The sequence below is a fragment of the Daucus carota genome, chromosome 1, assembly GCF_001625215.2.
Source record: "Daucus carota subsp. sativus chromosome 1, DH1 v3.0, whole genome shotgun sequence".
NCBI classification, from domain to species: Eukaryota; Viridiplantae; Streptophyta; class Magnoliopsida; order Apiales; family Apiaceae; genus Daucus; species Daucus carota.
In genome coordinates, this window is record NC_030381.2 from 36,072,169 (window position 1) to 36,144,257 (window position 72,089).

General features: G+C 36.0%; 5 protein-coding genes across 5 annotated transcripts; 1 reads left to right on the forward strand and 4 right to left on the reverse strand.

The window, feature by feature from the left end:
- Positions 1–4,240: 4,240 nt before the first annotated feature.
- LOC135150025 (uncharacterized) lies at positions 4,241–6,243 on the forward strand. Its single transcript, XM_064086246.1, has 2 exons — positions 4,241–5,502; positions 5,605–6,243. Exons 1-2 carry the CDS (start codon positions 4,999–5,001, stop codon positions 6,241–6,243), a joined length of 1,143 nt encoding a protein of 380 aa, XP_063942316.1. The 5' UTR covers positions 4,241–4,998.
- Positions 6,244–15,035: 8,792 nt separating this feature from the next.
- On the reverse strand, positions 15,036–20,532 carry LOC135150054 (uncharacterized). Its single transcript, XM_064086247.1, has 3 exons — positions 19,393–20,532; positions 18,906–19,073; positions 15,036–15,530 (listed from the first exon to the last, which is right to left on the reverse strand). Exons 1-3 carry the CDS (start codon positions 20,530–20,532, stop codon positions 15,036–15,038), a joined length of 1,803 nt encoding a protein of 600 aa, XP_063942317.1.
- Positions 20,533–37,674: 17,142 nt separating this feature from the next.
- LOC108208367 (ubiquitin-ribosomal protein eS31 fusion protein-like) lies at positions 37,675–38,352 on the reverse strand. Its single transcript, XM_017378902.2, has one exon. The coding sequence runs from the start codon at positions 38,305–38,307 to the stop codon at positions 37,837–37,839; it is 471 nt and encodes a 156-aa protein (XP_017234391.1). The 5' UTR covers positions 38,308–38,352; the 3' UTR covers positions 37,675–37,836.
- A 386-nt stretch (positions 38,353–38,738) lies between these two features.
- Positions 38,739–48,609, reverse strand: LOC108206981 (importin beta-like SAD2 homolog). The gene is made up of 21 exons (XM_017377440.2): positions 48,368–48,609; positions 47,211–47,371; positions 46,958–47,128; positions 46,498–46,608; positions 46,301–46,378; positions 45,333–45,529; positions 45,165–45,225; positions 44,776–44,850; positions 44,510–44,587; positions 44,189–44,251; positions 44,022–44,105; positions 43,786–43,946; positions 43,652–43,691; positions 43,410–43,553; positions 43,107–43,226; positions 42,774–42,989; positions 42,222–42,392; positions 40,914–41,598; positions 40,129–40,328; positions 39,733–39,865; positions 38,739–39,150 (listed from the first exon to the last, which is right to left on the reverse strand). Exons 1-21 carry the CDS (start codon positions 48,510–48,512, stop codon positions 38,993–38,995), a joined length of 3,252 nt encoding a protein of 1,083 aa, XP_017232929.1. The 5' UTR covers positions 48,513–48,609; the 3' UTR covers positions 38,739–38,992.
- Positions 48,610–51,819: 3,210 nt separating this feature from the next.
- Positions 51,820–54,666, reverse strand: LOC108194159 (uncharacterized). Its single transcript, XM_017361070.2, has 9 exons — positions 54,353–54,666; positions 54,117–54,230; positions 53,778–53,846; positions 53,517–53,536; positions 53,384–53,436; positions 53,246–53,276; positions 53,050–53,128; positions 52,209–52,339; positions 51,820–52,101 (listed from the first exon to the last, which is right to left on the reverse strand). Exons 1-9 carry the CDS (start codon positions 54,531–54,533, stop codon positions 52,078–52,080), a joined length of 702 nt encoding a protein of 233 aa, XP_017216559.1. The 5' UTR covers positions 54,534–54,666; the 3' UTR covers positions 51,820–52,077.
- Positions 54,667–72,089: the final 17,423 nt, after the last annotated feature.

The window sequence follows — 72,089 nt, forward strand, 5'->3', positions numbered from 1 at the left end:
CAAGTGGTAGTGATAACGCCAATCTCCGATCCCGGTCCTTCCTCCGCCGTGACTGGTGGTTCCGTGGTGCAGCTGCTGGATGGGGGCCTACAAAACAACGCCGGCGGGGGGGTTTTGCCCCGAAGCGCCTCCGGCGTGAGAGTAAGCGTAGGTTTCGGAAGGATAAAGATTAGAGAGAGTGCTATCTATATGTGGTGGGTGAAGGTGTTTGGCTGGTGGTTGCTGGTGGCTGAGAGTGTTTGAGTGTATGCTGAGTGTAAGTGTGTGTATGAATGGGTGTAAAAAGAGAGTAACCCTTAGACTCTTGATCCTTGGTCTATTTATAGGCCAAGGATTAGGGTTTAAGGGTGCGTACCTGGATCCTGGTCCTACACGTGTAGGGGTTCGATCCCCTACACGTGTCCAGGTGTCGGCGTAGGAGTAGTATTTTGGAATGTTCCCTGGCTTGTCTCTATCGCCAGTAGTTGACCGTTACATTTGTCTTTATTGTGTCAGTCTGTGCCTTGTGCAGCAAGTGTCGGCTGGTACAAGATTTGACCCCGGTCGAGGAGTGTGATCCGGATATGCCCATGGTCTACCCGGGTCCTGTACCTTATCCGGACGGCGTACTCTGGTAGGGTTGGTGGATTAGTTTCTGTGTTCTATGTGAGGGACGGGGTCCTTGTTTGAGCCCGGGTCTGTCGACCCGGGTTATACCATATCATTTGCCCCCCACTCCCTTACATAGATCTTCTATGTGAGGGAGTAGAGTGGATTTCATGCTTTTGCTCCTTTTACCTGGTGGAAGTTTTTTCGATGCCCTCCTGCCTGAGTAGACCCGGGTAGGGATTTGTGTTTGCCCCCTGACCGGTAGGTCCGGGTAAAAAATTTTGTTTTTAGTTACATGTATCCGGGTAGATAGTTGTAGCCTTGGGTGAGTGGTTCATATTTATTTCCTCGTTGTCTTGTCTGGTTTGGGAGTTGGGTGTGTATGGGTCTGTCCGAGTCTAGCTGTTTGCCCGGGCTCCTTGATGGTGAAGCGTTTTCTAAGTGTGGAATTCGAAGTGTTGCCCTGTAACGCCTCTAATCTTGGAATTTGTGTCGTCGCTGCTTTTGAGAGAAGTAATAATTACAGCTGTAATTATTATTTCTCAACGAATAGAACGTCGCCACGTGGCAAGTAGCCTGGGGGCTATATATACAGGACGTCCCCCTCGCCCCTTCTTTTTTTTTATTCTTGTCTTTCTCAGTTTTCTCCCATTTTCTTTTAAAAAGAAGGTAACCGCTCAAGTATTTGCCGCCTTTCGTCGGAGCTCCGTCGCCGTTTGTCTCGCTTCTTTACTTCGCTGCTATTCCGGTGAGTTCTTGCTTGTTTCTTTCTTTTCTTTTCCTTATTTCTTTTGTAGTGCTTTCTCTCGATTTCTTGTTGTTTTGATGATTGTAAATCGATGCATTTTGATCTTTTCATGTTGTGTTTTTGCTGCGTTTTGGGTTTGGTTTCGTAGGTTGCGAATGTATGTTTGGGGGGGGGTTTCTGTTTGTTTGGGGTTCTTGGGATGCATGGTTGCTGATAACGCCAATCTCCGATCCCGGTCCTTCCTCCGCCGTGACTGGTGGTTCCGTGGTGCAGCTGCTGGATGGGGGCCTACAAAACAACGCCGGCGGGGGGGTTTTGCCCCGAAGCGCCTCCGGCGTGAGAGTAAGCGTAGGTTTCGGAAGGATAAAGATTAGAGAGAGTGCTATCTATATGTGGTGGGTGAAGGTGTTTGGCTGGTGGTTGCTGGTGGCTGAGAGTGTTTGAGTGTATGCTGAGTGTAAGTGTGTGTATGAATGGGTGTAAAAAGAGAGTAACCCTTAGACTCTTGATCCTTGGTCTATTTATAGGCCAAGGATTAGGGTTTAAGGGTGCGTACCTGGATCCTGGTCCTACACGTGTAGGGGTTCGATCCCCTACACGTGTCCAGGTGTCGGCGTAGGAGTAGTATTTTGGAATGTTCCCTGGCTTGTCTCTATCGCCAGTAGTTGACCGTTACATTTGTCTTTATTGTGTCAGTCTGTGCCTTGTGCAGCAAGTGTCGGCTGGTACAAGATTTGACCCCGGTCGAGGAGTGTGATCCGGATATGCCCATGGTCTACCCGGGTCCTGTACCTTATCCGGACGGCGTACTCTGGTAGGGTTGGTGGATTAGTTTCTGTGTTCTATGTGAGGGACGGGGTCCTTGTTTGAGCCCGGGTCTGTCGACCCGGGTTATACCATATCATTTGCCCCCCACTCCCTTACATAGATCTTCTATGTGAGGGAGTAGAGTGGATTTCATGCTTTTGCTCCTTTTACCTGGTGGAAGTTTTTTCGATGCCCTCCTGCCTGAGTAGACCCGGGTAGGGATTTGTGTTTGCCCCCTGACCGGTAGGTCCGGGTAAAAAATTTTGTTTTTAGTTACATGTATCCGGGTAGATAGTTGTAGCCTTGGGTGAGTGGTTCATATTTATTTCCTCGTTGTCTTGTCTGGTTTGGGAGTTGGGTGTGTATGGGTCTGTCCGAGTCTAGCTGTTTGCCCGGGCTCCTTGATGGTGAAGCGTTTTCTAAGTGTGGAATTCGAAGTGTTGCCCTGTAATGCCTCTAATCTTGGAATTTGTGTCGTCGCTGCTTTTGAGAGAAGTAATAATTACAGCTGTAATTATTATTTCTCAACGAATAGAACGTCGCCACGTGGCAAGTAGCCTGGGGGCTATATATACAGGACGTCCCCCTCGCCCCTTCTTTTTTTTTATTCTTGTCTTTCTCAGTTTTCTCCCATTTTCTTTTAAAAAGAAGGTAACCGCTCAAGTATTTGCCGCCTTTCGTCGGAGCTCCGTCGCCGTTTGTCTCGCTTCTTTACTTCGCTGCTATTCCGGTGAGTTCTTGCTTGTTTCTTTCTTTTCTTTTCCTTATTTCTTTTGTAGTGCTTTCTCTCGATTTCTTGTTGTTTTGATGATTGTAAATCGATGCATTTTGATCTTTTCATGTTGTGTTTTTGCTGCGTTTTGGGTTTGGTTTCGTAGGTTGCGAATGTATGTTTGGGGGGGGGGGGGGTTTCTGTTTGTTTGGGGTTCTTGGGATGCATGGTTGCTGGGTTTGATTTTGAATATTCTTGGATGTATATGTGTGTCTATATGTGTATATTGGCTGGGGTTTTGTGTTTTGATTCTTGTTTTTGGTTTAGAATGATTTGTAAACTGTTTGTGGCTTTCGGGCTTCTGGGGGTTTGAATTGAACCCGGGTCAGGTGTCTGTGCCCTGGTTGGGTGGTTTTAGGACGTAACCACGCATGGATGGATCTGGGTATTAGCTTTTATACTTAGAAACTCTAAGTTAAATTGTTGAATGGGTGAACCCGGGTCTAAATTGTCTGTGCTCGGGTTGGGTGGTTTTAGGACGTAACTGCTTTAGATGTTTGTAGGTTGCGAATGCACTTGTCCGGGTGTACCTGTTAGGCCCGGGTAGGGGTTTTGGGTTGCTCTGTTTTCGTACTTGGGAATTTTGTCGTGCTGTAGTGTATTGCAGGACCCGGGTAGCTCTTTTGTGTTGTACTTTGCTTTCTGCTTCCTATTTGTTGTGCTTGTCATATAGAATTAGGATGGGATCCGGACCGAACTAAAATTTGAAACAACTTGTGTGATTTCTTTTTCCTTAAAATTGACCCGGGTTGCTTCTTTATCTAGGTCCATGGTCCGGATCCCTAGACGGCAAAGACGAGAGATTGTTGCGTATTCTGCCGTACCCGGAGAGTTTTCCAGTGACACTGAGTGTGACGAAGTCCATACTCTCGCTCGCCGTGCCCGGAGAAAGATGGCTGAAGAAGAAGTTTCGTCTTCGGGGGTGATATCTGCCCGGCAAGATGTTAAGGTCACAATAGGGAGGCAGGTGATTATGTCTCCGGAGGGTGTTTGGTGTGATTCGAAGTCTTACTTCGTCACCAAGGCTCCCCTCGTCGAGGAGAAAGGATTTTATACAAATATGGCCGGATTCTATCGGTTTAAGCATCCGAACGGGAGGTTGGGCCCTTATCACAAAGGGGAATTCGATGAGAGATTCCGGGAGTTGACTGGAGTCCGGGCTCCTTTTCCGTTGAAGGCTCATATCAGAGAGATGGATCCGGGTGCGATTGATAGGATGATCCGGACTGCCTTCCAATTGCCGCCGGAGGTCGAGTGGAGGTGGCCCGAGCCCGGGGAGATGATATACCACCGGCCTGCAGATGGTTTCGTCCCGGTGTGGATGGAACATCTTCGGTCCGGGTGGAATCCCCGATGGCACATTTTCTTCAAACATCTATGTAAATATGAGTGGAAGGTGTCTCCGATGCAGCTAACTCCGAACGCGGTCAAGTGGATGACCTGGTTTCTGTGGGCTTGCAATAAGATGAATTACTATCCCACTTTGAAGCTGTTCCGCATGCTTTTTCAGTTTAAGAAGTCCGGGGTGAAGCCCCTATATGAACTGCGTTTTCGCTCAAAGGAGTGTGGTCTGGGGACCGGGTTCGTGAGCCCGGTTATGCATCAAAGTTCACTGAAGGGCTGGAACGGCGAAGTCCTTATGCTGAAGGGTCTAGACCTGGCTTTCATGCCTTATATAGAGGCAGATGATAAGAAGGTGAAGACGGACTCTGGGGCGCCCGGAGCTACTGGGGAGTTCCGGGCCCAGTTGGTCGAGTTTTGTAATTGTCTCGGGTTTCAGCTGACCCGGGATACGTTTATGCAGCACGACAAATTGCATGAGGGCGGCTGTGAGTTGCATCTCTTCTTTAGTCTTTTATTTCACTTTTCTAGTCTTGTCCGGGTCTTCTTCGTATTACGTCTGCTCCTGTTTTGTCCGGGTCTTTTAGTTTGTAGTCTCGTGTTGCTATATTGTCTGGGTCTCTTTGCTTGTGATGTGTATGTCCCTTAGATAATTTTTTGTTGCCATATTTCTTTGTATTGACCCGGGTTCTTTGGTTTTTTGGCAGGTCTTCCCTACTTCGACCCGGATCTTTGGAAAGATATGTCTGCCAACGACTCCTTCGCTGCCGCCTTGAGGAACTTGGGGGGAGTTCATACCCTTCCCAAGCCTCAGCCGAAGGATAAGTCGGCAAAGAAGAAGAAGGGGGCCGTGAAGAGGGGGGAGTCCGGGTCCTCTCGTCAGGAGACGGAGGGGACCGGTAACTCGAGTGCAACCCCGGATCCAGAGTTGCAGGCGAGGGACCCGGAGCTGGATTCCGAAGCTCTTGAGGTGGAGAGTCCGGTCCTCGAGCCGAAGAAGAAGCGGAAGAAGATTGATTCTTCTCAGAAGCAAGTGATTGATATGACGGGTGAGGATCCGGTCAGGTCCGCGATGGAGGTTGTTGATGTTGAGGGCGGTTCTCGACCGGCGCACAAGTTCGGGAAATACTCGGTCAAGAAGGTGATCGGGTTGATGGCTGAGCTCCCGTCCGATCAGGACTGGGAAGTGATGGAGGATCAGGGTCTTGAAGAGAACTTTAAGGACATAGGCGACTTGTGGGGTCAGGTAATTTTCTAACCCGGATTTGATCTTCCTTTGCGCCGTACTTAGGTGTCCTTGCTTTATGATTCTAGTTTTGCTGATCGAGTTTTAACGTTTCTTTGTCAGCTTGGTGGTCGGTTGGCCGGGTTCAACACCCATGCTCTGAATAGTCTGAAGAAGGAGAAGGAGTTTTCTGCTGAGACTCTTGCCCGGGTCCGGAAGCTGGATAAGGACCTGGATCGTGAGAGGTCAGCTCGGGAGGCCTTAGAGGCTAGTTTGGGCTCCAAGATTAAAGAGGCTGAGCTCAAGAAGGAAGCTGAGCTGGCTCAGAAAATCAAGGATGCTGAGGCCCGGGCTGATGATGCGGAGAAGAGGGCATCCGGGCTGGAGAAAGAAGTGGCTGACCTGAAGAAGGAGTTAGAGACCCGGAAAGCCCCGACTGAAGTTGTTGCCGAGTTCCAGAAGTCCCAGGTCTATGCAGATGCTCTAGCAAAGGCTGCGGCCGCGGAAGTCATGCGCTGCTGGACGGTGGCCGAGAAGCATATCAAGACCGACCCGGGTGCCAATGCTCAGAGCTTCATTGACCTGTATATTGATGTGAAGAACAAAGTCAATGCAGGTGGGGTGGAGCCCGAGCCTTACGTGGCCCCGGGTCAGGATGTGGACTCGGATTCTTCGGCTGAATCCGAACCGGTGGACGAAGAGATTCCTGTCCAAAATCCTCCTGCCGATGATCATCCCGTCCAAGACTCTCCTCCTGTTTAGGTTGATTTTTGCCTTTGCTTCGAAAAAAAGACAATGTTTTTGTAAGACTAAGTATATTTGTGTATCAGGATATCTTGTTTGACCGGGTCTGTGTGGACCCGGGTACTATGAATGCTTGTTTTGCTGTTTTTGACCAAATGTTCGTTTGTCATATTTCCTCGTGAATGCTTCTTTGCTTGCTTTATATACTTATCGTCCGGATTGGTTGCTCATATAGTTTTGTACTTAGAATTTTTTTCTAAGTAAGTAAAATAGATTAGATGGACCCGGGCAACGTCTACCCGGGTTGGTTGCTTAATATGTTTGTACTGAGAATTTTTTCTAAGTAAATAAAATAGATGGACCCGGGCAACATCTACCCGGGTTGGTTGCACATATAGTTTGTACTTAGAAATTTTCTAAGTAAATAAAATAGATGGACCCGGGCAACATCTACCCGGGTTGGTTGCTTAAATATGTTTGTACTTAGAACTTTTCCAAGTAAATAAAATAGATGGACCCGGGCAACATCTACCCGGGTTGGTTGCACATATAGTTTGTACTTAAAAATTTTCTAAGTAAATAAAATAGATGGACCCGGGCAAATCTACCCGGGTTGGTTGCTTAAATATGTTTGTACTTAGAACTTTTCCAAGTAAATAAAATAGATGGGTCCGGGCAACATCTACCCGGGTTGGTTGCTTAAATATGTTTGTACTTAGAACTTTTCCAAGTAAATAAAATAGATGGATCCGGACAACATCTACCCGGGTTGGTTGCTTAAATATGTTTGTACTTAGAATTTTTCTGAGTAAATAAAATAGATGGGCCCGGGCAACATCTACCCGGGTTGGTTGCATAAATATGTTTGTACTCAGAATTTTTCTAAGTAAATAAAATAGATGGACCCGGGCAACATCTACCCGGGTTGGTTGCTTAAATATGTTTGTACTCAGAATTTTTCTAAGTAAATAAAAAAGATGGACCCGGGCAACATCTACCCGGGTTGGTTGCTTAAATATGTTTGTACTTAGAACTTTTCTAGGTAAATAAAAAAGATGGACCCGGGCAACATCTACCCGGGTTGGTTGCTTAAATATGTTTGTACTTAGAACTTTTCTAAGTAAATGATTGTTTGACTGGGTTCGGGTAGATCATGTCCGGGTTGTATGCTTGGCAGTGCTTGGTTGTCTCAGAAGTTTTCTAAGTAAATAATAACATAGATTCATCAGCAGCAAAAGACTTCATTGATATATTAAAACTATTACACAGCTTTGGGGATGATCAAAAGTACATGGTTGCTTTTATGTATATATAGCTGTCTTCTAGGACCCTTCTTTCTCCTTGGTTTTACTGGTAGAATTTCCTCAATCTAAGACCATGCCATGTGTTGGATACTTCTGACCCGTCCATGTGCTCCAGTTTGTAAGTGCCCGGCCTTAGGACTTCTTTGACTTTGTAGGGGCCTTCCCATTTGGGCATCAGCTTGCCCGTGTTGGTTGGGTCAGAGGCTTCGGTGTCCCTTAGGACCAGGTCTCCTGCTTGAAAATTCCTGACCCGGGACTTCTTGCTAAAATGATCCCTGGTCTTTTCCTTGTATTTCTCCATTTTTGCGATTGCCTGATCTCGAACCTCATCTACCAAGTCTAAGTTGACCCGGAGTCCTTCTTCATTCGCCATTTCATCAAAGTTGATCGCTCTGTGGGAAGGTGACCCGACTTCGATTGGGAGCATTGCCTCAGTTCCATAGGCCAACTTGAAAGGAGTTTCTCCGGTGCTTGTTCGGGGACTGGTTCGGTATGACCACAGAACATGTGGTAATTCTTCTGGCCATTTGCTCTTGCTTTCTTCTAGCCTCTTTTCAATTCCTCTCAGGAGGATCCGGTTGGTGACCTCTACCTGGCCATTTCCTTGAGGATAGGCGACTGAAGACTTCTTGTGCTTGATGCCTCTTTCAGCCAGGTAGCTTTCAAAGTCCGAACCTATGAACTGGGGTCCGTTGTCTGAGACCAGGACCCTTGGTAGCCCGAATCTCATTAGAATGTTATCCATGAACCGGATGACATCTTGTTGATTGATTGTCCGCATTGCTTTAGCTTCGACCCACTTGGTCATATAGTCGATGGAGACTAGCAAGTACCTAAGGTCTCCTTTGGCCCGGGGAAAGGGTCCCATGATGTCTATCCCCCAAACAGCAAAAGGGATTGGAGATAGGACTGAGGAGGGTAGGACAGGGCTTACCCGGGGTACGTTGCTGAATAGTTGGCAGTTCTTGCATTTTTTCACGAACTCTATAGAGTCTTGATGAATTGTTGGCCAGTAGTAGCCTTGCCGGATGATTTTGTATGCCAGGCCTTTTGCCGACATGTGATCGCCAAAGATCCCTTCGTGAACTTCTCTTAGACAATATTCGGCCTCCTCCGGACCTATGCATTTCAGGATTGGGGATGAGTAGGTCCGGCGGAAGAGTGTTCCTCCTTCGACAAAAAATTTAGCCGCCTTAGCCTTCAGCCGTTGTGCTTTTCCCTTGTCTTCGGGTAACTCTCCCTTCTCTATGTAACTGATCAGGGGGGTCATCCAGGTAGGGTCGTTGTTGATTTCAAAGATTTCTTCCTGCTCTATTGTTGGCTTGTGCAACTCTTCGAAATATACTGAGCTGTCCAGGTCCGCCGAATTTTGGACCAACCTGGAGAGGTTGTCCGCTTCAGCATTTTCTTCTCTGTTGACTTGCAAAACTTTGCACCCGGGGATCAGGGTAAGGTAGCTTTTCACCAAGGCTTGATACCTGGTCAGAATCGGGTCTTTGGCGAGGTATTCCCCATTTGTTTGCCTGACCACGATTTGGGAATCACTATAGATGGTGAGGTTTCGGATGGACAGGGTCCGGACTAACTTTAACCCTGCTAGAAGGGCTTCGTATTCCGCTTGGTTGTTGGTTGCTGCGAAACCGAAGGAGATTGCTGTTTTGATGGTGAACCCATCCGGGCTCTTCAGGATTAGCCCGGCTCCTGACCTTTCGGTTGTTGAGGAGCCGTCAACATGGAGTATCCAAGACTCCGGATTTGGTTCTATTGGGGCTTCCGGTTCGGTTTCCATAGGAGTTGACTGGTTTTCTGGGAAGTTGCATTCCACCACGAAGTCTGCCAGGACCTGGGCTTTGACTGCCGTCCGGGGTAGGAAGGTTAGGCTGAACTGGCTAAGTTCAATTGCCCAGTTCACCAGTCTCCCGGAGATGTCTGGCTTGTGAATGATTTTCCTTAGCGGTTGGTCCGTGACAATCCTGATTTCTCTTCCTTGAAAGTAGTGTCTGAGCTTCCTGGATGCGGTGATCAGTGCAAACGCAAATTTTTCTAAGTTGGGGTATCTGGTCTCCGCATCTTTGAGGACTTGGCTGACATAGTAGACAGGCTTCTGTTGCCTGGCTTCTTCCCGGATCAAGGCTGCTCCGACAGCAAGGGGACCGGCCGACAGGTACAGGTATAGAGGCTCTCCGGGTAAAGCCTTTGTCAGGATCGGGGGCTTGGATAGGTATGCTTTGATTTAATCAAGGGCTCTTTGGCAGTCCGGGCTCCATTCTACTAATTTCTGGTTTTTTGCCCCTTTTAACAATTCAAAGAATGGTAGACATCTTTCAGCGAGTTTGGAGACAAACCTTCGGAGTGCCGCTAAGGACCCTGCTAACTTTTGGACCTCCCTCTGAGTCCGGGGTGGTTGCATCTCTTGCACAGCTTTGATCTTCTCCGGGTTGGCCTCGATACCCCGGTTGCTTACCATGAAACCCAAAAACTTTCCAGCCTCTACTCCAAAGGTGCATTTGTCCGGGTTGAGCTTTAGCTTAGTCCTTCTCATGTTCTCAAAACATTCTTTGAGATCAGAAATGTGACCCGGGACCGAAGTGGATTTGGAGATGATGTCGTCGACGTAGCATTCCAAATTCCTTCCAAGTTGATCTTTGAAAATTTCATTCATGGCTTTCTGGTATGTGGACCCTGCATTCCTTAACCCGAACGGCATTAGTTTGTAAGCATACACTGCCCGATGGGTTATGAAGGCTGTTTTGGCTATGTCTGCTGGGTTCATCTTAACCTGGTTGTACCCGGAGAAGGCGTCCATAAAGCTTAACATCAGGTGTCCTGACGTGGCATCAATGAGCTGATCAATGCTTGGTAGAGGATAAGGGTCCTTTGGGCATGCTGCATTCAGATCCGTGTAGTCGACGCACATCCTCCATTTGCCGTTTGCTTTCTTAACCATGACTACGCGTTGGCGAGCCATTCCGGGTATTTGATCTCACATATGATATCGGCCTTCATTAACTTGCCAACCTCCTCATCTATTGCCTTTTGCCTCTCCGGGGCGAAATTTCTCCGTTTTTGTTTAACAGGCTTCTTTTTGGGATCGACGTCAAGGCTGTGCATTGCCAATGATTCATCTAACCCGGGCATGTCGTCCGGGCTCCAGGCAAAGACATCTGCATAGCTCCGGAGTAGTTGGATGAGTTCCTCTTTAAAAACAGTATCCAGGCCTTTTCCAATTTTGACTTTCCTTGCCGGGTTGTCTTTTTCGATCGGGACCGACTCGGTCTCGACCGCAGCTTCGACCTTGGTTAATTCTTGTGCCGAGATCATTTGCTGGATCCGGGCGTCAGTGTTCTTTTCCACAAAATTTTCCGCGGGGCTTATGGTTGCTTTTTGGTTGCTTTGTCTGGAACCGGGGTTGGTTGCTCCCGGGTTGCTGTTACCCGGGTTGAGGTCGATTACCTGGACCTCCCCTGTGGGATTTGTTTTCGGGTAAGGTCGGTGTTTTTTGTTGCTTTTCTGTTTTTGAAAAACGGTTGCCTTTCTCTTGTTGTCCAGGTGTGTTTCTGCCATGACCAAGGCTTGGCTATAACATACCCCGGCTGTCGCCGAGTCTCCTTTGACTTCTCCTACCCCGAACGGGGTTGGGAATTTGAACTTCAGGTGTGGAATGGATGTGATAGCTTCAATCTTGTTCAGACCTGGGCGGCCGATGATCACGTTGTAAGGTGAGGGTGTATCTGTGACATAGAATTTGATGGTATGAGTGACTTGGTTCGGAAGAGTTCCGAATCGGACCGGGAGATAGAGTGTGCCAAGGACCGGGACAATGCTATTCCCGAACCCATATAGAGGATCCTCCCTGTAGTCGTTCATCCGGATACTCCCGAGCTCCATTCGGTCCATGGTGTGTTTGAACAAGATGTTGGTCGAAGAGCCGTTGTCCACCAGGATCCTTCTTACTTCATTTTCGGCCATGTCAAGGGTCACTACCAGGGCTTGATTGTGACCCCGGGTGACGCCTTCAAAGTCCTTGTTGCTGAAGGAGATTACTTGTTCGGGGAAGGCTTGGATGGACATCACTTCTTGACAGGAGCCCGGGCTAGGGGGAGGTGAACAGGATCCTCCTAGCACCACGTTGACAATGTTTTTCTGTTTCCCGGATCCCCCTGTTTTGTCGGCTGTGTTCCGGGCTATATATTGCCCCATGTTTCCTTTGCTGATATGTTCTTCAATGAAGTACTTAAGGGATATGCAATTTTCAGTTTTATGACCATGGGTACCATGGTAATCACAGTGCCTGTTGGTAGGTCTGCTTTCAGGAGGAGTCTGCATGGGTTTTGGTGGGTAGTAGAAGGGTTTGTCTCGGACCTCTTTGAGTATGTCCTCGCGGGACCTGTTTAGAGGAGTCCATTCGGGCTCTGGTTTCGGTTCCCTGGTTGCTTTGTTTGGACCGGGGTCACTTCTGGACCCGGATCCCTGTTGGCTGGTCCTCTTGGAACCTGATTGCTGGATGAAGTTTGTCTGTCTGTCTGGTTTGAATTTCTTGTCCTGGTGATATTCTTTCCGGGGTCTATCCTCTACCTGCTTTCCTTTCGAGCTACCCTGTCGGGTCATTCTCATGGCTTGGAGTACATCAGTTTCCTTGATGAATTTGGCAGCCATGGCGTAGGCAGCTGCCAGGCTCTGGGGTTCCTTGTTGATCAGCTCGACCACATATCTCTCGTTTTGTTCCGGGTCCAAGTTCCTTCGGAATATGCTCAAAGCCTCACGCTCGTCCAGGTTGGAGATTTTGTTGATTGCTTCCTGGAAACGTTTCATGTAATCTGAGAGTGCCTCATTGTCATACTGACGAACCGTTTCCAGGTGACACATATGAAGTTCATGTGTCTTGTTTGCTCGAAACCTTCTGAGGAAGGCTTCTCTGAAATCTTTCCAGGACCCGATGCTCCGGGAGGGGATCCGGCTGAACCATCTCTGGCCCCCCCCCCTTGAATGTGGATGCGAAGAAGCGGCACTTGGTCAGATCATTGTAGTAGTAGATCAGGGCTATCTGTTCAAAATAGTGTAGGTGTTCCTCCGGGTCACCTAGTCCATTGAAAGATTCGAAGTTGTAGTGTTTCATACCCTTTTGTCGGGGTATGGATTCCAAGGAGTGGCTGAAGGGTGTCAGGGTTCCCCCAATTTCAAGCCCGGCATCATTTCCGATTTTCCGGTTGAGTTCATTGATCATGTCTCTGAGGTTGGTTTGCCCCGGTCTCTCATCCTCGTCATCAGAGATGAGTTCGGGTGTTGTTTCCTTCCGGTATCGCTTGGACCGGGATCCTTTTGTCAACTTCTCCTCTTCGAGTTGAATCCGGAGGGCGATTTTTTGCTCAAGTTTTTCCTCTTCCTCTTTTCGGATCTGTTCTTTCCTTTCAGCCAAAATTTTCAACCGGGTTTCCTCACTTTCCTTTTGTTTCTTTTTCTTTGCTTTGTCTCCGATCCGGTCGAAGACGGAGCCCCGGGACTGACGGCTGTTCCCGGAGTCCTCCGACTCACCGATATCCTCGAGTCTGCGGTTGCTTTCCCGGCGATCCTGGTACTGTCGGATGGCCTCAGCCAAATCCTCTTTGGTGAGTTGTGATAGGTGGAGGGTGGTGATTGGTACGTCGGTGTACTTGTATTGGTTCATTTCGATGGTGACCCGGGCGTCATTGGGGTTGATGGTTTGATTTTCGTCCGGGTTCACATGGGTGAAAAGGGGTCCCGAGGCATGATCCTGGTTCGGGTTATCCTGGTATGTCTGAGGGTTGTCCGGGTTCTGGGGAAGACCCAGGTGGGAGCGTGTTCTTTTTGCCATGGTTTCAAGAACTCACACAGGGTATATGGTTGCTGTTTTGGTGACAGTGCTCACAAATAGTATAGATAGTGATAGGATGCCAGAAATAGTGTGCACAAGTGGTCAACTTACTATTTTCAGAGATACCACAAATAGTTAAGTGACAAAATGTGTGCAGGTGTGAGACAAAAAGATTTTATGTGCTACAGACAAGATTAGGGTTTTGCTCAGACAGGGTTTGCTAACATGCACATATCAAGAAAAGCATAGACAAGATTAGGGCATCGAAAAAACTTCCACCAGGTAAAAGGAGCTAAAGCATGAAATCCACTCTACTCCCTCACATAGAAGATCTATGTAAGGGAGTGGGGGGCAAATGATATGGTATAACCCGGGTCGACAGACCCGGGCTCAAACAAGGACCCCGTCCCTCACATAGAACACAGAAACTAATCCACCAACCCTACCAGAGTACGCCGTCCGGATAAGGTACAGGACCCGGGTAGACCATGGGCATATCCGGATCACACTCCTCGACCGGGGTCAAATCTTGTACCAGCCGACACTTGCTGCACAAGGCACAGACTGACACAATAAAGACAAATGTAACGGTCAACTACTGGCGATAGAGACAAGCCAGGGAACATTCCAAAATACTACTCCTACGCCGACACCTGGACACGTGTAGGGGATCGAACCCCTACACGTGTAGGACCAGGATCCAGGTACGCACCCTTAAACCCTAATCCTTGGCCTATAAATAGACCAAGGATCAAGAGTCTAAGGGTTACTCTCTTTTTACACCCATTCATACACACACTTACACTCAGCATACACTCAAACACTCTCAGCCACCAGCAACCACCAGCCAAACACCTTCACCCACCACATATAGATAGCACTCTCTCTAATCTTTATCCTTCCGAAACCTACGCTTACTCTCACGCCGGAGGCGCTTCGGGGCAAAACCCCCCCGCCGGCGTTGTTTTGTAGGCCCCCATCCAGCAGCTGCACCACGGAACCACCAGTCACGGCGGAGGAAGGACCGGGATCGGAGATTGGCGTTATCAGGTAGTACTCACAGGAGCATTAGTTTCAAGGTTTAACAATTGGGGACAAGTTATCAAGCATTCTTCAGTTATGTTTTCCAGAAAAAACCAGATAAAATTTTTAGACTGACGACAATCGCAACTTGATTCAGGAAACGACACAGCATCGAGCTTTAGAGTTCATAAAGCCGGAAAATCCCTGCTATTTTGAGGCAATATGCAATTTGTCAGGTGAAGAGTTAAAGCAGGCAAACTAATAGAATCCAGTAACTGAAAACCCTAAAGTAGCAATGTGTCAAATTCAATATTCACTTTGAGTACATCCGATTGACGTTCTTGCCGAAGGCAAAAATTGTAAATTGAGTTCTAAGATTATGCCAAAATCTATTTTGCCAAAGCAATTTGGCTCAAAAAATATTTCTAAGTAGTACGGGTACCTACAACTGTGCAATTAGGCTCCCACTGAAATTCAGTAGAATTTTTTTTTAAAAAAATTATCTCATCCAATCAACTCCAAAACATATCCCAGTTTCATAGTCAGGAAGGATTCAAAAGAAACCAACCCTTTAGTAGTTACCAAATACGGCTAACAGTCATGAATGACACAATCAAAACACTAACAAAATGAAGTAATACAACAACATATCAAAAACCAGAAAATAGATGATCTCCGATTGAGCCATTAGCAATAAAAGAGTCAACTGCATCAAGCTTGTCTGGTAGGAGGTGAACTATCTGGAATTGTTCAACGCAATTCAGATGATTGACCAACCATTTTACATTGAATGATCTTTGCAAGTTTGCAAACTGAGCCCTGTACTCCGCAATCATCTCAATATCAACCTCAGTCATCAAAGTTCTGGTATAGTCTTTCACTATGGTACACAACATGTTCAGCTTCATTGTACACAACTTTTTGCTATTGGTGGTAAAGGGGTCAAAGGTTTCTGGATACTTCTTCTCTATGCAATCAAGTAGGCTCAAAAACTCCGAGTTAACCTCATGGCCCTTCCATAACCCAGTTTCGCCGGAAGCCCTAGAAGAACTCGCTCTATCATTTTTGGGCTCTGCAACGGGAGTTGCTAAATTTCCTGGCAACTGCCTTTGAAACCTTTGACAGGACATGCTAGCTGAGTTATACTGCAAGAAATACAAAAGTGTAGTCAATTATAATTTGTTAACACAGACAAAAAAATTATAATAACTTAGTTGTAAGATAAAAGTTGGGAGTCGAATTTATTAAGTAAATTACAGCCTCTGTACCTAAAAAAATAATTAGGCTGCCAGAAAAAATATCATTATCCACAACAAGACTGAAAAATTAGGCAATAACAAATCGAGAATACCGCGCAAAAGGAATTTGCATTTACTGTTAAGTTTGATGAGGTTTTGGTGGAAAATTAACAAGGAGATCGGTGCAGAAATTTAGTTTCTTTTTTATGGCAATCCCGAACATCATGTTCCACTTCTAACTCATTCAAACTCCAAGCTTATATGCATTACAAGAATATATAAAAGGTTTGTGCACTTAAAAGTACTATTTAAAGGCTCTTAAAGCTAATATTTACAAATTTGAGCAAATTAAAATACAAGAACTCAACTATAAAACACAGAACATAAAATTTTAGGGAATAACTGAGGTCCAAGAACTTAACCAAGTGCACTACATTTTCAAACTGCCTCATATATATATACAAGATCAATGAAAATTCTAGTTATACTAATTGAAAAATACAAGCAAATATATAAATGCTTTATGCGAGAAACAATTTGGAACTCAAAGCAACACGAACAATAATTGGGAGACCAAAGGTAACATATATAGATAGATAGAGTAGGATTAACAGATCGATGTACTTGTCATCCTTCTTGTTGAACATGATTTTTAGGGTATTATAAAGTTCGTCCTTGCTATAACCCCAGGCAGTGGCGGAACCAGAGGGGGGTTAGGGGATGCTAGAGCCCCCTAACCTCAAAAATACAATGTATATTTTTTTTTGCAGCCCCCGCTGAATTTATGATGTCAATATAATTTTATTAACCCCGTTGAATTATAAATGTCATAGCGAGGGACTTATTATAAAAGAAGAAAAGAGAAGACACTTAGTTTAAAGAGAGTCTAATTAACAAATACATTCAAACAGATACACTCAGAACAACTAGATCATGCAAATTGTATGATGCATGCTGAGTACTACATTAGAAAAATAATATAATATATAGTTAAGAGGGAAAGTGTGCTCATCATTGTTGAGGAAGAAAATAGAGCTCCTAAGTTCCTGAAGAGGTGCTAGGAGCTTGTTGGAGTTCATTTTATCTCCATATTCTTCAAATTTTGCCTAAAAAGCCCATACGAAGAAACTTTTGGACATGCTCTCATAAGTCATACGCACACATTGACACTATACCCTAACTCGGTGGAGCTCTTTTGATGAAAGTTATCTTGACAATTACTTATGATTTGTCATAATTTTTACAACAAAGCACTCGGAATATTATAAATACTATGACAATGGTTCGAAGTAAATTAAATTGCAACTATTAAGAGAGGAAGAATGGAAGACATTTTTAGAAGATGTTCACTGCTATAAAACATATTTTACTAACTTTTTTATTTAACGAGTTATTGATCTAATTTTCTAAGAGATGGATAACCATTTTACAGAAAGAAACATAGAGCTACTATTTTGTATTGGCTCTTTGGATCCTAGAAATTAATTTTCAAATTTCAATAACTCAAAAATGGTCCGTCTTACACAAATTTTTCAAAAAGATTTCTCTTTACTAGACTTGGAGTTGTTACCAAATCACTTACACAATTTTATCTATGATATGAGAGCAGAGATTAATCTGGATGTCAAAATATAGGAAATCTTTCTCTCATGATGGTTAAAACACACGGACACACTGCTTATCCCTTAGTTTATCTTCTGGTTGAGTTAGCTCTGGTTTTACCGGTTGTCATTGCTACTGTTGAGAGAGTTTTTTTTTGTTATGAAAGCAATCAAGACTTATCAGCGTAATAGGATGGAAGATGCATGAATGAATGATAGTAGTATGATGATATATATCGAGAAAACTATTATGCAAATATGGATGCCGAAATATTTTTCAGCCCCCCCTAACTTTTACTTCTGGTTCTGCCACTGACCCCTGGTATGATATTTGTATGACCAAATGACATCTGACATTCGGTATAGTGTTATATATATGCAAATAAGCATGCTCCAAAAAAGTTCTCAAAAAAAGTTGCCTAAATATTGCCAAAGAAAAAGAAAATGAACGATGCTTTCTCTTTTTTTTTTCTTTTTTGGTGCGAGCATATGTAGTATTATATTAGAAGGAATATGTAAATTGAACGTAAAAAGTTTCTAAATGGTTATTTGAAGAACAAATTTTGTCTGGAACTCTGGAAGTTTAAATGCTTAGATTATTAAAACATATGACAAAATTCGATAGAAGAAATAATATAAATGAATAACGACATAGATTATTAAATTACATGACATAAATTGATAGAAGAAACAATATCGAGTGAATAACTTAGTCACTGATCATTGAACATTGAGTAACATATATACTTGGTCTGTGGATGTGCTAATCTTATGGAACAGTGATTACTAGATGTCGCTGAACACAACATGCACAGTATCAGATCAGCGACATAAAGCACATTTTCTTGCAGCAATAATGCTACTGAAAAACCACAATTTCCATAAACATGTCAGCTAATATAATGGAACTCCGTCTTGGTTGATTATGGAGTAGACATACACTAGATATAATTGTTAAATGTGGCAGACTCAAGATTATAAGATGTCACAAAACACAACATGCACGCACTACAAAAAAAAGGGCAAAACCGACCGCCTAAACCGACCGGCATGAAAAAAGTGTCGGGATAAAACCGATGGGCAAAAGTCGGTCGGTTTTAGCCTTGCTGACAAGACTTCGACTTATTTTAGCCGACCTAAATCAGCTTGGCCGGTTTTAGAGGTGACGTGTCCGGCTCATAACCGACCAACGTATCGGCCGGTTAAGTGTTTGTGTATTTTTAATCAATTTTTTAATAAATTGTTAACATAACGATGTCGTTTTAATTCTAAAGTCAAAACCGACTGGTCCTCGGTCGGTTTTAACCCCATTTTATATATTTAAATATGTTTATTTATTTGGAAAATGGATTAAATATACTCGTCACAGAAGGGGTTACGACGCCGTTTTATGTTAAAGAGCATAACCGACTGGTTGGTGGTCAGTTTTAAGCCGTTAGTTTTGCAACTCAGAAAACCGACCACCTTTGTGGTCGGTTTTATACGTGTTTTCACGACCAATCTGTCAAAACCGACCACCGTAGTTGGTCGGGTCTAGGCCTAAAACCCACCGCTTTTGGGCGTAACCGACCATATTTGGCGGTCGTTTTTGTCTAGTTTTTTTGTAGTGAGAGTATCTGCTTTCAAAATTAAAACAAGCAATACTGCAATTACTCGAAAATTTAAAAGGGTTTTTAGGTACCTGAGGCAATTTAGTGACTATGGTGGCTTCTGGGGAGCGACCAAGCAAGTAGCGTTTGAGGTCAGCGGATATACTTGAATCTTTATGTCCCTGTGGTACCTTCACATGATTCAACTGATAGAATGGAGAAGGAACCTGGACAAGAAGTTTTGAAACAGCAGAAAGTGCCTAGAAAAATACCCCCAAAAAAAGATTAAGATATGGAACTGAGCTGCAATTTAGATCTAGAATTTAGCATGCACTAAACAAGACTTTATGGTTGTTTCACCATGACTTGGCCTCCTTCTGCAGTATACTGGCTGCAGAAGCTAAATGATGAAGTGCATATACTGTTAACAATTTAGCCAAAGCTACTAATGCCTAAACACTAATTTAACGAATGTTATCAGTCATACAATCAATAACTATATAGCATCTTCAGTCAGAAAAGGAGATAAATTTATAATGACTGATAGTAGTAATATTGAAAAGAGAAATATAAAGTTACCTGAACGGTCGCTGAGTCTAGGGTAAGAATCTTAGCATTGCTCAGTCCTGGAAACATATAAACAACCCGAGTATAATAAAGCTTGAACTCCTCCAATGATGCAAGAGGCTCGTCCCCATTGCTACCCCGTAGTTTTATATTCACATTCTCCAACTCAGACACTCCGAACATGATAGGAAAGAAACCAACAGAAGTAAAATTGCGGATATGGTGCGCCAAAACAATGATATTGCCAGAATGATAAGTGGTAGTTCTCACAGGTGAAATGATTTCAAGGTTTTCCAATTGGGGACAAGATATCAAGCATTCTTCAGTTATGTTTTCCCGGAAAAACAAGATAAGACTTTTCAGATTGACAAGCGCAGAGAAGAACCTAGATTCGGGGAAGGACACAGCATCGAGCCTTAGAGTTAATAAAGCCGGAAAATCCCAACTATTTTGAGGCAATATGCAATTTGTCAGGTGAAGAGTAGTTAAAGCAGGTAAACTAATAGGATCCGGTAACTGTAAACCCTCGAGTACCAATGTGCGTAAAGCAGGCAAGCATAACAAATGCAATTCAGGCAAGAGGATTCTATGATCGGGCTGCGCAGCCAAATTTAAAGTTGTTAAAGCAGGTAAATTCCAACAGCCAGTTGTCGAAAGTTCACCTTGAATTGGCCTTAATGTGAGTTTATGCAAGGAAGGAGAGTTCATACTGTATATACAAGAATCCAGTTTAAAACCTGAGGCCGAAGTTTCAAATTTTATATCCCGAGCATTGTTAAACATTGCTTCAAACATATACTGGGGAAAAAGAAGTTGTTCTACGACATGATCAAATTCGAAATTCACTTTGAGTAAATTAGATAGAATATTTCGGCGCAGGAAAAATTTGGAAATAAAGCGACTTCGAGTTTCAAGTATATGCAATTCGGATTCCAGAAAGATGTAATTAGTGAAATTGACATACGGAAGAGTAGTCCAGACAAGCTTCCATCTTTTGGAGAGAACGCTGGTCTGCACAGCCGATTTAGCATCAACAAAGGAGAGAATTTCATGAATTAAGTCGTTACTCAACCAGCTTATTCTGTCTTCACCTTCTCCTGATAATATTGCTATCTGCTTCTGCATCTGCTCCATTGTCTGCCCAACTGTCATGATTTCACACAGCAGAGATTTGACGATGCTGCTAGAGAAGTTGAGGTGAAGTAGAAAATGATGCCCGGTCTATACTATTTAATTCTTCGAAATGTTGTAGATTACTGACAGATTTTTAAAAACATAAAAAATATATCATGATTCATAAAATTTATTACTTACAAGAGAGTTATCATTTTTAAATTCCCTATAATTTCATAGAATTTTAGTGATTAAGTTTTATTGAATTTTTAATCATAAAATAAATTCCTGATTCAATATCATCAAAATTTTTAGAATAATTTAAAATTTTAATATAATTTTTAAAATTTTGAATTTAATATATCATGATTTCATTTTTTTTAAAAGACGGATAATAGAAGTTAATTTCATTAATGAAAAGATATAAAAAATATTAATTTCATGACGTGTTTTATAATTCACTATTTAACTATTTAATATGTTATTAAAGATCTAAATTTGAATCTCATCAACAACGTTAATATATTTGTATTATTATATTGATTTAAAATACTAATAAATAAGATTTGAATCCCGTACAAAATATATTACAATTATATAAAATAATTTAACTCTAAAATACAAATATTATTTTATTTTCAGAAAAAAAATAATTAAAAAATGAAAAGTCATACATATAAACATAGGATCGAAATTGAAAAAACACATAATCATATAATCCTTCCTTCATGGATATGTAATCAAGGATTTTTTGATGAAATATGTACATGATATAACCCTACAATTGTTATTTTGAGCAACCATCATAAAAACTATCATCGTTAAATCAATACCATAAAAATAAAAAAATAAAATCAAACTGAACACAAATAAATTGGGAACTTATCCAAAAAAATCAATAGATAAATTAAAAGTATTGAAAAGAAGAAAAGAAGAAAAGGATGAGGCTTTCCACAGGTGAATGCCTATGGAAGCCCCACAAATAACAGGGACGACTACTCCATGACAGAGAGAATATTAGGATTCTTTTGGAGAGAGAGGAGGATATAAGTAAAAAAACCTTCTAATTACCTATAAGTAAAGAATTAAAAAATGCTATTATATTTTAGTTTAATTAAAAGGTTTCTAGGTAATTCATGCAATCGAAGTAGGCTCAAAAGCTCCGATTTAACCTCAACCGCCCCTACCATACAAATTCAATTTCACCGGAAGCCCTAGAATAGCTCACTTGATCATTCTTTGGCTATGAAACTGGAGTCGCTGAACGGCTAAAGGCTTTACCGGCAACAACCTCACAACCTCTGAATGGACTGGCAAACATATAATACAAACGTATAGTAATATAATTTATTAACACGAAGACAAAACAAAATTATAATAGCTTAATTGTCATATAAACTTGGAAGTAGAAATCTGTCCAATAAATTTCATACTTTGTGCCTAAAAAAATAAGTACGCTACCAGAATATAGCATTATCACACAAGACCAAAAGATTAAGCAAGAACATATGAGACTGTGCGAAAGAAATTTGCATTTTTTGTAAGTATTATGAGGTTTTGGCGAAAAAGAAAACCGGTCGATTTCAATCATTTCAGGTCAAAAATAATTATTTTCGACCGTCGTGAAATGGTTGAATATAAGCTAGTCGAAATTACCACTTCGGTCGAATATAATTATTTTCGACCGCATTTTTATGTTTTCGACCGCGTAATTTTGATCAAATTTGGTCGAAAATAACCTGCCGAAAACAGTCAAATTTATATTTTTTTTATCAAAAACGGTCGTTTTTATTTTCGATCAAAAACGGTCGAATTTATATTTTCGACCAGAAACGTCCTCAAAAAGTTTAAAATTCGAAAGGGCGGAAAATTTCCGCCACAAATTATATTTGAACGGAGCTTATTTTTGACTAGAACCATGCGCGGGAAAAACTGGAGTGAGTTGCCAAATATATAATGGTCGTGTTTATTATTTTCGACCGTTTATTGTCGAACGGGTTTATATTCGATCAGAAACTGTAGAAATTAGATTCCGGTCGAAAATAGCTGCTTTTCTTTTAGTGTTGTTAGCTAACATACCAAAACTCTCGCCAGTTTAGTTACGTGGTAGACTCGCCTACACTAGTTATAGTCTTATAAAGCACACTAGTTATCGTCTTATAAAGCATCCAGAGTTGAAACATGTGATTCATGATTGTCAGATGTCACGAACACAACATTCACAATATCGGATCAGCCACGTAAATCTTTCTTCGAGAGATAATATGCTAGTGCGAAACAACAATTTCCAAAAATAAGTTAGCTAATATAATATTGGAAGTCTATCTTGAGTGATTATTGCGTAAACTTGCGTACATAGTTACAAATGTGGCTTATGATTGTTAGATGTCAAAGACTCCTGATTATTAGATGTCACAGAACACAAATAGCACAGGACAATATTAAGACTAGATATGCTGCACTTGCTCGAAGAGTTAAAAGGGCTTTTAGGTACTTGAGGCAATGTAGTGACTAAGGTGGCTTCTGGAGAGCGACCAAGCAAGTAACGTTTGAGGTCAGCGGATATACTTGAGTCTTTATGTCCCCGTGGTACCTTCATATGCTTCAACTGATAGAATGGAAAAGGAAATTGGACTAGAAATTTTGAAACTGCAGAAAGTACCTAGAAATATACCCCCAAAATGATTATCATATATGGAACTGAAAATCAGTTTAGATCTAAGATTTAATTAGCATGCACTAAACAAAATTTTATGGTCGTTTCGCCATGACTTTCCTTTCTGCAATATACTGGCTGCAGAAGCTAAATGAAGTGCGCATATACTCCTAACAATTTAACCAATGCTACTAATGTCTAAACTATATAGCGTCTCCAGTCATAGATTCATAATGAATGAAAATAGTGACATTAAAGATAGAAATAAAATGTTACCTAAATGGTCTCAGAGAGTCTAGGGTAAGAATCTTAGCACTGCTCAGTCCTGGAAACATAAATAACCCGGGTATAATAATTCTTCAACTCCTCCTATGATGCAAGAAGCTCATCCCCATTGCCACCCCGTAGTTTTATATTCACATTCTCCAGCTCAGACACTGCAAACATGATTGGAAAGAAACCAACGGAAGTAAAATTGCGCATATTGGGCGCCAAAACTATATATTATCTTGCCAGAATGATTAGTTATAGTGCTCACAGGTGCATTGATTCCAAGGTTTATCAATTGGAGACAAGTTATCAAGCATCTTCAATTTTGTTTTCCCGAAAAAACAAGATAAGATCTTTTAGGCTGACAAGCGCAGAGAATAATTTAGATTCGGGAATCGACACAGCATCGAGCTTTAGAGTTAATAAAGCCGGAACAGCTATTTCGAGGCAATATGAAATTTGTCAGGTTAAGAGTTGTTAAAGCAGGCAAACTAATAGAATCCAGTAACTGAAAACCCTAAAGTAGCAATGTGCTTAAAGAAGGCAAGTACCGAATACGATTGAGGCCAGATAATCCTATGATCGGGCTGTGCAGCCACATATAGAGATGTTAAAGCAGGTAAATTCCAACAAAGAGTTTTCAAAAGTTCACCTTCAATTGTCCTTAATGTGAGTTTATGCAAGTAGATCTTAAATAGGATATACTAGATCGACTAAGATCCAAACCTAAGCACGAAGTTTCAAATTTGAGACCGCGGGCATTGTGCAAAATTGCAACATACATGCACTGAAAGAAAAAGACTCAAAAAATTATCAAATTCAATATTCACTTTGAGTACATCAGATTGACGTTGTCGCCGAATGCGTAAAAAAAATAAATTGAGTTTTGAGGTTATGCAAATGACAAAGGGTGGCCGTAAATTTTCAAAAATTGCAAAAAAAAAGGCAGGACTTAAAAAATAGTAGAATAGTGGCTAGAGTCTACTTCCATCTTTTAATAAGGTGGCGCCCGTCAACCGCCGTTAATATAACTCCGTTAACTCCTAACAGTTAGGAATAAATGACAAGAGGGTGGTTGGAGTTTTCAAAAGTTTCAAAATTGTGGCTGAACTTTAAAAATAGCAGAATAGTAGCAGCCAATATTTGCAATTTTTGAAAAACTCCAGCCACCCCCTTGTAATTTATTCTTAATGTTTTGGAGTTAACGGAGCTATGTTGATAGTGCTTGACCGGCGCTACTTTGTTAAAAGATGGAAGTAAACTTCAGCCACTATTATGCTATTTTTAAAGTTCAGCCAACTTTTTACAAATTTTGAAAAACTCAAATATATATATATATATATATATATATATATATATATATATATATATATATATATATATATATATATATATATATATATATATATTACCAAAGCAATTTGGATCAAATACATATTCCAAGTGCAAGTACCTACAACTATGCAACTAGGCTCACACTGCAATTTAGCAGAAATTAATTAATTTTCTTAAAAAATATCTCAGTCAATCAACTCTGATCCAAAACATATCCAAGTTGGAAGGATTCAAAATAAACCAACTTATCCAATCAGTTACCAGATATACGACTAACAGTCATGAATGACACAATTAAAAACAATAACAGAATGAAGTAATGCAACAACATATCAAGGACCAGGAAATAGATCATCTCCGATGTAGCCAGCATCATGACTGCCATCAGCAATACAAGAGTCAACTGCATCAAGCTTGTCGGGTACGAGGCGCGTTATCTGGAGTTGTTCGACGTAGTTCAGATGGTTGACCAACCATTTTACATTGAATGATCTTTGCAAGTCAGCAAACTGAGCCCTATACTCCGCAATCATCTCAATATCAACCTCTGTCATCGACATTCTGGTATAATCTTTCACTATGGTACACAACATGTTCAGCTTCATTGTGCACAACTTTTTGCTATTGGTGGTAATTAAGTGGTCGAAGGTTTCTGGGTACTTCTTCTCTATGCAATCAAGTAGGCTCAGAAACTCCGAGTTAACCTCGTGGCCCTTCCATAACCCAGTTCCGCCCGAAGCCCTAGAAGAACTCTCTCGATCGTTCTTGGGCTCTGCAGTTGCTATAATGAATTTCCTGCCAACAGCCTTTGACTGGACATGCTAACCAATTTACCCTGCAAGACATACAAAAGCATAGTCAATTACAATTTATTAACACGAAGACAAAAAAAATTATAATAACTTAGTTGTAAGATAAAACTTGGGAGTCAAAATCTATTAAATAAATTACAGCCTTTGTGCCTAACAATAATTAGGCTACCAGAAGAAATATCATTATCCACAACAAGACTGAAAAATTAATAGGCAATAACAGATAAAGAAGACTGCGCGAAAGGAATTTACATTTACTGTTAAGTATGATGAGGTTTTGGTGGAAAATGAACAAGGAGTGCAGAAATTTAGTTTCTTCTTGATGGAAATCCCAAACATCATGCATGTGTTACTTCTAACTCATTCAAACTGCGACCTTATATGCATTATATGTAATAAGTTCTAATTGGTTATTTGAAGAACGGATTTTGTCTGGATCACTGGAAGTTTAAATGCTTAGATTATTAAATCATATGACCAAATTCGGTAGAAGAAATAGCATATATCAAGTGAATAACAACATAGATTGTTAAATCACATGACATAATTTGATAGAAGAAACTATCGAGTGAATAACTTAGTCACTGATCATTAATCTTATGGAACAGTGATTTCTCTAGATGTCTCAGAACACAAAATGCACACTATCAGATCAGCGGTGTAAAGCATTTTCTTGCTGCAATAATGCTAGTAAAGAAACCACAATTTCCGTAAACATGTTAGCTAATATAATGGGAACTCCGTCTTGATTGATTATGGAGTAGACTTCCATACACTAGATATAATTGTTAAATGTGGCAGACTCATGATTATAAGATGTCACAAAACACAACATGCACAGTATCTGCTTACAAAATTAAAACAAGAAATACTGCAATCACTCGAAAAGTTAAAGGGATGCTTAACTACCTGAGGCAATTTAGTGACTATGGTGGCTTCTGGAGAGCGACCAAGCAAGTAGCGTTTGAGGTCAGCGGATATACTTGAATCTTTATGTTCCTGTGGTACCTTCACATGCTTCAACTGATAGAATGGAGAAGGAACCTGGACAAGAAGTTTTGAAACAGCGGAAAGTGCCTAAAAAAAGACCCCCAAAAATTGATTAAGATATGGAACTAAGTTGCAATTTAAATCTAGAATTAAACAAGACTTTATGGTTGTTTCACCATGAGTTCGCCTTCTGCAGTATACTGGCTGCAGAAGCTAAATGATGAAGTGCATATACTGTTAACAATTTAGCCAACGCTACTAATGCCTAAACACTAATTTAACAAATGTTAACTAATTTAACGACTGTTATCAATAACTATATAGCATCTTCAGTCAGAAAAGGTGATAAATTTATAATGACTGATAGTAGTCATATTGAAAAGTGAAATATAAAGTTACCTGAACAGTCGCTGAGTCTAGGGTAAGAATCTTAGCATTGCTTAGGCCTGGAGACATATAAACAACCCGCCTAAAATAAAGCTTGAAATCCTCCAATGATGCAAGAGGCTCATCCCCATTGCTACCCCGTAGTTTTATATTCACATTCTCCAACTCAGACACTCCGAACATGATAGGAAAGAAACCAACAGAAGTAAAATTGCGGATATGGTGCGCCAAAACAATGATATTGCCAGAATGATAAGTGGCGGTTCTCACAGGGGTTTTGATTTCAAGGTTTTCCAATTGGGGACAAGATATCAAGCATTCTTTAGTTATGTTTCCCCGGAAAAACAAGATAAGATTTTTCAGATTGACAAGCGCAGAGAAGAACCTAGATTCAGGAAAGGACACATCATCGAGCTTTAGAGTTAATAAAGCCGGAAAATCCCAAATATTTTGAGGCAATAGGCAATTTGTGAGGTGAAGAGTTGTTAAAGCAGGTAAACTAATAGGATCCGGTAACTGAAAACCCTCGAGTACCAATGTGCGTAAAGCAGGCAAGCATGACAAATACCATTCAGGCAAGAGGATTCTATGATCGGGCTGAGCAGCCAAATGTAGAGTTGTTAAAGCAGGTAAATTCCAACAGTGAGTTTGGGAAAGTTCACCTTGAATTGGCCTTAATGTGAGTTTATGTAAGAAAGGAGAGATCATAAAGTATATATAAGAATCAAGTTTAAAACCTGAGGGCAAAATTTCAAATTTTACCTCCCGAGCATTGTTCAACATAGCTTCAGACACACACGTCAAAAAAAGGTTATCAAATTCGAAATTCACTTTAAGCAAATCAGATAATAGATTGTTTCGCCGCATGAAAAAATTGGAAATAAAGCGACTTCGAGTTTCAAGATTATGCAATCCGGGAAAGATGTGATTAGTGAAATTGACATACGGAAGAGTAGTCCAGACAAGCTTCCATCGTTTGGAGAGAACGCTGGTCTGAACAGCCGATCTTGCATGAACAAATGAGAGAATTTCATGAATTAACTCGGTGCTTAACCAGCTGATTCTGTCTTCACCCCCTTGTGGTTCTTCTGATAATCTTGCAATCTTCCGCTTATCTGCCTGCTCCATTGTGTACCGAAGTTGAGATGAAATTCACACAGCAGTCATCTTGATTTTATGTTACCACCTAAGTTGAGGTGAAATGTTTTTTCTTTTTTTAAATGTTATAGATTCCGAGCATGTTTTTAAAACATAAAATAATATCCCGACTCATGAAATTTATAAGTTTTTAAGAAAAATCTCATTTTTGAATTTAATATATTCAAAGAATTTCAAATAATAATATTCGATTATTACTGAATTTTCATTTACATTTTAAAATCTTGATTCAATATCATTAAATATTTTAGAATAATTTCAAATTTTAATTTAATATCTTAATATTTTAATATAATTTTTAAATCAGAAATATATCTTGACTACATTTCTTAAAGTACGTTAATTTCATGAATAAAAAAATATGAAAATTTTTAATTAAACATCATCCTTAGTTTATACTTTTATTCATTACATTTTGAATATTTATATATAATTATATTATATTATTAAAATAAAAAGTACACAGATTTGATGATTAATTTGTAATATGAGTATGGTATAACGCATTATAACTATTAGATTACTTAATCAAATTAGGTAGCTATGTATATCTATATAGGCAAGTGATCAAATAGAAACTAATGTTATTCTAGAAACTAGAAACCACTCCCATGATCACTGTTTATAACTGCTAATATCACTCGTTTATACGATATTTATCACTATTTTATGCAGTTAAATTAGCAATTTTTATTATTGATAATTGAGAGAATTTACTTATGTTTGCTAGTGGTTATCGATTATTGATGATCAATTATAGATGTAGGAGGTCTATGATGGTAAAAAAATGATGAGATGAGGTGTGTGGTGGTGGTAAATAATCATTAGTAATGGCAAGTTATGGTGAAAGCGGTGGTAGGTCAATCGTGGGTATAGGTGACCACGGTAGCAGTGGAATGGGTTAATAATGATGCCCGGAGGTTCATCAATGTGGTATGAGTGAAGATGATGATGATATATGTTGTATACATGTATATTTACATATCTATATTTTCTGAGATTTCTTGTATAGGAAATAGTGATTTGTGATGTACAAATGAGTGATATTTGCAGTTAAAAATAGTGATAAAAAATGGTCCGATACTAGTTTCTAGGCTAATTTAGTTTCTAGTGGAGTAAGCCCCTATATATGTATATATTATAAATGATAAATTATAAATTTAAATAAAATATGTTAATATATTGGGATCTTTTTAAAAATACCCATCTGTAAAATCATTTTTTTAAAAATACTACCATCTTTTTCATTGTTTTTAAAAATACCTTTTCATAAATTTTTTTTTTCAAAAATACGATTTGCAACTTTTGCAACCTCATTTGCAACCTTGGGCGGCGCAGCCGTAAAAGTTGCAAATGAGGTTGCAAAAGTTGCAAATGAGGTTGCAAAAGTTGCAAATAAAAATGGAAAGTTGCAACTGTTGCAACTGTTGCAACCTTGGGCGGCGCAGCCGTAAAAGTTGCAAATGAGGTTGCAAAAGTTGCAAATAAAAATGGAAAGTTGCAACTGTTGCAACCTTGGGCGGCGCAGCCGTAAAAGTTGCAAATGAGGTTGCAAAAGTTGCAAATGAGGTTGCAAAAGTTGCAAATAAAAATGGAAAGTTGCAACTGTTGCAACTGTTGCAACTGCAATTGCAACTAGTTCAACTGAAAACTGTAAGTTGCAAATGAGGTTGCAAAAGTTGCAAATGAGGTTGCAACTGCAGTTGCAACTTTTGCAACCTCAGTGCAACTAAATGCAACTGAAAACTGTAAGTAACAACAGATGTATGGTGTGCCCCTGGCGGGGCCATTAGATTACAATAGAATCAACTGAATGCAACCATATGCAACTGAATACAACCATATGCAACCATATATGCAATTACAAATCCTGATTTCAAGTTCCAGTTTTCAAATGTCGTTTTCGACCTCATTTTCGGAATCGATATATATATATATATATATCGATTCTGAAAATGAGGTCGAAAACGACATTTGAAAACTGGAACTTGAAATCAGAAATTCAGTTGCAGATGAAGTTGCAAAAGAGGTTGCAACACGGCTGGCTAGTTGCAAATGAGGTTGCAAAAGTTGCAAACAGTATTTTTGAAAAAACAATTTTATGAAAAGGTATTTTTAAAAATAATTCTGGAAGGTAGTATTTTTGTAAATAATTAAAGAAAAGGTAGGTAGTTTTGTAGATTTCCCTAATATATTTTAATTTTATGTCTATTATTTGAAACTAATAATATCAATAATTACTCTTAATATTTTGTTCAAGCTCGGACATGTAATAATATCTTATATATAATTAAAAAATGAGTATTGTAGTAATAAGTTTAATTTATTTCATAATTTCACACTGGATCTTTTCGGAATCAATTTATAATACCTGTAATTGTCCCGGTCATAATAGCATGTCTTTTATTTTTCAATTACATATATTAATATGTTCTTGTTTCTTTGGTTTTGTTGTTTGAAAAGAGATGAAATTTATTAAATGGATATTATTGTTTATTTGTACTGGATCTATTATGGATTTGTTTTCTTTATTTGAATTTTGCTAATAAATTTTGGGTTTTCAGTTATTTCAAGATATGAAGAATGAAATTTTTTGTGGTTGAAACACTCGGTGATACTATTATGTTGCCATTTGCAAATATTCAGTGTGCGGTCTCTTGTATCTATACATTTTTTAATGTGAAAAATGTGCAAAAAAGGATAAATTTCACCATAATGTTCAGGTGATCGACACTTTTATGTTTTACATAGATAGCTCTGATAGCTTTATTGATTACTTTAAATCTTATAGTTATCAGTAAAAATTTATTTGTTTGACGGTCAACCACACCTCGGCTACAAGTTAACAAATTCAACAATAATAGTGAGTCTATTTGAATTAGATTTGGATGTATATACCTGTATCCACCAAAAAATATGTTAATTTGTATGTGTGTAATATATATATATATATATATATATATATATATATATATATATATATATATATATGATTATTGCCAATATGTGTAATCCAACAAATCCCACAAAAATCGTCATTTCCATCTATATAGCCAACCTTAACCAAACACTCATATATCATTTACATTATAGAGAGTTGTTGTGTGTTTAAAATTTGAATCATTATTGTAAATCATATCCCATATTTAAGAATCAACTCCGAGAATTGGGGTTCAAATGAGATGGGAGAAATGGGGAATCCGCCCAGCTCATCGTAAATAGGAATGAGATAGTGATAATGTGTAAATTTTCGCCCGACAAATATGGTATATGTCTAATCCCCACGATGTTCCCCGCCCCACATGTATATATATACACACATACATACATATATACACCCACATATATATCATACATAAGAGTGTGTGCACGTGATCTTAAACATGAGTCTCAATGTCTTAAACTAAGCATTATTAATCTTCTTCTGTCTAACATATTATGGATGAAAATTTCCGTCGTGAATACCGAGAATTGTTGTAGTGGAAGGAACATATAAAATTTAATGTGAAAGTTCTAATTGAATTTAAATGCGTATATAGATTATTTAATCACATGGTATATATAATTTAATAGAAGAAACATTATCAAGTGAATAACAATTTAGATTGTTAAATCACATGTTATTTGTTAAATCTAAGTCAAATTTATGAAGTAGTAAAATTTTTGAAGGAGTAAATTTTTGGATCAGTAAAATTTCTTGACAAATATATAATATAACCAAAATATTTTGCAGGTATGCAAAATAAAGACTATAAACTATATTTACATAAAATATACTATTAATTATAAAATTCATAAAATCAGTTTGAACATTTCACAATTCCGATATTAATTAATATTTACAAATAATATAAAGTTTCGATTCATGTTTATATTTTCATCCAAATTTATACTATACATAAATATATTATTTATATTTAAAAAAAATTAAAGTTATATAATACGATCATAATAAATATATATTAGAATTATAAAGGGAGTATTAGAAAGTATGTACTGTTTTTGACCCATGGCCATCCGGCGCAATTTGAAGATCGGGTCGTCCAGCAGAATTCTGGTGATGAATGGTTCATGTATCAGCTAATTCAGTGCCCCATGTTAACAAATGATCCCCTAGTACATAATGTAGATGTGAGCTAATATAATGTAACTCAGTGGCGGAACCAGGACTAAAAGTTAGGAGATTAATCTGGACTTCAAAATATAGGAAAGATTACCTATATTTTGAAATCCAGATTAATCTCCGCTCTTACATCATAGATAAAATTGTGTAACTGATTTGGCAACAACTTCAACTCTAGTAAAGAGAAATGAACTCAACATATTTTATATTATATTTCTAATGTACAAAGTACTCAGCATGCATCATACAGTTTGCATATGGAGATGAAATGAGCTCCAACAAGCTCCTAGCAACTCTTCAAGAACTTAGGAGCTCTATTTGCCTCCTCAACAATGAGGAGCACACTTTCCCTCTTAACTATATTTTATATTATTTTTCTAATGTACAAAGTACTCAGCATGCATCATACAGTTTGCATGATCTAGTTGCTCTGAGTGTAGACATTTATAATTCAGTGGGGCTAATAAAATTAAATTGACATCACAAATTTAGCGGGGGCAAAAAAAAAATATACACTGTATTTTTGAGGTTAGGGGGGCTCTAGCATCCCCTAGCCCCCTCTGGTTCCGCCACTGACTCTGTCTTGATTGATTATGTAGGAGACTTGCATACACCAGCTATAAATGTGACTCATGATTGTTAGATGTCACAGACTCGTGATTGTTAAATATCACAGAAAACAACATGCGGAGTATCTGCTTACAAAATTGAAACAAGAATGCAGCAATTACTCGAAAGTTAAAAGGGGTTCTTAAGTACCCGAGGCAATATAGTGACTATGGTGGCTTCTGGAGAGCGATCAAGTAGGTAGCGTTTGAGGTAATTAGTGGATATAACTGTTTCTTTACATCCCAATGGTACCTTCACCTACTTCAAATTATAGAATGGAGAAGGAAACCGGACGAGAAAGATTGAAACAGCAGAAAGTGCCTAGAATATAACATACAATAGTGATTCATATATATATATATATATATATATATATATATATGAAATTGAGCTGCAACTAGCTAGGTCTAAATTTTAACATGCACTTGAAAAAGAAGGCTTGGTTTTCTTCCTGAAGTATCTAATTTTGTACTTATAATTGATACTGGAGAAGCTAAACAAAGTGCATTGTCATTTCTTCTTGGGAAAATTGAAAACTTCAACAAGCATCCACATTATAATGTCTTCAAGTCGTCCGAGAAAATTCAGATCAACGTGTATACTGTGTAGGAGTATCAGCTCCATGAAACACTAAACTATACAAATTAAAAACAAATATTATACAGTATTTTCCGATAAAGACAAAACAAACTATTGATTATAACATCAATATGAATTAATTATGCTGTTACCTCAATAGTTTCCAAGTCCTGAGTAAGAATCGTAGCGCCACTCAGTCCTGGAAACATGTGAATAACCTGAGTGCAATATCTTCTCAACTCATTTGGTAATGGCATAATATCATTCCCACTGCTATCCGGTAATTTAATATTCACATACGCTGTAGTTTTCCAATTGGGGACAATTTACCAATCAATCTGCATCTGTAGTTTTCCAGATAAACAAAATGAGATTACGTAGATTGACAAGTGAACAGAAGAACTTATGATTATGGAACGGTACACTATCTATTTTAAGAGTTGATAAAGCCGGGAAATCCCAAACTTTTCGAGAAAATGTGTAATTTTTAAGATAAAGAGTTGTTAAAGCAGGGAAACTAACAGAATCCGGTAACTGCAAACCATCAGGCACTAACTTCCGTAAAGAAGGCAAGCATGTCAAATAAGATTCCGGCACGATAAGCCTATGATCAGGCTCTAAACCCGTTAAATCCCAGTGTAGAGTCGTTAAATTAGGCAAATTCCAAATATCTTTTTCCGAAAATTCATTAAAAAGTAACCTCAACGTAAGTTTCTTTATCAAATTAAGGGAAATTCTGTAATTAAAAGAATTGGGTAGTATTATTATGTAAGAGAATTTAAAAAACTCAAAAAAAAAGAGTTAGGAATTTGTGGCGGTTTTGCCGAAATAATGTGCCAGTAACAAATCTGCTGCGAGGTAAGGGAGTGAATCAGTGAATGTCACCATACTATGCCCTTCCTGCAATACGAATGCTGAACATATTCTTCACATCTTTTTCTGACTGTGAATTTGCATCAAGCGCATCATCTAGGATGCAGTTTTGGTATGTGCACTGTTAAATACGGGTCTGATTAGTTGCTGCAGAAGTTGAGCACCGGGGACAGCGACGAAGTCATTAGTATTGCCACTGGCCTATGGGGCATCTGGAATGCTCATAACACGAAAGTTTGGGACAATAAGAGGCTTACACCACCCCAAGGCCGTCTCCAGGATTTGGGAGGCCATCGTATTTTTGAACCAAAATCTAAAATTTGATGAACTAAAATCACATGAAAAATTTGCAGTAGTAAAAATAATTCTTAAATAAGAAACAAAGCATAAAAATAGTTCAAGTTAAAGCTAAGAAGTTATTATTTATCTTGCTTTTGAGTGTCCATATTCCTAAACTGGTGTATAGGGGAGAAGAATAGATATTATTTTAATAATTTTATTGAATCTATACTATCTATAATAATCCAACATAGGTTTAATTTGTAGTCGTACAAAATGTTGGTTTGGTCATCTCCTTTATAACTACAAGTAGGTTACATGTAGACTTTTCTTACTCTTACAATATTAAAGAGTTTTATACCGTTCAAATTACAAACACTTGTGATGTAATACAAGATAAAAAAAACTCCACCATTATTCTTTTAAATATAACTTATATATTATTTATATACTATATTATAATAAACCGATATCGGTATAATTTGTAGTCGTCCAAAAAATTTAATCAGTTGGTAAATATAATCTGGTTAAAATCTAATTCATTAATACTAAAATACTAATAAGATGATATTAAAATTTAAATTAATTATAATACATTACGACTTCTATAACCGCCCGTGCTCGCACGGGTTAAAGGCTAGTATAATTAATAACTAATAATTATAAATATTAATACTACTGTGTATGTATGTATATTGGAGGCCCCTTTATCGATGGAGGCCCTAGGCAAATAACCGGAGAGACTCCCCCTGAAGACGCCTCTGCACCACCCTTAGCAATGGATTGGAGTAAAAAACTGTTGAGTGGGTGTCAACTCAAGTCCCATATCGAAAATATAAAGAAGATTTGTCTTAAATATAAGCACTCAAAGAACTCCATTAGTATAAGGCCTTTTGGGAGAAGCCCGAAAACAAATTCGTGCGGGCTTGGCCACGGTTCAGAGCGGACAATATAATACTAATGCGGAGTTAACGGGTGTTGCGCGGTCCAACAAAAACAGGTCTCTAGATGATGTGAGGTGAGAAAGAAGCAACGAAGTACACAGGTGGATACTGAGGATACAGACCAAGCTGCAAATAAGGGGTGGGTTGCTCCTGTAGAGGGAGAGTTTACCCTGGTGCTTGAAGCTGAGGCAATGGGAGTTTGTGAAGCCTTGTCTTGGTTACTCACTTTACCATACATGAAAATCTCATTTGAAACTGATTCCCTCACCAGAGGCGGATCTTAAGAGGGGGCAACTGACCCCCCTTAAATTTTATTTTTTTTAACATTATACATATTTTTAGGTTGTAAAATTGAAATTGACCCCCCTTAATTTTTTTGTGACCCCTTTTAATTTTTTTTACAAAAAATTGACCCCCCTTAACTTCATAGTCAGATCCGCCACTGCCTCACCACAGTCAATGCAATATGCAAAGCTGCGGATTACAGACTAGAAGTTGGTCATATCTTTGAGGAATGTCGTGCTATTCTTAAAGCTAGGCGTAGGATCTTTCTATTTTATTAGAAAGCAAAAACGCTCGCCGTTGAATGAACAGGAGGCTGAGTATTGTTCAACCTGTCCTTAGACATACGCATGCGAGAAATTTGACCCCCATCTTATTCTCTCAATTGCCGCAATGATTTCATGTCTCCTCTCACTCTTATTTCGGAGACTATAGTAGTGATGCTTCGGTTTAATAAAATAATCTCTTATGTCTAAAAAAAGAAGACCTATTACACTTTTAAACAAAAAATTGTTTAAATTCCAAATTCAGTTTTTGGAATACTAAATGAAAATATAGTATTGTTGAGCACGAGCAGTCCCATTTTCAGCTTAGTTTGGAGAGTAATAAATTATAAGATACAATAAAACCACTATACTTAAAAAAAATATGGACGGTAAATTTCATTGATTTATCAATATTATTAACTAAACAAGATTAAATATATACTTTCACTATAATATTTGGACCAAAAATATGTAATCTAAACATTAATTTATCAATTTTTATTTAATTCGAATTTTACTGTAATATATAAACGTATGTTACTTATCAAGTTGATCAAATAACTAGAAAACTCAATTGCACTCGATGAGTTTATCAAAGAAGTTTTGTTGTTCAAAAGCGTCTACTATTGCTTGTGGTTGGATATGTCTGATTTCATTGGATGTGTTAAGTTCCAAAATTCACATACTAATGTAGCAGCCTAGGTACAAAAGCAACACTGGACGATTTAGCGAGCAAATATAGAATGGGTCATTCAGAAGTTTTTTGTTGTCAATTGTCATCCAGTCCAAATAAAATTCTATCAAATAGTCTTAACTTAATGAGATAATTTCTGGACGACCCAGGAAATTAAGCCCTTAGTTCCAAACATACAAGGCTACTCCAATCCAAAAGGTAACCAAGTATTTGGAAATTAAGGCAGTGAAAGCTAAACTCGACAATAAAACCAACTCTATTAAACATAGAAAATGAACAAGACGCATAACAAAATGATCATGTATAGACAGACCTACAGATATCCAACTCAGGAAAACAAAGTGATCACTCGTACCATATAAAACTAAAAGCAACATCTCTACTCACAAATCAACAAAGAGCAGCTACTCTGTAGCTTTAGCAAAACCACTTCACCCAAAATCAATCACTAATGTCATATGATCATAATTAGCAACTCGAAACATCACCTCAAGTCCAATAAAAACTATGAACAATACCTCAAGCTACATAAATGACAAATAAAAACTATGAACAATACCTCAAGCTACATAAATGACAGTTCAGATGAGGCATAAAAATCCTATAGTCCTAGTACATCAAACTAAAAGGTAAACATCCATATACACATAACAATTTCAAATTCCAACAGCAGCTAATCTTTGTATGACTGTATCTACCATAACAAATCAAACACATACAGAACTATTTCACAGTGGACATTAGTCTTCGAAAACAGTAAACACATATAGGTTCCCATTGCTACGGCCTACGGGATCAAACTAACAAACTCCAGATATTCCTAGTTAAATAGGAGCAAATGACCTCTATATCTATCACAAATTCACAATGATAAATAAATCATAACAATAGCAACCGTAACATACTCCAAGTTTCAGCAGATAGTTATCAAACCAAGGCAAATCCTTTTCATATGTAAAGTAATAATTCTAAACCGCAACCGAATTATTTTAAAGAGTCATGACATAACACAATTCAAAACATATTCTAACCGAATTCTCGTAATGAAATGAGTAAACAAACAATAACGATTAGTTAATTACTCGACTAATCACCACCGGCTTTCTGATAAACATAAGTAAGGCCACACTTGCCGCAATAATGGCGATCAAAATGATTCGCCATGAACGTGCCGGCCCCACACTCAGCATTAGGACACTCCTTCCTCAACCTCTGCACCTTCCCACTCTCATCCACCTTATAGAACTGAAGCACGGCGAGCTTGACTTTCTTATGCTTGTGCTTGATCTTCTTAGGCTTGGTGTAGGTCTTCTTCTTGCGTTTCTTGCCGCCGCCGCGGAGGCGGAGGACGAGGTGGAGAGTGGATTCCTTCTGGATGTTGTAGTCGGCTAGGGTTCTGCCGTCCTCGAGCTGTTTTCCGGCGAAGATGAGGCGTTGCTGGTCGGGAGGGATGCCTTCTTTGTCTTGGATTTTGGCTTTGACATTGTCGATGGTGTCGGAGGATTCCACCTCCAGGGTGATGGTTTTGCCGGTGAGGGTTTTTACGAAGATCTGCATTGTGGGGGAGTGAGGCGATTAGCAAAGGGGGCTAGGGTTTGGGGCGGCTTGTTTGTGTTTTATAGGGTGGAGAGGGTTTAGTTTGGGCTTTGCTGTGTGTTTCACAGGCCCAGACATGAGCATACTCAACATCCCAGGAATTTATAATTAATTTTTTTTAAAAGAATCAATCATTAGAAAAACAATAATCAATAACTTATACAAAATTTCTTCAAAAAAAAATAACTTATACAAAATTAAAAAGATTTTTACAAAAGGAGAATTCAAATTCGTCTTTAATTTCCTCTCCAATAGTCTAATGTCCTGATTTTTTAAATATAGAAATTTGAAATTATCTAAATTATTTTTTTTTAAAAATTAATAACATATTCAAAATAGAAACTGTTTTTCAATTTATAGAAAAGAAGAATTCGTATTTATCTCTATTTCCCTTTCTAATTTTTAATCATAAAAATCTAAAATCATATAGATATATAGCATCTGTATTCATCATCTTACAAAATCAAATATCAATAGAAGAAAACTAAAGCATGTACACAGGGGTTACCCAAATTGATAGCAAACCAACTTCCTCAGATCTTGCTATTGAAAAGAATAGTAGTAGTTTTTATATAACATATGCATCATATTTTGCACACATCTAATAAATTATATAACTATGCCCAGTAATTTTAGAATAGTAAATTTATTGCAGAGGCTGCTGTAGGTATGACTGAAAATCTGGAAAAGCAGCTAGGAAACTCGTTATGAGCTCCTGAGACAGTGACACTGATGCTAGAACTTGGTGGTGTCTGTGTACCAGAGACTTCATTATAGTGTCTGGATCAATGTCTTCCAGAATACCTATCAAACAGAGTAATATTAATTCCACTAGATAATTAATTGGACAGCGATGAATTCTTGGATTTGTTTGGGGAGTGTATGCTTCGCATTTTTGTTTAGCTTCATATATTTTGCTCTAATATCACGTGAAAATATCAGACAAACATTATTAGCTTGATAAGTGTGGAATTCCAGATTAATTAAGTTAATACTCACAAGTAACAAAACATATTTTTAAATTACTACGCATGTATCTAAAATTGTGAACTGAATGTGAGCCATTACACAATGTCAAATACTAAATGCATTTTCCCAACTCTAATAATCATCCAGATCACCTTGTTCACTGACTATTAGCAATAACCTTACCATTACAGCCTTCGTATCTATAAGTAAGTCTATATGAAGTTCTGACATTAAATGACGTTGACAGTATGACTCGCAAGAATGTTTTAAATATTTTTAAGTATATCCTACGACCTGATGACAGAGAACTTCAGAAATTGAAAGCATCATTAAATTATCAGCCCAACAATCTAGAATACTTCTCATAATAATATCCGTTATGATATTTTCATCAGGTATAGGGGTAAGTGCATATACCTAGTTCAATCTCTAGCTCGTGATCTTCCACATCCCCTTCCTCCAAGAGAGTTTCATCTTCCAACTCAGCAGCAGCTTCAGCACACCTTTCAAGAAATTCCTCTTCCGTTTCTTCACGTTCATCCTCAGATTCCTAAGAAAATAATAATTGAGAAATAGCTTAAGCCTAAACTTTGATTAAAACAACACCAGTTTGGTACTAATACAAGTAGCATTAAATTTTCGAAATATTTTGAGATTCTTCCCAATTAGTTTGGTAGATAAGGCTGAAATACACTCATAATGAAGTTCTCAGCAAACATCAAATGATAATTGGGATGAGATGCATGAGGATGGAACTGATCATTTTCATAAAAAGGAAAAGGTAGTGAAAAAATGGAAGTTAGGTAACTGAACCTCATCACTGTCAACTTCTGAGTCCTCGTCGTCATCTTCATCTCCAGTCTCAACATTTTCATCCTCTTCTTCATCTTCATCCTGCACCACTTTTAATCTAAGAGACGCCTCTATTAGCGCAACAAAGCAATCCCCTAGCAGACCACCACCTTGGTGTCTGACGCTCAGCAGCTGTTCAACTAGTTTTCCCAAGGCTAGTACTGAAATTCATTTACAAAGAAAATATGTGATGTCCTTGTTAATCTAACTATGGATCGTTTTATAGGAGCTTTAAATTTACTATATAATGAATCTGCAAAGACCAGACAGAATAGAGGTGGTAGTAAAGTTAGAACTGGTAGATAATATTTAGCAAAGGAAAAAAAAAACTAGCAGCATACATGCTTATACATCACACGTAATTCAGAAATATTGGAATCAGATGCCAAATCATGATTCCGCCCATACACAAAGATGAGGGGTAACCTAATTATAACCACAGGACTCGCCCAGTCGGATTATGCAAGTGTTGCCTAAATATATTGTGACCATTGTGGAATTTAAGCAGTCATAACCACTTATAATTTCTTCTAAATGGATCATGTCCACTGCATATGAAGAAAACTCTTTGTCTGAGAAACAAATATATCTGGGAATAATAGCTACCCTAAACTTGACTGATTACCTTCACAAAAAAAAAACGAACTGATTAATTCTGGACTACCTAGAAATATTAACTACTTCATAGCTTATACACTGTTAAAGCTTAAAATAATTATAAATTTCACACGTCTTAGAATACTAACCAGCCAACTTAATTTCTGACTCTGATGATAGACCAGGTTCGAATTTGCTGCTTGCGACATATGCAAGAGCAGATGCCCAGACTGTAAAGCCATCATTCTCATTCTTCTCAAGTATATCCACTACAATATCAGGATAGCACAAAAAACATGATGATATGGCAAGCAGCAATGGTGGCCACAAAGAACAAGGCTTGGTTTGGATTTCCCTGAAATGAGAAAATGCAGCATGACTGAAATTCCTGACTAGTGACTGCTTCACACTTTCTGATTCATATGAGTATGTTGGAACATGCAATAGTGCATGAACACATGCGGAAGCTCTGGATATTGCAGATGGATACTGTGAAAAGGCCTCACTGATAAATGCACTTATTCCTTCAATGACAGAAAGTCGTGGTACGGGTGGAGCTGGAGGAGATGGTATATCCCCCACAATGAAATTTTTAAGAGTAAATTTTTTATTTAGATTAACAACTTCCTTGATGCAAGTGAAAATTGATAAGTCCTCCATTTCCTCCCATGCATGCCAGTCAGAAATTAGAGAAGCCCAAACTAGCATCAATTCTGGAACTTTTAGCTTCATAGCTAATTCACATTCATTGACATCTTGCATAATGAAAGTGAGCAATGCTGATATATCGTCAATGCACGAAGATGGAGGAGACAATTGATCAATATCACAATCCTGCAGTGCATACCACAGTATTTAAGTTGGTATATGGTCAAGAATATAAGGCAATCACAAATTAGTTTCCCTGGTATGAGTAGAACCAGAAATTGTAGAAATGACAGCAAAATCATTACTATCTAGCACTTCCTAGGCTAGTTTCTGGTGAAGGCTAGCAACAAATTGTGCTGTCCATATAATATACTCCTAGCTCTTGTAAAATTAAAATATAGTCCAATAAGTACATATTATCTCTGCATGCTTATACAATATCCCTTAATAGCGTCAACCCCAGGACTTCGTAAGCATATCTTCCCAAGCCATTAGAGTTTCCTAAAAGTAGGTCTGCATTGGTAATGCTTATTAAGTACTGTGTTCCAGTTTCAAGCTCTACAGCTTGAAAAAGGCAATTATATTATCATATTGTAAGTGTGGCATTATAGCATTTAAACCAAAGTAAAACATCTGTCCAGTTGATATTGGAAAACCAATTCATATAAATCTTTATGGACCAATGGTAGAAAATTAGAAATAAAGCACTACATGTGTATTCAGTTCAATTCACCTCATTTCTTTATGGAATAATCATATTACAAAATCAAAACCAACAACATATCATACATAAGTTGTTAAGGACTAACCACTTGTTCCACAGGTCTTAGCCAAGCTTGCTGCAAAAGGTCTGAGAAAGCTGTAGCAATTGTAGTCCGGCCTGATCCCCACATGTTACCTATTTCACTCTGCTCCTCAGGTTCAGAGGCCTCCCAACACTGAGCCATCACAGCTAACGCCGCAAAGCCCTGTTCTACAGTCTGTTCAAGTCAAAAAAATTAATATACAGAGTGAGGGCTATACCACTGGAGCAAGAGACCAGGATTCATAACATAAATCTATATCGGTATTGTCACTTTATCTATGGAAGTATTTAAAAGTTTCATTTGATCATGAAATAAATGTTAAAGCAGATGGAGAGGGGTATGAATGTATGATGCAACACTGCAATGGTCACTTCAGAAACTCCTACATACTACTGAAACAAACTGGTGTTACCAAAATAATACTTCGACCTTGGCAGGTCATTCTGAATTTTTGCAAGTGACGGATTGTCCATTCATAATCCTCCAGAAAGATTAAATTAAAAAAAAGTTTCTGATTTAAGATAGAAAGAAATCCATAAAGGGTATAGCACATACTTGAGACCACGGCCCTGGATTAGTATCCATGTACTTCGAGATTGCTACGACCGCCAATGAAACTATATCCGGGATATGAGGCGCAACGCTCTCACTTCCAGCCTCCACCAAAGTAGAAAGGAGTTGAAACAAAATAGAGCTTTCTTCATCTTCATCACCAATCCGACTAACAATCACTTGAAGAACAGGTAACCACTCAGGTGGCAGGTACTCATTCTGATGAGAATGAAGGTAAAGAGCAATGATATTAAAGTAAAGAATATAAAAATTAAATCATATGCAACAGAACAATATTCTGGACACATGTCACACACCACATACACCGCTCCATACCTCAACAAGTTCAGCTATGGCGCCAGCAGCAGACACCCTCACAGGATAACATGAAATATCCCCCACATTTGGCGATGCCAATGCTTTGAGCAGTGAAGAATAGACATCTGAACTCATGTCCTGGAAAGCAAAAATTGTACTCACACAAGGAATCTAAATTCTAAACAACACTTTATTACACAAGTGGCCAAAATCCCATCTCTGGGCAATAAAAACCTCAATACTCCTAAAACCTCAAGGTGTTAAGAGATTTTAATTGGATCATATATGTTTAAGACAACTAACAAGTAAAAAATCACTCACTTCCGGAAGACAAGAAGAAAATTCTCCAAGCACCCAGCTCGCAGTGGCAACCAAATAAGGATGAGAGGCAGATTTTTTGTACAATGGCAGAATCCTATTCCGAATAATAATCGTTGTATATCCTGGCTTCTGCTCTCCTAGAAACTGAGTGTGCATAATGAGATAAAAAGGTGAATCAAGATTCGGTGATTTAGAAATTCAGAGTGAAGATTCACTAAACAGATAAAGCGAAGTCCACTTACATCCACAAGGCTTCCATATGCCATAAGAACACCACAGTAACTGTACACATAATATAAAACTTAATTACATGAAATGAGATAGCAAACTTTTATTTTGGGATAAAGATACAACAAAATGTGTATGCAGAACTCACTCTTTTACAGTCTTCGTTGCAGATGTAGTAGTATCAGTGGGCATGGGAAACTTTGACAAAAAGGGCATTACTAACAACTCCCCCATGGAGCTACGGTTCTTTTGCCTGTTCTTTTCACCTTTTTTACGCTTAGACAAAACGGAAGCCGCGACAGGAGGCCCCTGCAGACATAAAGCAATATTCAACAAGAAGCTACAAGCATAGCTGGTGTACGAATCATTATTAGTGAGACCAACCTTTGAAATTGATATAACACCAAGCAAATTTAAGGCACTTTTCCTTGCTGAGAACAAGTCCTCTCTAAATCCAGAAATTTCTCCCTGCAACATTGAATTAAATAAGTAAATTTATATGAATGTATGATTTGTAAGGTAATGTTAGGAAGCATAGTCCATGTACATACTACATCAGATGGAAGATTCTTCCGGATGAACTCATCAGGATCTTCTTCCCATTCTGCAATATCCTAATTACGAACATTACAGCAAATTAGTTACATCCATCAGTCGAGAAATGCGAGATTATTATGAAGTTTGAATTGCAAGCAGCCCTCGATGCAAATATATGCAGATAGAGATGACTTCAGTTCAGTACAATTTAAACCACTAACCAATAACTGACGCCATTTTATCCAACTAAAGCTGACATTTATGCTGGAAAGTACTAGTAACATTTATTGACTAACGAAATATCTTATCTGAATCAGGATCATCAATAGTTATACCTTCTCATTCATCACCACTGCTGGGAAGATTGCTGAGCTCAGTAAAGATGAGAAGTGGGGTGAAACCAGCCTCCAACCCTTTTTCATAAGAAACAATAGTGAACTATATATCATATAGAAAAGAGTTACTCGGAATTAGTGCTCATTTCGAGCAATTCAAGAGGATGTACCTAAATATTAAGTCTAGAAGGAGGAAAAAAAACATATGAAACTAGCGACCTTCCGGAAAAATAAATAAAATAAACATATGAATCAAATCAGCTTACTGGCCCTGTTTCTAGAACACGTGAGATAACATCAAATGCTAATGAAACAATCCTTTCCGAGAGGAAGTCCAGTTTCTGCACAGATAAATTTAAAAAATATAATATGCACACTAAAGGTTATAAGAAATATGAACTATCATTTAACAAAATGAAACTTTATGGATCATCTGAGTGAACAACAATCAAAAGGCTAACAAGTGTGCCACTGTACAACAAATGAACACAAAACCACATATATATTAAGAATGGCAGCAAATCACAACAGTGGTCCAAAAAGTAATTAGGGAAATAGAAAATATATAGTATTTGCATTTTTCCTGTGGCTTAGGTAATCTAATAAATTGAGATAGATAGTAGTGGGTAATAAAAGTATGCATGCAAGCACTTACACTGATGTTTACACTTTGCTTGACTATATTTGAAACACACTCTATAATGTCTGGCATCAACCTGTGATTGAAGAAATGTAAACAGTAATTAGAGTTAAAGCAAATATCTGGTGTTTCCTACACGGATACTTAAAGTAGATAGTTCAATTTTATGCTTGGATGCATTACTTATCAGAAAACTTCCTATGTCGCGTGACTAAAGCACAGAAAATAAGCAGACTTCTCTTCCCTGTCTTCAGCCTCAGCAAATATCCATCTTCCAAAATTTCCTCACCGTCAAATCTTAATGAATTTAAGATCACAAAAAAGTCCTTACAAAGCGAAGGAAGTAGAGATTCCAGAGTAGATGGCATGTGTGATCTCACCTACAAAACTGGCTGCAATTAACATCCCAAGCATGCGAGAGAGAGAGAGAGAGAGAGAGGCATTGTAGTTTCCTATAGTAGCCTATTAACATGATGTGACACCATGTAATAAGGGCATAATGAAAAAAAACAGGTTACGGGGCTCATCATATAAACATATATAGTTCATGAATAAATCAAAGGCATCCTACAGAGCGAATAAATCAACCTTTAAAAAGAAATATGGCGCTTTACCTCTTTCTTAGCGTGAAAAATTCTTTGACTAGAAGTAAAATTAAACTGTACACATCATACCAGGTTTATTAAGAAAAAGAAGTGGTGGCACTGTGGCAGTTGATGTGCACACAAAGTACCCGATATTAAACCAGAGCTTTTTAGCATACAGACCAAAAGAAACAAAAGTAGACTTCAAGTAATTTAGTAAGCTTCACACCGCAAATTGTGTTTATAATAGAAAGTTGCAAGCGTAAAAATCCTTTAGCCGATTTCAACAAAACTCTAAAGAAGTATGAGCAAAATCATCAAAGTCAGACACCTAAACTACCACAAAGAACTCTTCCCAAGCTTAAATCTTTCAAAAGGCTGCCATCTGCATGTTAATGTTTGTTTCTTCTTTCTCTAGCTCATTAGCCTTGAGTTGATTCTTTAAAGGTTGGTGTCTATTTGCTAAGCAGTTAGTCTGACATATATTAACGTTACTTTCCTTTTCTAGGTCAAGGATCAATGGAAATTTGTTGTGAACAAAATCAGAAAGAAATAACAAAAACTTACAGCAAAATATATGCACTTGCTTATGATTAGAAGGATCTTCTCATTTTCCACCACTGTTCCGTACTGAATGCTCAAAGCCTGAGATTGATACCACAAATCTGTTAACACGTTCCTCTGAGATGAGAAATCTAAGCAAATCAGGGGAAACTTTACTAAGAGAGATAGCGAAAGAACATCAAGTAAGATGAAGACATCACCTTCTCTACAAAGTGATGAAAAACGGGTAGCAGAGGTACAAGAATTTTTTCTGCAATAAGCTCTAGCTGTGGTGGAACTGGCTCCCTTGCAACTTTTGGATTCAAAAAGTACTGCCAAGAAAGAGCAGTTGTAAAAAACAATTTAACCCGTAAAATATAATCTGTTATCGTACTATTACCCAAGATCTCAACTTTAGCTATAGCCTAGGATAATAATGTGTAAACGCTAACTGCGTATATTAGATCCCTGTAATAGCAGAAAGGTTGTCAATGAATGAACATGAAGCCAGTGTGAATATAATTACTTCCTACATCTTTCGATACTTTATATGGTACATGATATCTCAGTTTTTTACCTTTAAGGAAGTTCTTAGTATTTATTTAATGCAAAGTTAGAGTAGATAATAGAATCTTTAAGGATATTGAGGCACTGAATAGTTCATTTGCATGTATTAAGTACCTGAAATGGTCTTATGAGAGAGTGAAGAACTGTTAGGGCATTGATGGTTTTCCAATCAGTATTCCCGCCTTCAATAATCAGATTACTATTGCGAATAACTGATTGCAGTTCAGGGATAAGTTCGGGCCATGAATTATTCTTCACAAACTCAGCATCAACAATCACCCGAAACTGCACCAGACAAGAATATAATGAGAAGAAGCATAGAAGGCTAAGTAATTCCAGTTAAATTGTAATTCACAAAAACGCATACCCCTTCAACTAAAACTTTCAGAACTGCAGGCTCCACTTGAAACAAAGCTCGCATGTATGCATCTCGAAACTCTTTGCTCATTTTGGATGTATCAATATTTTTCCTAATGTAATTCTTAAGATATGTAGCAGCTGCAATTGCTCGACCTTTGTCATCACCGCCTAAAAAAATCCAAACTCTTCAGCAACAATATTTGCAGCTACATTAGTAACTACATATTACCTAACGTGTGTTCACTGCAAACAGTCATAACTTACAAACTCTAAATCCTATCAATATCTCTTCAATTCACTTGTATCTTAGTAAACCTTATGTCATATTTTTGGACTATAATTATTTTTTGGTTGAAGATTATGAGGTAAATTCTGTATATGAATATAGTGGTAAACCCGAGGTTTTCCAGAATTTGTAGGTGACCTTCGAGACCGGTGAGAGTTATTACATTATCAAAACTAGAAATACACCAAGACTCGGAAAATATTCACAATAAAACTAAAATCAACCAAAATCAATAAACTAATAAATATATAAACTCCATTTCATTGATGAATACTATTAAACACATAGGCCCTATTTGGAAGTTAAAGATCTGGGAAGAATTAGTGGTCTGGTTCATATTAGAGGTTTGACCATGTGAGTCATTTAAGGGTTTGTCTAGTGTGTTCCCATGGGCACATGCTAAGCGCGGAATTTTATATGTTTGGGAGATTTTGATTGGTGTGGTTGTTGTATATGCAGGAGGTCCATCATTATTAAGATATAAAAGCCAATCAAAATCTCTCAAACTTATAATATTCCGCGCTTAGCATGTGCTCCTGGGCACACACTAGAAAAACCGATCATTTAATAGTATTGTTTGGTAGTTAACAGATTGAAATGGCTGTTTGGACTCAAAAAGCTAATGGAGGAGCTTTTTTAATCACAGGTTTACCATGTGTCTATTTAAAATACAAAAGGCTAACTGAACAGCTGTTTACAAACAATACGTAAACAACTGTTATTTTAATCAGCTAGTCAAAACATGAACTTCACTCCACTAGTTAAAAAAGCTAATTCAATCTGCTGATAGCTAACCATTGATTGTGGGAGCTATATAAAATTAAGTAAATAAAACAGGTAATTAATATGTGCGAGTGTATTTGTGTGTATATAGTTACCGAAGGCAGCGACAGAGAGGAGAGAAGACGAGAAGCTGGGGTGCTGAGAGAGGCGGTCGAGGGCATCGGTGGCGGCGTGGACGACGGCGCCGTCGGGGCTGAGAGTGTTGCTCAGTAGCTCAGCGATTTGATTGTGAATTTCCATGTCAATTGATTTTAAATTTGCGGCTGAACCCTAGTTTTGGTTGTTGATTGAAAATGGAGGTAAAGTATATAAATTGGAGGGATGTGTCAAGTGTCAAGTAGTTTGTGTTGTGCGTTTTAGTTTTAGCGCGGGAAACTGGTCAAAATAGAAAAACTATTCATGCTCAGCAAACAATGTATAATGTATGCTTTTCGATCAAAATATTATAAAATATGTTATTATTATAATATTCTGTTTACGGTATATATACAATTTTTCAAGATTTATAATTATATAATGGTATTTATAAAATATTATATGTCAAAATATGAAAATTATACTATTTTAATTGATAAACATGTATCATACCGAGATCTCAGATTTTCACACAATTTTATTTCATTATTTTTCATTTTTTGAAAATATATTATGAAATTATATTTTATACAATTTTCAATATGTGTGTCAAAATATAACGGAAAGAAACTGGTACCGGATAATTAATACATAATGAATATGAATTGGAACTGGTACTCATTGTGAACTAATCCAATACCTAAGATGTCGAAGTAGGCTTGGTTATGAGATTTTGTATGTTCTCAAAGTTAAAAAAAAAAAAGGAAAAATATGACCTAAAATAGTGTAAGATTGATTGAATGACAAATAATCTTAGAAATAAATAAAATAAAAGTAAATTTACAGTAATATACTTTTAAAATTGTTTGTAAGTTTTCCATAATCTTGACTCAAGGGTATATTCATTGTTGATTGATATCATGAAAATCTATTTTCATATCACGAATGATCATATCACCGATAAACACTGTCTCAAATTCTTAACTCAAACTCAAACAACAAAATCACTATCTATCAATAAGAGTGAGATCATTTATATATGTAACACACCCGTGGCGGAGCCAGAGGTGAAGATCAGGGGAGGCCAAAATGTGTGATAAAAAAAATTAAACACCATAATATAAATTGAAACCGAAACAAATATACTCCCTCCGTCTCATCAGGTTCTTTACGTTACTTTTTTGCACGCATTTTAAAGATCCCATAAAGTATACTTACATTGTATATTTATTTTTAAAAAAATATCATGGAAAAAAGTTTGACTTTTAAACTTTTATTCAAAAAAATAAAATTAAAACGCATTTTAAAGATCCCATAAAGTATACTTACATTTAGGGGTGAGCGTTCGGTCGGTTCGGTCCAAAACCGGACCGAACCGAATAGACCGAGAACCGAACTTTGAATTTTTTCTGGACCGAACCGGACCGAAGTTTTATAATGGACCGAACCGGACCGAACCGAAATAATTCGGTTCGGTCCGGTCCGGACCAAAAGGACCGAAATTATTTTAAAAATAAAAAATTATATTATAAATAAAATTAAAATTCATGATTTAATTTAAAATTTCCATATTAATTAATCAACCACAATTCATTAAAGGTAGATATAATTAAATTTACAAATTAGATATTATAATTATAACATATAAGATATATATAATATAAATATAAATATAAATTATATATATTTTGGACTATTCGGTCTATTCGGTCCGGACCGAAATATTTTTTTACGGACCGGACCGGACCGAACTTTATTTCGGTCTATTCGGTCCGGACCGAATGGACCGAATTTTCAGAAAATTAGGACCGAACCGAACCGAATTTACACGGTTCGGTTCGGTTTTTCGGTTCCGGTTCGGTTTTGCTCACCCCTACTTACATTGTATATTTATTTCTAAAAAAATATCATGGAAAAAAGTTTGACTTTTAAACTTTTATTCAAAAAAATAAAATTAAAAAACGTTATTGAACTATACTTTATAAAAGTTTCAAAATGCGTGCAAACAGTGAACGTAAACATCCTGGTGAGACAGAAGAGTATATAACACTGAAAAAAAATGAAAACGAATACTATGTAAGGAATCTGGCTTGAGAGGAGTTATACAATAGTATGGATCACTTGATCTACCTATGCATTATTGCTTTGTAGTATATAACAAGTACTTATCTAAAACTCAGGGGGGCCAAGGCGAGTGCTAGCCTGCACTTGGCTCCGCCCCGGTGACACACAAATATGAATACTACTTATTTGTTAGATTTGCGTGATTTTTGATATTTGTATCTTATATAAAATATTTATATTTTTTTATATATTGAAAAAGAATTGTACCCCAATTTTCAAATTTTTAGTATTGGTCTTATCTTAAATTTTTTTGCAACTCTTTATATGCTCCTAAAAAAGTTTATGCTAAATATTTTGAAAAATTTCACCCCTCTCTATATATTTTAAAAAAACACATCCCTTAAATATTAATTATTTTGAACCCCATTCATTAAGCAGTTTGACATGTGGTCAGTTCCGTATCCAAGAACATTCGACATCAATAAACACAAACACAAGCACAAAGAATAAATATTTTTAAAAATAAATTTAAAATATTCATTCTTATTGAATAGTGTTCTAAAAATTTATAAGTTGTTTTTAAACTGGTAAGTGATAATTTCACGTAGAGTTGGATAATGTTCCAACCAACAAAATTTATAATTTAAGTATCCTTATTTATGACGCAACAAGTACTCCGGTTAACCAAAGTATTCCGAGTGAATAAAATCAAAAAATGGATTTATCAAAAAATGATATTTATAAATGAAAGTATTAATATACATATCATATTATAAATTATACACTCACGCAAATAATGTATGTTTTAGGTCACAGAGAATAAAGTAAGAGAAACTCCAACCATAAAAGACGAAAAATATGAGGAGACATGTGAAAAATAAAAAAAAATATAAATAATCTCTTACAAATATTACGCTCCAATCGTATTCTCTTCTTATCTGTAATTATAGTCAAACTCCTATTAGTAACTATACTTATCGAAACTCTTATTAGTAACTATATTTAATTATTTATCGAAACAATGTAACTATATTTAATTATTTATCGAAACAATGTACATTTATAGCAAATGCCAAATTACCGATCATCATATTAAAATAACTATACATCTTATTTATAACAATTTGATGATCAAAATTTTACTTACAGGTCAATTTAGCCAATAATAATAATCACCCGGTCAAAGATGTATGTTATTAAAGTACTGTCCTCCGCTCTCATCCCTCTCCTCAATTACAGGGAGAGGGACAATACTTTTAGCTACAATTAAAGAGGCTGTCACCCCTCTCCTCAACTGCTGCTATAAAGCAGAACTATATTGAGATATATTTAGGCTTATAAAAAAAAATACCATCAAAACAAAAATTATATTATTCGCAAAAGAAAATGAAATAGTTGCACAGGATAGTGTGAAAAAGAGCAGAACTCTGTTATTTATCAATAAAATGATAAACGTGCTACATTACAAACAGAAGGCCATATACTTGAAAGCAAGAACACTAGATTGATACAGTTGACAACTGTGATTGTTACAACAATGACAGAGTTATCATTGCTTAAAAAGCCTTAAACCAAAGCTAAATAAGCTTGTACTTTGGTAAGTTTTCAAAATACTGCCCCTCTAAATGGACTATCATAATTCAAGTCGAAATTTTGAAAGCTTGCTTCATAGTCGAACTCTTGAATCATCCTGAAATTCCAATAAATGTTATATTCATTGTTGAACACTCTGTTGCAGTAAAGTTGGCGAAGAGGTTAATTTTAACTTTATGAACAAATGAATAATACTAAGCTAACCTTGATACAGACATAAATATAATGGACATCAGGATTTTTCACAAGGGTTAAACTCAAGTCATCATTCAGTGGAACAGGAGAGGTTAGTTCTTGCGTGTGATGCTCAGAGCTTGCTTCTAGAAAAGCTTTTCCTGCATTTAGCAGCAAAATGCAATATTAACCGATTAATTAAAAATAATTTGAACTCTATATAAATTAAAGCCTTTCAAAGCAATCCTTCGACATTTCATGGCAGGCTTCTGAAATATGGACCACCAAACATCCAAACTATGTCTAGTCACTCACCCTTACAATATAGACCGTTAATAAAAGAATGCAAAGAATCATGTAATCAGCAAATCAATATTTAGGCACCTCTGTTTCCATAAAAAAATATAAACAGGTCCAATTATTTTTCCAGACATTTAATCATCTATAATAAAACTCATCTAGTATTCTATATTATTTTTTACCATATAATACATTTGTTTATTATCTTTCGCAGTGATATAACAAATTGAGGTAGTAAAGAATAGGAGGGCTCTTGGAGTTCAATAGAAGACCATTGATGGAATTCCTCCCACAAATTTGAAGAGATATAAATGCACACACTTCCTATAGCATTCATGTATCTATAACAAACCTTCACAAAATATCTATATAAACAAAAAAGGAAAGAGAGGAAAAATTGGCATGGTGTATCTCCCTTTTTGCCAAAATTGGAAATGGAGACACATTAAGCCTTCTTTTCAGTGATAATGGATAGAGCTAGTATTATGTATTACAACAGAGGAAAGACACTAGCTTTGTCATGCTTAAGGATCTAGCATACTTGACTTAGCAAAGGAAATTGTAAGCAAACCTATCACATGAAGTTTTATAGACCAGGAGTGTGCCTCTCTCAGCAAATGTAATCTATAAGTTGGTGCTCCATACGTAATCTGCGCAAAATTTGACCTGTTAGGTGCATGATGTTCAGAGTATACATGTCTGTCATCCGCTGATGCCTGAGTGAACTAACAAGTCAAATTTAGGAAATGAAAACAAATTATACTTACCAGAATGTATACTCCATTAGCCTTGAGGACCCTATAGTTTGTTATCAACTGCTTCAATATGTGAATAAATCAAGATGGAAAAATAACTTGAAGGAATAAGAAACTAATGTGAAAAAAAGTCAGGTGGTATATGTATACCTAGCAACCTCCTGCAGCATCTTTGCAGCATTTTCTCGTGAATTATGCCCGCACTGTAAAAGATGTTTCACCATTATTGTGGCAATCATGTTTGATCAAGATCATTCTAAGTTTAAACTCTAAAAGCACTCACCAGAAGGGAGTCCAAAGTTCCTAAAAAATACAAATCAGAAAGATCAGTCCCTCATTTGCAAGTACAGTACTGCCTCTGTTACCATATATTTGTCCCTTTTTGATTATTTAGGTTATTTTATTATCTCTAGTTGAAGTCCTTGTTCATATTTAAAACAAAAATTTCATAAAAACAGTGTGTAGGTATTTATACAGAATTTATAAAGGACAAATATATAGCAAAGGAGGGAGTAATTTTGAGAAATCTGAAAGGTGGAGGTACCTTTATCGATGACAGCAACAAAGGAATCCGATTGAAATGCACTCATATTCCGAACATCCATTTTTAAATCTATGTCAATATTAAGGAACTGAAATACATAGTTTTTGGGTCGCAAATGGATCATTAGAACTTTATTTACCTTAAGTGTTTGAAATTAGGGGGAAATCAATCTCCTAAGTCCTAACTATATCTGGAGAGTCAAGGCATGAATGCTACTCTACAATAGGAAACTGACAACCAAAAGCTTATAGCTATCAACAATGCTTGCGTAAAACAATTAAAACAAATCGCAACATAACTCACTTATGTAAAAGAATGTACATCATAAAACAAGGATACATTTCATTTGCGGACGATTAGAGTAACGTTCTCGCATAGTCTCAATCGCAACAGAGGATATATCAATATTAACCACATCTTCATATCCATCATCAACCATCCCTTCACTAAATGCTACAAACAATAACCATCTTTCAACAAATGAAATAAAAGCAATAAACAATAACAACACAACATATTAAAATACAAATAAATAAAAACAGCATCGATCTGAATAAACAAAAATAAGGGTATACCTGAAGTACCACAGCCGACGACGAGAACCGAGCTCGTCGTCATCTGCGAAGATTTCGGGATGTACAGACGAAGAAGAGGAGAAAGAGAAGGGTACTTTTGGTACCAATCAAAAGGGCCTGATTCTTGCTGGTAACGTTTGTCCCAGTACCATTCTTCTCCGTACGCTTGTGTTGATGACATTGATGATCCCAGTGTTCTTTTATCACTCACCCATGATTTTACTTTGTGATGATGTTCTGTAATGTAATGGGGATCTGCGTACAACGTTTAACTGGCTATGTGTCTTCTGTTTTGTTGTCTGAATCTGTGTCCGTGTATGAGTCACCAATGACAGACATGTGGCATCCGGCCAGTATCTCTTTTGGAAGAATTTTCTTTTCTATTTTTCATCTATATTAAATTAATAATTTTTGTTTTATAAATTATATTCGTATTTGTATGTATATTATTTTAGGATAATAACGTGGTTCTAGAAACTTAAAATCGGAACTAATCGATTGATTTATCGATTCAAAATTTATTATGGATTTTTTTGATAATTTGAAATTTTTTAGTCAAATCTGAATATAAACGATACATCGATAACATATTTATTAAGAATTAATAAGAGATTAACAATTTTCAATTTATCGGGGATTTTTTAAAAACAGGATAACAATAACAATAAAGGAGAGAGTTTCAATGATTTAGTAGAAATATAGATAAATGAAATTTATTATTATTTTTATGTACTAGTGGCTAAATATTTATTATTATTTCTTCAACTGATGAACAATATAGAACATATCATGACTAAGAATTGTCAATTGTGAGTATTTCTAGAATTATCGGACAGTAGATTGTCCAGTCAAAAATTATACATATGTATAAAGTTAAAAATAAGATATGGATTGCATATGTCGAAAAGAAACTGATTTGTATCAGTAACTTCAAAACTTTAATTGATTGAAAATGAGCAAAAGATTGAATTTAAAAAATCAAAATTCACAACGCTATACAATTAAAGACTAGCAAGCCAACTGATTTTGTAAAAATTAAATAATTTATAGTTTAATTTTATGAAAAGATTATGAATTTTATAAAATTAATAAAATCATGGGTAAATATATTTTAGAAAAAAATCAATTTTATTAATGAGTCAATTAGGTGAATCCGGAGAATTGGGTGGTTCTCACAATGTTATTAGAGCTATGAGTTGTTGAAATATAGCATAAGATCCATTTCAAATCTTTCCATAACACCTTAAGAGTTTAGATGAAATGTTTTTCAACATGAGACGAAAAACTTTTATTGAGAAGTAAAAACTCTAGGTCCCAAATATAGTAGAGTGAATTACTATCCATAACTTTTAGCTCTGCTCCAATGTTTTAAAAATTGGAAATAAAAAAATAATTTAACAACATTCGATATAGAAGTGTTAAAGCTATCACAAAGAATGAGTTGCTAATAATTTTTGAATAAAATCATTTTAATTAAGATATAGTAGCAAAACTATCACTAGTATAATAAATAGGGGAATTACTTTGTATACTGTTTTTTCAATCTTATTTTCAAAAATACTATCTTCTCCAATCTTATTTTCAAAAATACTACCTACTCTAAAATCTTTCAAATATACTATCTTTTTGAAAATATTTTCCAAAAATACGGTGGTTGCATATGCAACCATATATGCAACTACAAATCCTGATTTCAAGTTTCAGTTTTCAAATGTTATTTTCGACTTTATATTTGGAATCCATATAATATGATTTGTAGTTGCATATATGATGCAACCACGGTATTTTTGAAAATATTTTAGAGAATGTAGTATTTTTGAAAATAAGATTGGAGAAGATAGTATTTTTGAAAATAAGATTGAAAACTTGGTTATGAATAAAAAAAGCCCTAATAAAAACTACTACTTTACAAAATTTGCCTACACTTTTAAATCACCAAAACTATCACCCATACGAATTTCGTTAACAATGAATTTGAGTGAAAAGATTAATGTTATTTTTTTTAATTCCCAAAACTATAAAAATGCAGGTCGATAGTTTTAAAATATAACTTTTAAGAATCAAACTGTGAATTAAACAAATGGGTGATGAATAATTATAAAGTGTCTCAAAATGTTTAGAAAATTACAAATCTGCAATTAAATGTCTCACAGTTTCTCAAAATTATAACTTGTTCAAGTATGATGATGATATTTGTTTTATAAACATAGTTTTATATTAAATAATAAAATTAATATATCGTCAAAAATAACTTTGGAGAGGTTCAAAAACTATTACGGTCAACTGGTCAACTAATACTTTTGAAAAAATATATTAATGATAGTCGTCACACAAAACTATTAATACTTATCAAAATAATTAAAAATAAAAATCATGCCTTTGAAAATTTTGTAATAATTTATCATAAAATTATAGATTTTCATCAAAGCAAATTTTTACATATTTTTAGAAAATGCAAAAATTTCCAAGTTCTTTGAAATAATTTCTAATAGAATTAATTTAATGAAAATTACTAAAATCATTTTAATATTATAAATATATTCTAAAATAGTTTCCATCATTAATAAATTTATCTTACATAGTACTATTATTTTTTATGAATTACTGAAAAGTAAATCAGTAATTCAAGATAGTAATCCCGATTTAAGCCACGTAAATCGTAAAAATACACAATTAAATGGATACAACATTATCAAAGATATATTTAAAAATTTACCCAAATAACATTAGAATTAATTATTACTAAATATTTATCATAATTGTACATATCAGTTATCAATAAGACAATTAAATAAAGATAGTTATCTTCATATAATGATACAAAAAATATGATTTTTAAAAGATATGGACTAATTAAATACTTGAGATTTTTTATACAAATAGCATTTACTAATATGTAATATTAATAAACAGATTTAACAACACAATTTTGTCAACCAAACTAGAGAAAGTAGATACATCTAGGGATTTAACAACACAATTTTGTCAACCAAACTAGAGAAAGTAGATACATCTAGGGATTTAGTGATGACGTCTACAACTTGTCCATCAATAAGAACATACTTTTATTTTGTAGTTCCATTCATGACATGTCCTCATTAGAGTTGACATCTAATAACAATATGTCTGGTTCGTTGGTTCTGAGGTGTTGAACCATATTATTAGCAATGACAATGACACTCATATGACAATGACACTCATATTGTCAAATACGATAGAAATTTTGTTTAACATGAGTGCAAAATCTTGAAACTGATTCCTCATCCATAATATTTTATCACAACAATAACTTATCGCAATATTTTCTGCTTTGACATTGAGTTAGACCCTGTATGTTGTTTCTAACTATACCGAGAGATCAACAAACATCCGAAAAACTAACAACTTCCTAAAGTTGCGTCGACCATCATATAATATGGTAAAAGATATGAATCCTTCAAAAAAGGTTGTGAAATGTAAAATCTACATCATAAACTCTTAATTCCCATTGTTCTTTTAATTCCCATTGTTCTTTTGTACAATGACTACGTTTGCTAGAAGTTTCGTGTACTCGACCTTTCATAATATTCCTGCCTTAAGTAACAAGTCCACTTATTTGTTGGCTATTTTGTTCATATATGGAGCAAGTTTTCTTCATTTTGATTGATAGACATCTCTCTACAATTCATGTTTTTTTTTGAAGTTTAATGCTTAAATTCTAAAATCTTTGCATAAAATTTATGAGATTTTACCTTTACTCTGCTAGATCCCGTGTAGAATCAAAATCAACCACAATCTATTAAATTCGCATATTAGTTTTAATCCGTTAAAATTTAAACTGAATACACTCCTTTTGATTTCGAAAAAAGTTACATAATATGAGCACATTTTCTATGTTCAATGAGGCTTTTGTATATATTCAGATAGTTACAATCACTTGCAATCATGAATTCATTTCTATAAAATTTTAGATATTATCATAATTTAGTTAAAAATTATGGATCCTTATTAATCCCTAATACAACATTAATGTTGTAAAAAAAACAAAGCATTTTTTAGGTAATAAACAATGGATCTTAAGAAAACAACACAAGATTCGCCTATCAATAAAGATCACGTACAAAACAAATAATTTATTGACAAATTCCATTAAGATGTGGTCATGTCTTATTCAAATATAACTTCTACTTCTTGTTGAATCATCAACTAAAAGCAAAACTCGAACACCAAAATTCGACATGAAAACAATCACGTCCCAATTTGTATTATTAATCAGAACAATTATCAATAAACAATCAACCGAACTAGCGTACTCGAGCATCCATTTTCTAAACGAATCCTAACTCTACATTTTGAGCATACATATCAAACATAATATGATCAATTATATATAGTCAGCTCAAACTAAACTGCCGAAACTACTGTACTTATCACACAGCTATTACCATATTTGTTATACATGACTTATCATTCTTGGTACCTAATTATCTAACTTGGTGGCCAAGACATGTCATTTAAAAAAATTGTCTAAACACACAATTATTATACAATCCATATATATATCTTGCATCATCACAACCTATCCTACTATATTAAATTATAATCAAATAAATTTTGCAATATACCATTTCAAAACTCACATACTTAATTGTAGAATGCCTCCAAACTGATCATTTAAATATGTGAAATGCATATTAGAATATGTTAAAGTTTATGACAAATTCATTTCCAACACAATATTTTTCTCACCATTTGTAAACAGTAAAAATGTGTCTACTGAATTATGTAATATGTTGACATTATACATAAGCATTAATCACTTACATGACCTATGTAATATTCTTGAACATAAACGAACAGCTGACCAATTATATTACCATCAATTAATAAAATCAGCTTGCTACAAGTTGAATTTCAGTATCCACATTGAGTCGTACTGCAGGTGACCTCTGTGATGGGGGAAGGACAAGTCTAGTGTTGTCTACGATCTCGACTACACTTCTGCAAAGAGGACATGTGTTACTGGAACTAAGCCAATTTCCAATGCAATCTCTATGGAAGATGTGTTGGCATGAAGGCACTTGCAATAATTCCTCTTTCATCTCAAATTCTCCCAAACATACGCAACAGCTGTACCAAATTTTCCTTTTAAAGACTTGTAAAATAATTTACACACTTAACACTCAACTAAATTATAACATTAGTTTATTTTATCATTTTGTTTTGAGACTTATTTTGGGATATATTGTTACTAATTCTTTAATTGAGAGCAATAATAAATCATAAATAGAGAAGAGAGGACTTACATTGAATTCTTCGCCTTCAATTCTTCATCAAATACTATCATTGGAAGACTGTCATTAAGATCTTCTAGCACAACTTCGCTTACCTATAATTAAGGTATCTTAATTAGTAAAATATATGGTTAGTCTTCGATGTTCGTAATAGGATCGGCATACATGTATTTTATATGATTGCATAGCAGTTGGATTAGAATTTCAAATCAATTTTGTTAACAATCTATATAAATCACAAAATTTAAACGAAATTCGACCAGCTTTTAATACAGAATTCACTTAAAATAAAACACACACACACATTAAGTGTCGTATTTTGCATCATATCCGAATACATGACACACACACACACAAATAATACACATAAACACAAATATGATAATAAAAAAAACAGCGTCTAAGTTCTCAAGAGACAAATGACTAACCGAGATGGCGAAGGACGGTGAACGGGTAATAGTTGGAGATGATGGTGGTAGATCATGTGAAAAGACAAAATATTTCTTATAAAGGTGGAACAAGTATAACACCACGAAAAAAAGTCCAACAAATTGACTTGTGATTGAGAATACACATGCCTTATATAGCTTTTGTGCTGCTTTGTCTGTGTCAGAGTATATTTGTGAAGTGTTCAAACCTTGATTAGAATCCATTGAAACCTCTCAACAGTTTTCCCCAAAATTCTAAAGCAGCTATTAGGAGTGAATACAAAATAATGATTTTCATGTGTGAGTGTACCTATTTAAGCTATTTTAGAATATTTTTTTTAAAGATGTTTCTAGATTAAAGTTTAAACAATACATAGAGTCACATAGGAATATAATAATATTAATTATTTAAGTTACGCAAACATAGAATTTATTTCTATCATATTTTTTTTAAAACGCATTATACAAATGTTTAAAAGAACTTTTTAAATTAAGAAAATATTTTATGACGCACTGACAGTTGTACTCTTTTTTTCTTTTTCCATCATACTAATAAAATATGCAATAAAGATTGCAAAAATTAGAGAATTATGAGATTATATCACTCTTAAAATGAAATTTTATCTTAATCAATAAACTACCATAAATATATTATTATCACAATATAATACAATTCGATTATATTTTAAGAAAGAATTATATCAAATTAATTATACCTATTGGAGATGGATCAAATTATTGAAGATTGTGTGCTATTTTATCATAAAAAACTAATTTTTGATGCTAAATTATGAAAACAGTTTTATATATTTGTATAAAAATATGTTAGGGAAAAAAAAATACAAGATTCAATTTCTAATGCAAAGCGCACACACACAAAGTATATGACGCGGAAAACCCATGACCCAACTTGTATTATTAATTAAAACCGTTATTAATAATACAATCAACCAAAATTGGATACTTAAGTCTAACACTACTTAAGCATACGTCCACGTCTACATCTTGAGCACACATAAGAAACATAATGTTACTATGTGTATATAACCATCTCAAACTTAGCTAAATCAGAATCTAACTCAAATCATAATTCAATTGGTACTGGGTTAATAACCAACAATCCTTGTCATATTATGTCACCAAAACATACCTTCTATAATAATTGTCTAAACATACAGTTATTATCCATATATATTTTGGATCATCCAAGCTCCTACTACCATTGTAATGGGCCGATACCTAACAATCATCCCCTTCGTCCCAATACAATTTCATAACCGAATCACTTGTCACCACCAAGACACGGACGTCCATCCGCCATTGCCTTCCCTCGAATAAGAATCTCCCTTTCTCGTTCTTCCAAATTTTAGGTGTCGCTAAATTCCACTTAGTGACCTCCAAACCACAGTTCTTTATCCAAGCGACATACCTATCTACAAAATAACACGCATCAACTACGAGTGCCCTTCCATATGATGAGTCACCCGATCCTCGCTTTCATAATTTTCCGGCATTTAGAAGAACATCATTAGTATCATCCAAATAATTCACATGGTTTATCAAACCATTGAAACAATTATGATGATCCCTTTGATCTTCTTACATCTCGAGTCCGTCATGATTAATCCACGGTGTAAGCCAATTGTCATACCGCACGTAAATTTGTCTCTTCCTACTTTCAGTAGCTTCTTGCTGACAAAACCTTCATCGTATTTGGCGTTCTCAATTGAATCCCGAATTTTCCTCCAACCTCATCAATCATGATCCTGATCTTGGCTCTAATACCACTTGTCACGGACAAAAATATGAGATTCAACTTTTAATGCAAAGCACAAACACAAAAGTCCCAACTTGTATTATTAATCAAAAACGTTATTAATAATACAATCAACCAAACTTAGATACTCGAGTCCAACACTAATCAATCATCCGCCCATAAGTGATACCTAAGTTCACATATTGAGCATACATATCAAACACAATATGTCTATGTATATATAGCCATCTAAAACTTAGCTAAGTCGGAATTTAATTCTAGAATCTAACTCAAATCAGAATTCTATCCGTTTTGGGTTAATACCCAACAATTCTCTCCATATTTCACCAAAACATAACTTGTATAATAATTGTCTAAACATATAATTATTGGAAAATGCTTTGTGCACATAATTGTGTACAAAAATTTGTACATAATGACATGTGGTGGATTTTAATTGAAATGGCCCCCTGTATTTACATCAACCCCAATTAAAACCCACCACATCAATTGTCACCTCATTATGTGCAAATTTTTTATGCACAATTTTGTGCACCTAACACTACTCATAATTATTATCCATATATGTTTTGGATCAGCCAAAGTCATGCTACCATTATAATGCACGATATCTAACAAAATATAGTATTATGGTGTGGTTGAAAGTAGGATGAAACCTCCATCTAATAATAGAAAAATAGATAAGATATTATTTCAAAACTTTGATCGAACACTGAATTAAGAGGAGACGCAGCTCCTAAATAATCCACTTTTCAGTAAAAAAGATGAATTTTTCACAACGAGAAATTAAAGTAATTGTATAATCCAAATTAAACTATCACTTCACCTAAAAAAAATTAAAAGTTTAATGAGCCTTTTTTATAGTGGGATACCTGTAATCATAAATTCATTTTTAGAAATTTCAAATATTTTCAAGACTTAATTAAATATTAGGATTCAACATTGTTTCTAAATTTCTTTCAAAAACATTGTTTCTAAATAAAATCTGTTATAAACATAAGAGTTTAATAAATTTGTCGAGACAAGAAAAATTAGGCATGAACTTATTTTTTTACCAAAACTAATTAGTCATCTTAGAGACATGTAGAGCGCGTTTGGCTGAGATTAAAATTGTGACTTATGGTTTAACATGATTTAATGTAATAAGCCGGAAGCTTAAATTGAGATAATTTTGACTTAATAATGACTTCGGGTTATTTAAAATTTAATAATAAATATAAAAGCGATTTATGGATGACTTATGATTTATAGGTAATTTTATAAAATAATAATAATAAGTTACTAGAAAAAATATCTCAAACTAACTTTTGAATTTAAGACAGTTTGTGACTGATTTCTAACTTTTGATTAGTACTAATTACACAAACAAACATTTCTCAATTTAAATACATTATTGAGTTTAAAATTAGAAATAATTTTAAACTCCCACTTAAACCATACACAAACACGCTCCTAGTCTTGCACAACTTGAATAGTAACTTGCATGTTTTTTTTTATATATTAGATTTTTATATATCATGATATTTTTTATACTTTGTATTATCAAATACACTTCTTCTAGTTTAGTTTATTTTTGTAAGATCTTCTTACTTTATATGCAGAACACTATTATTATTTTGTGATTTTATTTGTCTTTTCTCATGTGCTTTTGGAGATTAATTTCATGATTTATATATTTTTCATGCATCAAAATTTTATTATTTTCCGAGAAAATTTTATATGTGATTTATTTTAATAATAATTTTCTTAAACGAAACAAATTATTTTTGTACGAGTATGCACAACCATGACAAGAAAAAATACTTATACAAAGTATGTGTGTAACTGATTATTTAAATATGTGAAATGAATATCTGAATATAAGTATTTCATTTCCCCAACAATATTTTTCTTATGTAAATAGCAAAACTGTCTACTGAATCATATATGTAATATGTAGACATTACATACACACACCCAAAGGTCCCAGATAATCTCTTCTAGCACACAAAATACCAGTTGAACTAGCCATAGCATCAATCTGCAAGATTAGCTTGCTGCAAGTTGGATGGAAGTACCTGCAGCAGGTTGTAGCACTGCAGGTGATCTCTGTGGTGGGGGAAGGACAAGTTCAGTGTTGTCTATGTCATCGATTGAACGTCTGCAAAGAGGGCATGTGTCGCTGGAGATGAGCCAATTACAAATGCAATCGCTGTGGAAGATGTGCTTGCAGGATGGAACTTGTATCAACTCCTCTTTTATCTCAAATTCTCCCAAGCATATGCAGCATCTGCGTCAAAAAAAACCTTCTTAAAATTTGTACCAGAATTTACACAATGAGTTAATTATATAACGCATCCATCTAGTTCAGGCCAATTGCATTTTATTATCTAAAAACTTTAGATAATTGCAGCCTTAACATATTTTGGCGTTTTACCTTGAACCTTTAGACCCATTTTTTTATTTATTACCATGGAAATTAAAAGATTTAAAAATTAACTAAAATGTAATGTTATAGGCTTTTGTGTCCATTTTACCGTATCTATTTAATTTAACATAATGATAGGTCAAAATTGACAAAAATGGGCCAAAAGGGTTTAAAGTGAGGCGCCAAAATATGCAAAGGGATGCATTGTGCAATTAGATAATAATTTCAATTGACCTGAACTAAAAAAAATGCGATTCGACTCTTTACACAATTACCATTCTAACAAACTATAATATTGCATTGTCTTTATCATTCCATGCATTTGAAGATCTAATTAGGAGTTTCTTTATTAATTCTTTAATAATTCTTACATATTTTAGAGAGAACTTACACTGTATTCTTTGCCTTCAATTCTTCATCAAATACTATTGTAGGAAGCATATCTTTAAAATCTTCTAAACGAGCTTCGAATACCTGTAATTAAGGTATCATGAGTAGTAGACTAGTACAAGTAGTATATATTGTATTGGTATACATATAAACCACTACAATTATAAGGCAGCAGCGAAAGCAGAATTTCAAAATCTCCCGACTCTTAAAACATACATCACAGAAAACATACCAAATGTCTTCCTTTGCAGGGTCTGATGATACATGACATGCACACAATTAAGTAATACACTTACATACTAATACAATAATTTTGTGTTTGGCCCGGGTGAGTGGACTGGAATGAAACGAGTGAAAATAAAAGGAAATAATAAAAGGATAGAAAGGAGAACTTGAAAAATATGAGTGGATGCAAATTTTGTATGATGAGACTCAGGTAGAAAATGGGTATGATGAGAGTGAATGAGATTATTAAACATTTAACTTAATTATAGTTCAAATTTCATTTCATTCTTTTCATTTCTATTCATCCCAGCTAAACACATATGATAATAATATGATAAGTAATATGATGAAAACGGAGAGACAAGGGACTAACCGAGATGGCGAAGGAGGATGCACGGGTAATAATAGTTGGTGATGTTAGCGATGGAGGATGAGACATTAATGCAGAAGCTTTCTTGTACTGGTAGAACAAGTATGACAGCATGAACAATATAATTATACAGAAGAGGACTGGGACTGAGAATATATATTCCATGAATTGTTTTTGTTTTCTTATTTCAGAGTGAAGCTCAGAAGTGATCGGAGATTGAGCAACACCCATTTGAACCTCTTAACAATCTCCTGGAAATCCAAATTCCGAAGATGTTTCGAGATTAAAGATTATAAAACACAGAGTCACACACAAAGTCAGAAATATTATACTTTTTCGTTGCAAACAGACAGGAATAGAATATCAAATCCCCTTGCATTTTCCTTATAAGAACAGTATATAAATCATAAAAGAACTTTTAAATTTAGGAAAATATTTTCGTGGCACGCTGACAGTTGTTCTCCATTTTCCTTTTCCTTGGTATTCACGAAAGTATAAAATCTGCGTCATAAATGTAAATTCTTCAACCCCTTAAATTATTATTTCTTGTATTTATTAAATACATAATCAATAATTATTTATAAATATCAATTATATTACTTTTTAAAATTAATTTATTAGGCCGTTACAGATGAGATTTACTAGACCGTTACAATATCGAAAAGGATGAGAAATAGTAAAGTGAAAGAGTATTCTTATTCAGATTACTAATTTTCTTTTGACCGACTTGGACGACAAATTTTTAAAAAAATTTAGAGAATGATAACAAAAGGAGTAAAGAGCTTCAAGCTGAGACGGGAAAATTATCACAGAAGGAGGAAAGAAGTGTTAGTAAAGTCAATTCTACGATCGTTCCCCACTTATGCGACAAGTGTTTTCTGCTACCTCTAGAAATCAAAAGAACTTTGAAAGAAGCATCTCAATATTTTGGTGGAACTCAAGTGAAAATGAGGGGGAGTATTCGTTGGATGAGTTGGGACCGGTTAAGTGGATACAAATCATGTGGGGTATGAGTTTCAGAGATTTTAGAGATTTCAACGTAGTTATGCTTGGAAAGCAGGGATGACGATTCATCACGAATCCAAATAGTCTGGTAAGCAAAATGTATAAGGCGCGATACTTCCCGGATTGTAACTTTCTGGAAGCTCAAATTGTAAATATTCCCAGTTTTATTTGGAAATATTTCTAAGATGTCAGAAAATATTTCTATAAGCCCGTTATGTCCGATGTGTAGATTAGGGGAGGAGTCAGTGGAACATATCTTGTGTCATTGCAATTTTGCAAAACAATGCTCGCAACAAATCCTTCCTCAGGTACTGTTTACTGATGACAGTACTGTATATCAGTGGTGGGAACAAGTTTTGGAATTAGCTTGTGACAATGAGAAAAGAGCAGAAGTTGCGACGATTCGCTGGTCGTTGTGGAAATCTAGAAATGATCTTATCTAGAACAAGAAATATACTCAGTTGAATGTTGTCACTGCAAATGCCAAGCAATATCTTCTATAATGAAAATTAGCCCAAAAGAATACATCAAGTCGATTTCCTTACTTTGTTGAGGGAGATGGGTTGGAGCAAGGTTGTGGTGTAATCAGATTGCCTCACAGCAATCCAAGCAATCAGGAGTAAGGTGTCAATGCGGTGGCCATTTGGACATGTTATATGCTGTCGTAACATGTTGCTGAAGTTCAACACAGTGTCATTGTTTTTTTTGTTAAACCATCGGCTAATATATGGTAGTACATGAGTTAGCTTGCATATCATATTCTTTCTCAGACCAAGTATTGGATAGGATGTCTTTCCTTATTGCATGGAGTCGCAAACATGTTTGAGAACTGATTTGTCTCTTTAATAAAATCCTATTATTCATCAAAAAATAATATCAGAACTGTATTTATGATAATTTGAAATATTTCAACTAAATTAGTGAGTTTAAATTCAATTCTAAATTTTCCATAAACTCTGTGAACTTAATTTGGATATTATGGTTAAATATTGCTCCTCAGTACAAAAGATGTAACAGACAGAGCTTTAACGATGTCGTTTGCATATTGAATAAAAAAAATTGCACTGCACTTGGTCATTTCCAAGACACAAAGACTTACTTGCAAAATACCTTGCAACTGATCATTTCGAATGCCTGAAAAATGTGATATGCTCGAGTTTTCAACTAATTCTTTTCGGGAACAAAACTTTTCTCCCCATTTCTAAATAGCAAAAATGTGTACTAATAAATTATGTAGTTTGTAGCCGTTACATGCATGTAAGCACCCTCAGCCTCACGTCCCAGATAACCTTTCAGCACATAAACTACCAGTTGAAGAAGTAGCCTTCTGATCATCAATATGCAAGATTAGCTGGTGAAGCAAGTCGGATTGAAGTAGCAGCAGGGAGGCGTACTGCAGCTGATCTCTGCGGTGGGGGGAGGACTATGTTTATGTTGTCCACGACGTCGACTGAACATCTGCAGAGAGGGCATGTGGCGCAAGAGCTAAGCCAATTGCCAATGCAGTCGCCGTGGAAAATGTGTTTGCATGATGGCACTTGTATCAATTCCTCTTTCAGCTCAAATTCGCCCAAGCATACACAACATCTGCATCAAATTTATCTTCTAAGAATTTGTCTGTGCACAGTTTTTTTTTTGACCGTATCAATTAGTCACATATAAGAACTTACAATGAATCCCTTGCCTTCAATTCTTCATCGAATACTATTGTAGGAAGCTTCTCCTTGATATCTTCTTTCAAGAAAGCTCCGCGTACCTGTATATTCATGATTAGAAAATTTTTAGCCTTCAATATGTCTAAGGAGATTTTAAAAAACTATATCAAATTAATTTTCAAAGGACAGAAAGATTGACACTCAGCCCTTCCTGCAAATTCTGCCACTACAAACATACATTACATAAAACAAACCATATATCAACATGCCTTAATTGCTAGAGGGAGGGAGAGAGCTAGAGGGAGAGGAAGAGGACTAACCGAGATGCTTAACGATGATGATTGGGTAGAAGTTGGTGGAGGAAGTGAGGAGGCAGGAGCTCTCTGCTTAACAAACAAGTAACAAAACATGAACAATATTATACAAAACATGATCGGCACCGAATATATGACTGCGAGATATTGGTTGTGTTCTTCTGATTGAACGTAAAGCTGAGGCTGAGCAAAGTCCATTATAATCTATGGAATTCAAATATGAACGTATGAAAAGAAAAACCAATGTTGTTCTTACTAGGGAGTGTACTTATTTGAGCTGTTGAGAGGCCGGATTTTTAAATTTAAATATTAAGGCATACCGAGTTGCACAAAAATAGAATATATTCTTTGAAACCACGCAGAAATAGAATATTAAATTCTACATATAATTCCTTTGGCAAAACGCGGTGTATAAATCCTCAAAAGGACTTTTCTCATTAGGAAAAAAAAAATTCCTCTTTTCCTTTTTCCTTCGTACAAAGTATCTGATCCGGGTTGCACCATAAATTGGTATATTCAAAGATATTGTTAAATCTATATAATTATTACCTTTTTTCTTAATAAAATACTAACTTAAATGATATCAACACAACATTATCAAAGTGGGTGAAGCTAAAATTAAATGATTCAAAATGTTAAATTAATTTTTATTTTAACTTATATATTAAACTTATTCATATAGTTTGTGTAAAAAAATTATAATCCAAATTCTACTTTTTAAGTCACAGAAGTTGAAAATCTTACTTTTTTCTTTATGTGTGTTTGTTTTGAAAATTTGACTCTAGAAAAATATATAGAAACACTTTAAAAAGTTATTTATATTGTTTGTTATGTAAGTAATTTTATATCTAATAAATTGTAAATTCTAGAAGATATATCTAGACACATGAATTAAAAATTATTTTCTTCATTGTTTAATTAATGAATGGTTTTATTAAAAAAAAATTACCAAAACATGTATCAGAATCCAACCGGAAAATCTCAAACTGTCAATTATAATTTGATTATTGAATAGAGTATGGACTAAACAAATAATTTTTTTTTGTTTTGAGAGTGTGAAACCTTCATTCTATCTAAATTATTTAATTTAAAAAATATTACACAATAACATGACAAGCAATTCAACCAATATCGGATGTAAAACTAGTAATATCATAATTAAGTACCATCTGTGACCTATTGTTTACTACCGTGAGTTATATTGATACGATTTTTTTATGGTGTGCCCATGGCACATAGTAAGCGCAGCATATGTTGTGTTTAGATCATTTTGATTGGCTCCTACTCCTTAATAATAGTAGACCCCTACAAATACACCAACCACACCGATGATAATGATCTAAATGCAAAAAATTTCCCGCTTAGCATGTGGTCATGGGCACACACTAGACAAACCATTATTGATATTGAAGTAACAAGTGCCCTCAAAATATTATGATCAATTTATTGGTGTGAAATGAGAGCTATTTAATTCGGTATCTACCATCGTATATGCGATTCTTATAAATCTTTCAAAATACCATATAACTTCTTATCAGAAAAATTACCATAACCCGTGTCAGTATACACAAAAATATCAAAGTATAATACGTTGATATTTCAAAAAGATGGGAACGGTTAACAAGAAGGAACGAATGGGGTAAAAGTTTCAAAAGTAGAAAAGTGATCACTAGGATCCCAACTAGTTTGGGACTACGAACTAGAGGAACGAATGGGGTAAAAGTTTCAAAAGTAGAGAAGTGATCACTAGGATCCCAACTAGTTTGGGACTATGAACTAGTGTGGCTTGATTCTAAAAGCCCAGTTTTAGATTTATAAATTAAACTTATTCATATAGGTTGTGTAAAAGAATTATAATCCAACTTCAGAAAAGTTGAGAACCCTAACCTTTTTTATAAATTCTTTTAAAATTTTGACTTAAAGAAAATGTAGACAATCATTTTAAAAAGTTACTTATATACTTTTATTATATTAATAATTTATATCTAATAATTTATAAATATTAAAAAATTATTTAAACACATAAATTAAATATTATTTTCTTTGTTTAATAAGTCGGATATTGGTGCTTATATAAAATATAAATACTTTAGTGTAAACATAAAATAAGCAAATTGCCGACAACTTTTAAGGGGAAAGAACATCCGGTCACATATTTTGTCGATCATCATCGTGGAGCTATATTTTCATGTTAAGTCATTTGTAACTTAAACACGGACAATGAATTTTTAACTAGCCACCTGATTATTGATCTGCACTTGCTAGTTGGTTTGAAGTAGCGTGGGGAGCCGCTGCAGGTGATCTCTGTGGTTGGGGGAGGACACTATTAGTGTTTGGGACGATGACTGAACACCTGCAGAGGGGGCATGTGGTGGTAAACATAAGCCAATTGCAAATGCAATCGCTGTGGAAGATGTGCTTGCATGACGGCACTTGTATCAACTCCTCTTTCATCTCAAATTCTCCCAAGCATACACAACATCTGCATCAAATTTATCTATTATACATTTGTCCGTACAAAGTTTTATTAATGTTGTGAAAATGGAAATCAAACTTAATCGGTGAAAAAATGAATTAGTCGGAAATTAAGATTTGATCGGGGATTCTAGAACAATGAAATTTACACACTTAATTCCAAAAATGAATTTTCAGTTTCTTTGTTTCTTTTGTCAAGATTCTGTTTGTTTATTTTAGTCACATTATTCCAAGCTTTTATTTGGAGTATCTTAATTAAAAAATTTATTTGACAGTACCAGATATTACAGATAGATAGGTAAGACAGAACTTACAGTGAATCTCTTGCTTTCAGTTCTTCATCAAATACTACTGTAGGAAGCTTTTCTATCAAAATTTCTTTCACGGCAGCTTCGAGTACCTGCAATTAAGGTGTATTCAAGATTAATTTCTTAAAAGTCCACTAACCAGTAAGAATATTTTACTAACTTTTGATGGTTAAAAACTTTTTCATGATAATTTTCAAAGGACAACAAGATTGGCGCTCAGCCATCCCTGCAGTTTTCGCCACTACAAACATATATACATTATATCAAACAAACTAGATATACAATATGATGATAAATGGCATATTGACATGCACACAAGTAATACATAAGCTCTATCGACTCGTTTTCTCTGATATAATAGGCTCCCTATCCCTTTTTACATGTTCTTTTTGGAAAAAATTATACGCATCTTCAAAAATATAAGTTGAGTTTTCTGTTTCCTTGTTTATCCTTAATTTGCAGCAAATAAATTGAATTGTTTATATATGAATATAAGTCAATTATTGATTGTAACAATATTTTTTGGAAGACATACAAGTATATTGGACATTTTTTCCCAAAAAAATCATGTAAAAGAAGACGGAGGAAGTACTCGAGGAGGACTAACCGAGATGCGGAAGGACAGTGACCGAATAAAATTTGGTGGAGGATGTGAGAAGGCGGAAGCTCTCTGCTGAAGGTGGAACAAGTACCAAAATATGAACAATATTATTATGCAAAATAAGACAGGAACCCAATATATAAGCTTTAATTGAGAAGTGCTTGGAGATTGAGCAGAGGCCATTTTGCTCTACCAAATTCAAGTAAAAAAGACCATGTTCTTGTCAGGGAGTGTACTCATTTAAGCCGTTGAGAGGAGGGATTTTAAGATGTTTCTAGATGAGTGATTTGTAGAACATAGAGTCAAGCAGAAATGCGGATACGGAGTAGAATTTTATTCTTTTTTCTGAAGCCAATCAGAAATGGCATTTAACATAGAAATGGAATATTAAATTCAATGGTATATTGAATGCAGTATAGTTGGACCAAGACAAAGGCTCACTACTCTAGTTTGTGCCTGGACCCATTTACATTGTACCTGGACCCATTTACATAGCATAGACGAGTATA

What these genes read in the sequence shown, in the direction of transcription:
- LOC135150025 (XM_064086246.1), top strand. Translation starts at nt 4,999, where the DNA reads ATGTCTGCCAACGACTCCTTCGCTGCCGCCTTGAGGAACTTGGGGGGA. An exon ending in TAGGCGACTTGTGGGGTCAG is followed by an intron (nt 5,503 to 5,604) that starts GTAATTTTCTAA and finishes TTTCTTTGTCAG; the next exon opens with CTTGGTGGTCGGTTGGCCGG.
- LOC135150054 (XM_064086247.1), bottom strand. Translation starts at nt 20,532, where the DNA reads ATGACAGTTGGGCAGACAATGGAGCAGATGCAGAAGCAGATAGCAATA. An exon ending in TAGACTCAGCGACCGTTCAG is followed by an intron (nt 19,074 to 19,392) that starts GTAACTTTATAT and finishes GTATTTTTCTAG; the next exon opens with GCACTTTCTGCTGTTTCAAA. An exon ending in TAGTCACTAAATTGCCTCAG is followed by an intron (nt 15,531 to 18,905) that starts GTACCTAAAAAC and finishes TATTTCTTGCAG; the next exon opens with TATAACTCAGCTAGCATGTC.
- LOC108208367 (XM_017378902.2), bottom strand. Translation starts at nt 38,307, where the DNA reads ATGCAGATCTTCGTAAAAACCCTCACCGGCAAAACCATCACCCTGGAG.
- LOC108206981 (XM_017377440.2), bottom strand. Translation starts at nt 48,512, where the DNA reads ATGGAAATTCACAATCAAATCGCTGAGCTACTGAGCAACACTCTCAGC. An exon ending in CAGTGGTGATGAATGAGAAG is followed by an intron (nt 44,252 to 44,509) that starts GTATAACTATTG and finishes GTTCGTAATTAG; the next exon opens with GATATTGCAGAATGGGAAGA. An exon ending in CATATGGAAGCCTTGTGGAT is followed by an intron (nt 43,554 to 43,651) that starts GTAAGTGGACTT and finishes ATGCACACTCAG; the next exon opens with TTTCTAGGAGAGCAGAAGCC.
- LOC108194159 (XM_017361070.2), bottom strand. Translation starts at nt 54,533, where the DNA reads ATGTCATCAACACAAGCGTACGGAGAAGAATGGTACTGGGACAAACGT. An exon ending in ATGCTGCAGGAGGTTGCTAG is followed by an intron (nt 53,277 to 53,383) that starts GTATACATATAC and finishes AACAAACTATAG; the next exon opens with GGTCCTCAAGGCTAATGGAG. An exon ending in ATATTTATGTCTGTATCAAG is followed by an intron (nt 52,102 to 52,208) that starts GTTAGCTTAGTA and finishes TTGGAATTTCAG; the next exon opens with GATGATTCAAGAGTTCGACT.